Below are 72,089 nucleotides of genomic sequence, written 5' to 3'. Positions count from 1 at the left end.
AATGTCTCCTTAGTGATGGATTTGAAGAAATTAAAGTGTGTTGATGTTGGTGATGCTGTGAACTTGGTTGACCAAACTGATGTTCTCACAGTTCTGAAGGGCATATCCTTAGTAGATCTTTGAAAAAAGTTGGTAGGGAACTGATTGAGTTAAGCAAGAAGTGGTGGATCTGATAATATCTATTTAAATGCTGGCTACTTTCATAATTCTCCTTCATTGGCTATGAATTAGTATGCACGTATCCTAGTTAGATGATGTCCTACATGTCTAATTCAGTCTCATATCTTCTGCAGATATACACCCATGGAAAGAAGGAGAAGATGTAAAAAAGAAGGTAAGACAATACAAAATGATTGAGTCTAAAGAATCATTTAAGGATGAGGTCCCTAATCAGGTTAGTATCATTTATTATTCCTTAAAAGTGATCGTTGTAAAAATTTAATGATATGTGCCACGTCACTTTCCCACCTCCTCCAAAAGTTGTCTCATGTACTTTAAGTCCAAGAGACACATCCATCTAATTAGACACGTCTCATCAATCACATCCCTTCACTAAATCTGAATCATCCCTTCATGACCTATTTAAGATAAAAAAAATTAGAATTTTTCTCTCATTTTGAAATTTTTCTCTCACTCAGCCTCATCAGTTCCCAAATTATTTCAAAAGTCCTATATTGTTTCTTTCTTCACAGTTATTAAATCTTTACAATGTCAAATTCTTTCTCATCCTCACAAAAGGATGAACCCATTCCTTTAAAAGTGATACATACTTTCTCCATTCCTTCTAGATTAGAGGAGCAATTCTTTATCACAAAGTTTACCCCATTTTCTATGCACAAAATTGCTAGGGATTACAATACTCAAGAGAAGATGAAAACTTCAAATGATCCATTCTGTGAAAAGGGTGATGTTGTTGATGCCAATGTTGACCCAAAATCAATCCATCCTCTGAAAAAAAAAAGATGACCCTAAAATTGATTCTTCTAAAACCCAAATTCCTGAAGAAGATCTTTAAAGAAACCCATCCAAAGACCAAATCCCCGACCAAACAGTTCCTTCACATCAGGCTTTGGACTCTTCCTCCAAAACCCCTTTATCTGATACATCTGAGTCTCCCAGCAAATCTGGAAGTGCCTCTATAGAGGAAAATTTATTTGAGGATCTACCAATTTTTAAGGTAACTTTTTTCAATATCCAGGCCATGAGTGAGGATATAGGAGTGTAAGGGATGACTGCCTTGAATGCTGAACCACCTAGATGGGAAATACCCCTCTGCAACACTTTTTATCAGGAGGTAAAAAGACCCTCCTAAAAATACGAATGATAAGAATGTGGTACTTTCTTTTGTTCGTAATCTATCAGGTGATGATAAGAGTGCAAAGAATGTCTCATATATTGATAATGACAAGCCTTTATTTAGGAAGTTGTCTAAGAAGGGCTCTTCTTCTTCAACCAAAGCTTCTTTAAGAACCATCAAACAACTAGGGACCAGGTTCAGTCCCAGGAACATGATGAGAGATGCCTTAGAAAGAAGCAAAAAAATACTAAGAAACGAAGATGGCCAAATAAGGTGGGGATTAATGTGATTGATCCTGCTAATGAAAAAGTAGTGAGTATTGAAGACTCACATGAGGACACTGAAAGTTTGTCTAATAAAAATGGGGATAGTGATTTTGATAGCATGTTGGAAAGCCTAAGTGACTATGATGATGAGTCACTTGATTCTGATGTTGAGAATATGTTATTGCTACCAAGGCAAAGGTGAGAAAAAATGGAGCTACCTCTACAAACAAAGAGAAAGGGTTATTGGTGAAGAAATAATTTCAAAAGCCACTGATAAAAGAAAATGGTTAGAAAAGGATAGTGGTAAGGGACTAGGTCCCAGTTTTAAATCCGCTTCAGGAACCCCTGAGACTTCTGGTAAGGGAATTAGTTCTTCAAGGAAGGCATCTACATCAACTAGTAAGGATAAAAGTTTGACAAGGTAAGCCAGATAAGAAATTCTTAAGACTCCAGAAGTCTTAAGGCGGAGAGTATTTGATCCTGCTATAGCTGAGTTACCAAGGATGAAAGAGTTGATTTAATGATAAAGTTTCAACACTGGGAGCATCTATTTGAGGGACCTATTCATCCTCTGTATAAATAAAAAGTGCAAATATTTTATCATAACCTATTGATTTTTGAAGATGGGAGATACTTGACTTCTCAAGTAAATAGAGTGAATATTGCTATGGATAAGGATGTATTGTCTGGGATCCTAGGATCACCCACAGAAGGAATCAGAACTCTAAAAGGGGAATAAGAATCTGTTAAGTTTTAAAGTGTCTATGGAAGACTTGATGACATAAACGTCAAGAATGTAAAAAAGGCTTGAAAAGTGAATACCAACTACCCTTTGAGTTGGTGAACAAAAACCTTCTTCCCAGATCTGAGAAAAGATCCACTATTACTGATCCTAATTTGTTTCTCATGAAAGTCTTGTCTAAGTATAAGAAGGTGAATTTGGTTGCTACTATAGTTAAACACATCAACACTGTGATGACTGCCAAATATGTCAAACATGTCTTGACCTATAGGTTTTGGTTAAATAGAGTCTTTTCCTACTTTAGTATTGAATGTGGAAAAGGAAAAACTGGTTATATCAAGCAGGTGCTCAATATGATCACCCTTGAGGATAATGAATATGTTCTTAGAAGGGAAGAAAGAAAATATAAGTCTATTATTTTGTAATTGATAGATGTTTAGAACAAGTTGAGAGAAGAACTGGATACCATGATAGCCCTAGTAGCTCAAAAGGATGCTGAGATTACTGCATTAAAGTCAGCATCTATGAAAGAAGGGGGAGAGGGAACCAGTTTAAGTGGGAAGTTAAAAGTTAAAAATATTGCATTACAGAAAAGGGTGAAGAAGTTGGAAGCTAGAGTTGAAGTCTTGACATAGAAGAATAAAGAATTAACACAACATCTTATCAAGGCTTATGCCGATGAGAGTGAGAGGATGACTATTCTCCTCAAGCATCTATATCATGCTTCTGGACCTTTTTCTTAAATCTTTCCCAATTTGGTCCCTAATTCTTTCCCCTCTTAGCCCTCATTTTTAAGCCATGTTAAAATTTATTATCTTAAGTTTGTTGTTTCTTGGATGTACTTGGCATAATTATCATTATGTTTTATGGTCACTATGTTTGAATAGTGTTTGATACTAACTTATTTGATCTATGAATGAATAAATTTTGTGCTATTATTTCTCTTACTTCTGTCTATCTTTCTATCTCATATAAGTGTAGCCTCAATGGCTATGAGTTAATATATGTGCATCTCTATACTTGTTTAACTACTTAACCCGTTTGATGATGCCAAATGGAAAAGTGTTTGAGATGTAGCTATGTAGCTGTTGCAGAATATTGTATGCTGTGTAGCTGGGGCAGAGTATAAGAGTTGTGGGGAATAGAAGACAGGGGTTCTCACACTCAAGAGGAACTTTAGATGCTCATAATACTCATAGATAGGGGGAGCAGGTAAAGAATGCTTAGGGGTATCATAGATAGGGGGAATTGGTAGAGTTGAAGGCTTGAGGGCATATGTTACTATGTACTATGTAGATGATTGAAAATACTGAAGACCTGCATAGGTGTCATTTTAAAAAAAATGGAAAAATGTTAAGTCCTTGTGATGATTGACAAATTGTTTATTGGGGACCTTTTTTCTAGAGAATGTATGATGACAAAGCTGCTACTACTTAGGGAACAGGTTGGGCTTACCTGTCACTATCACAGTCAACTTCACAGCTGGACACAAGTACAAAAGTTGGTGAAAAACTGTTGCCACCTTTTTGTCTCAACAAATGACATTCCTTCTAGGATTTATTGTGTCATACATAGATTGCTCATCTTCTTAAACAAGAAACTAAGCTTCCATATACTTACAACAAATATCTTGCTCGAAGCTCTTGGATCAAAGACTCACCTTGCAATAGGGAACTGATAGCTCATCAAGTTGTATTTTCTTTTCTTGTTGTATTTGAGTCTTTGTATTATGGTATTAAACATTGCCTACTTCTGCTTGTATGATTATTAGCAGATTTTGTGGTGTAAACTTTATTTCTTTGTAACCATATAGAGTTAGGTGATTTTCAATCTAGAGTTAGCTTGTCATTCTAGTTAGGGTTAGCTGGTGTGTGGGTGCAATGGAGTTACTGTGCATTTTCCTTATAATAGATTTATTACTAGGAGAGAAAGGATTAATAATTTAATGCTAAAGTCTGGAGTCCGTATTCAAGAAGTTGCTTGGATATGTTGGAGCTTAGAAATCCTGGAGGCAGGTCGTGATTTTTTCTTTCTTGAGCAAGGATTTTCCACGTAAAATTCTTGTGTCTATTATTTACTTTTTTCTTGCACTTTTTATTAAGTTTCTCCTAGTTCTTTTTGTTTGAGTCTGTCTAGAAATAGGACCCAAGTTGAGGAGCGACTCACTACAGTTCTTTAGACATAAATCAATATTTTAAAATGATACAAATATTAATAAATTATGTATATAACAAATAAACAGAAATTTGAGAGGAAAATAAATCACAATAACTAAATGGTAAGTCTATTCGACCAACTTGATAGTTGAATGTAAAAATGCAACCAAGAGTAACAATGAATGATCCGGGAAAGTCTACTCATTATCTCTTGTCTCACTATATCTTATGTATAATTTCAAACTCAAATTATTTAGTAATGGAAAAAAAAGAGGCATATTAAATTATAAATTATATTGTCATAAGAAATGAACCAAAATTTGAGGTGCAAGTGCCTACGTCTTCTTCACCGATGCCAGACATCTTCTTCACCGACGCTGAAATAATTACGGCCGTCCATTTTCTTTACGGGTGCCGGAGCTTCTCCTCACTACACATGTGCATAGAAGTCGTATCTCACAAACTCACTATTGTGGACAATATTCATAGCCGTCTTGATCTTTCTTTTCATCACCGTCTTTGGCGACCCTCTTGTTTCAATCAAGATTATTTGGTTCCAGTTTCAATCTTTTATTTATGACCGGTAACTGCTTTTTTTCGACATCCTTATTGCACCGCCGCAACTTCGGCGTCCATTTTTGGCAACCCATTTTCGGTGATCTCTTTTTTTTCTTCCTTTATAACCCCATGCAGGTACTACAAGTGCAGATCCAGTATACTTTCTTAGGCAGTGACAACACAATTTCGGCGACCAATTTCTACTACAAATTGTCGAAATTTGGTGACTCAACCAAGGAAATCGACCCGATTTCGACCAGATGCACTTGCTCCATCTCTACTTGTCATGTTTATAGCTTTCTTAATCTAGTGGCTACTACTGGCTATCTTGTGAATACTATTTTGATTCTGTTCCTAGTGTCATGGTTGATGACTTTGTTTGTGGTGACGATTTACATGTTTATTTTTGTATTTCATAATAGTGTTGTACTTGTTAAGTTTATTTGTGTTTTAGTCATTTTGTTGCTCTTAGTAGTTCTGTAGTGTGGGCTTGATAGTACTTGTTGGATTGCTTTGTTGTTTAAGCACTGTGCTCTAAGTGTTAATTATTTGTGTTGTTTCTGGTGGTTGTGGTAAATCGTGTTGGCGTAGGGTTATGTCATCGGGCGGGGTTTGGATTGGGGTCGGGATCAGGGACTAGGGCGGGGGCAGGGGGCAGGAAGGGTAAAGGGGTGAAGAATGACCATAGGTTGAGAGTATGATCGTGGAACATAGGGTCTTTATCGAAGAAGTCATTAGAGTTAGTGAAAATTCTTAAGAAAAGGCGAATTAATATAGTGTGTCTCTAGAAAACTAAATAGGTAGTTACTAAGGTGAGGGTAGTAGATGGCTATAAGTTGTGGTATTCAAGAAGCGTGAGGAACAGAAATGGTGTAGGTATTATAGTCGATGATGAACTTAGGAAGCAAGTGGTAGAGGTAAAGAGGATCATTGAAAGGATGATGTCAATTAAGATAGTTATTAGAGGGTCTTCTTGAAATATTATTAGTACGTATGCACCGCATGTAGGCCTGGATGATGAAGAGAAGAAGAGATTTTAGAAGGATTTGGACGAGATGGTGAGGGGTGTACCCAATAATGAGAAGCTTTTTATAGAAGGCAATTTCAACGAGCACATAGGGTCTTCTTCGAAAGGTTGTGTTGATGTACATGAAGGATATGGGTTCGGGATAAGGAATGTGGAAGGAGTGGCACTTTTGGATTTTGCTCTAGCCTTTGGATTGGTGGTAGTTAATTCATATTTTCCCAAGAAGGAGGTTCATTTGGCTACCTTCTGTAGTTCGGTATCCAAGACTTAGATTAACTTTTTCCTTCTCAGAAAGGGAGATAGAGGTATTTGTAAGGATTGTAAGGTCTTACCGAGTGAGTCTTTCAACCCAGCATAGGCTTTTGGTGATAGGCTTAGAGATCAGGAAGGAGTAGAGGAGGAAAGAAGTTGTGGATCAGCCGAGGATTAGATGGGGCAGTATGACTTTGGCCAGTGCATTGGAAATAAGGGATAAGTTGATGGAGAGAGAGGCTTGGGGGAGTGGAGGGGATGTTGATAGTATGTGGGATGAGACTACCAACTGTATCAGGAAGAAAGCTAGAGAGGTATTGGGTATCTCGAGAGGCCGCTCAATCAAGCACCAAGGGGATTGGTGGTGGAATGAGGAGGCGAAGGAGAAGGTGGAGACTAAGAAGAAAGTGTATACTAAGTTGGCTGATAGTAAGGATGACGAAGAGAAATGAAAGAATAGGGAGGAGTATAAAATTGCTAGGCGAGAGGCGAATTAGCGATCACAAGGGCTAAGGATGCTGCCTTCGAGAATTTATACATATCGTTGGATAGTAAAAGTGGGAATAAAAAATTATGTAGGCTCACCAAGGTTAGGGAGAGGAAGGCTTAGGACCTAGATCAGGTGAAGTGTATTAAGGATGTGGACGGTGAAGTCCTGGTAGAGGAGGGTCGTATTAGAAAGAGATGGCAGTCTTACTTTTATAAGCTCCTGAACGAAGGAGGGGATACTAGCATTATATTGAGGAATTTGGAGCATTTTGAGAGGTTTCGTGATGTAAGACCCCGCAAAATTTCTAAGCTTAATTCATACTTTTAGGCTTGTCGAGAGGTCTCAGACTTAGAAAATTCTAGCTAAGTTTCCAGACTTAGTTTATTTTTGGCCTTCGAAAGTTGGCAATCTCATTTTGTGACCTTAATGTCCCTTAATGGTCCATATTTTTGTTGATTCATGATCAGAGAGGTCGATAGTTGTTTCCGAACAAGTTTTAGATTTTTCAAAACTCGTTTAGACCACATTTGGTGTCCCAAAATAGTGGACCAACACGATCTTGGCGCACCGTATCGCCTATCGCGTTGGTTAACATTATTGCAGGGACTGCTAGTAAAAAAAACAACTGAGGCTTGGCGCGATTATGGCGCAATGCGTTGGGTATCGCGTCGCCAATCACGTCGATGCCTAGTTTTCAGTCATTAAATGTCCGCGTCTTTAAGGGCAAAAGGGTCGAATTTCCACCCCTAATAAGCCTATAACACGAGATTCAGCTAGGTTTTCACTAAAATATAGTTGTTTCTCTCAAATTCCCTCAAGAACAAGTCTAGGATTTTCAATTAAAGGTTTTAATCCAGGGAATTCCACTGTTAATCTTCAAGAAACTTCCATCTAAGGTATGTAAAATGTTGATTCATGGGTTCCTTTCACCCATGAAGCTCAAGAAACTCTTTCAAAAATATAATTTTTGAATTCCATGTTATGAATTAAATCATATCCATGTTTATGTTGTTGTATGATTACCAAGTTGAAATTTTTAATACATATAATGAAATTATGTTAGCATGTGGTTGGAATTCTTGTATTTGAAGTGAAAAATGTTGCCATGATGTATTATTTTAATGTTCATGACTAAGCCTCAAGTTATCCATGCAAGGTGGTTGCTAAAATGCCTAAGAGAAGAAGAATTATGCTTTTTGACTCAATTGTGACCAAATTGATGAATCCATGATTTACCCTTATGTTCACAATGACCTCCATGTTATTGTTATGCATTGTAATGGTTTGGTGGAATGCTCATGAGATAGACTTACGAAATTATGACATGTTTATATGTATTCCTATTCATGTGTAAGCTTATGACATACAAATACTTCATGAAAATCCCTAACGTTTGTACTATGAATTGTTGACTATGGTCATGTGTTCAAGAAGTGTCATATCTTGTCAGTATCATGCTATCGAGTCCTGGGGGTACTTGTACCTGACAATTTAGCTGTGTGCCTAGAGCCGTGTTAGTTTCAAGATAATCTCAGTCACGCCATGATCAGTAGTATTCTCAGTCAATTTTAGAACTCAATAGAATTCAGTTAGTTACATGACTCAGGAAAACTCAGTAATCTCATGAACTCGGTCAGTTAACAGAAATCAGTAACATTCCATCAGTCCACGAAACTTGGTGAACTTAACCCAGTTCCTCTCAGTATAATCAGTTCAGTGTCTATTCAAGTGAGAGTAGGATTCAGCACAGAGCGAACCCAAGGATGAGGGCACACACTGACAGCAGAGGGTGTAATCCTTAGAAGCAATCCTTGCGTTCCAGAACTATGTAGCCAATATAGAATTGAGACATCAACATTAACAGTTGAGGGTTGATGAGGTGGTTTAACCTGATAAATGAGGGTCCCACTGTTCTTCTTTGGGGACACTGCCAGATGAGGGTCACTCACAGCTTTTCCTTACCAGTGGCATGGTATTAATACCTTTCCAATTAGGGTTACAGATTGGACCCCAACTCTATACATAAAAGGGGCATGTTGGTTAGATGATTACTTTCCACAGCATCAGTCTTAGTCTCAGTAAAAGAACTCAGATAGTTCTTCAAATTTAGGACTGGCAGATACAGTCACTCAGTTCAGTATGGAACTTAGCTAGTTCCATCAGAATCAGGGCTATCAGACACAGTCACTCAGTTAACAGTATATTAGTTATATGAAACTCATGTTATCAGTATTCAGACTCAGTAGTCAGTATTATCACGATCTCATTTACAGTTATGTATTCATGCATGTATTCTCACGTTCATGTTATTCAGTCAGTTAGTATTGTTCATGCATATGAACCCCATGCATTCAACCTACCTCACTTTGCATACCAATATATTCAGACGTATTTATGCATACTTTTCTTCTGCACTATGGTGTTTTATACCATAGGTTCGAACGCTTAAGTTCCCGATTGCACTTAGCTTCAGATTCAGCTAGCAGCAGTAGATTTGCAGTGAGTCCTCATTATTTTAGGATCGCATGATTATTTCATTACTTCATTATTTCAGTTTTAGTAGACAAAGTTAGTTGGGGACATGTCCCATAAACTCCACAGTTTAGAGGCTTTCAGACTAGCATTTTCAGACAGTTTATTTCAGCTTTGGTATTGATATACTGTATTTTTAGATGTAATGTTTTATCAGATATTTGAATCGTATGGCCTTTCAGCCCTTTTATTCCGCATTTATACAATATATTATGCAGTTCTCAGTTACAGATATCAGTCATGGGTTAGCTTGTGGTCCTTCGAGATTGATAGCACTGTGTAGCATTCCGAGTATCAGATTCAGGACGTTACACGTGATTATGGGTATTGTAGGCGCATTAAGGTAAAGGAGGTTAAGGGGGCTATTCGTAGGATGTGTAGAGGTAGAGCGATAGGGCCAGATAAGATTTTAGTAGATTTTTTGAAGGACATAGGAGGGGCAGGTATGGAATGGTTGATGTGATTGTTTAACATAATTTTCAAGACGACAAAGATACCAAAAGCTTGGAGGTGGAGTACGATGATTCCGTTGTATAAGAATAAGGGCGATATTCAGGATTGTAACAATTATAAGGGTATCAAGTTGTTGATTCACACTATGAAGGTTTGGGAGAGGGTGGTAGAGTTGAGGTTGTAGAGGATTGTTACTATTTCTAAAAATCAGTTTGGATTTATGCCAGGGCACTCGACTATTGAAGCTATTCATCTCGTCAGGCGACTGGTGGAGCAGTATAGGGATAGGAAGAACGATTTGGACATGGTGTTTATCGACTTAGAGAAGGCCTATGATAGAGTTCTCAAGGAGATTTTTTGGAGGTGTGCCTATTGTGTATGTTAGGGCGATTAAGGATATGTACGACGGAGCCAAGACACGGGTTAGGGCGGAAGGAGGGAACTCAGAGCACTTTCTCGTCTTGATGGGTTACATCAAGGTTCGATGCTTAGTCCGTTTCTTTTTTCCTTGGTGTTGGATGTTTTATCGTGACACATTCAAGGCGAGGCGCATTACTGTTTGGTTTTTGCAAATGATGTAGTCCTGATTGATGAGACGCATAATGGAGTTAATGCTAAATAAGAGGTTTGGAGGCAAACTCTGGAGTCTAAAGAGTTTAGGTTGAATAGGTCCAAGACAGAGTATTTAGAGTGTAAGTTCAGTGAGATGTCTCATGAATTCGATGTGGTAGTTAAGCTTGACACTCATTCTATCAGTAAGAGAGATAGTTTCAAGTATCTAGGGTCTATGGTTTAGGAGAATGGAGAGATTGACGAATATGTCACTGATCGGATTAAGGTAAGGTGGATGAAATGGAGGCTCGCCTCTGGAATCTTCTGTGACAAAAAGGTACCTCTCAGACTTAAAGGCACGTTCTACAGAGTGGTGATAAGATCGGATTTGTTATATGGGGCAGAGTGTTGGCCTGTTAAGAAGACCCACATCCAGAAGATGAAGGTGGCGGAAATGAGAATGCTTAGGTAGATGTGTGGGTGTACTAGGAAAGATAGGATTAGAAACGGGGTTATTCCAGATAAGGTAGGAGTGGCTTCGGTGGAAGCCAAGATGCGGGAAACGAGGTTGAGATAGTTCGGTCATGTGATGAGAAGGAGCACGGATGCCCCAGTGCAGAGGTGTGAGAGGTTGACTAAGGATGGTTTCAAGCGAGGTAGAGGTAGACCGAAGAAATATTGGGGGGAGGTGATTAGACATGATATAGAACAGCTCCAGCTTACCGAGGACATGACCCTAGATAGGAAGTTGTGGAGGAGGCGGATTAGGGTAGAAGCTTAGTCTGAGTTTAGAATATTGTATCTTTTGGTGTGTTTCTTGAGTATCTTGCTTATGGTATTATTGGATATGTTAATTTCTATTGTATCTTGTTCTTTTCTTGTTCCTACAGTACTATACCCTATCTTGTATCTTATTCTTTTACTATTTCTTATATTACTATTCCTTATCGTAGAATGTTTTATTTTGATCCGAGGGTCTATCGGAAACAATCTCTTTATCTCACATTTGAGGTAGTGGTATGAACTGCGTACACTTACCCTCCCTAGACCCCACTTGGTGGGAATACACTGAGTATGTTATCGTTGTTGTAATTAGAGAAAAAATTTACATACAGAAAAGAAAAAAAAGAATTGCTCGTGTAAAAGGGTTAGACACTCATGAAATGAAAACATAAATTAACAAAAAAATAAAGAGAGAAAGTAAAACTCTACGTCAACATCAGTTTCTACGCTATGTTAACTATACAATTATGAGAAGAAAAACATAACTAAACACCCAAGGAAGCCTGCCAGAATGATGCTTCCATGGCACACATTTAATCTCGCCTCGATTATGAAAGTTAGAAAAATTGACTTGTCCGATGAACCGATTTTCTATTTCTCTATTTTAGAAATGACTTGTTAATTTAATCGCTCAAAATCATTTTCACCCTCCAACTTTGATTAAAAAATTAAATTCCGTCCTCAATATTAAACAATAATCATACTCTCTCCTTTATCTCATGTAATGTCTATTTTATCCTTATAAATCTTATATTTATGTAATATCTTTTTATATTATATGTAATAAATATTTTTTAATATGGATATTTGTAGCATTTTATTTAAGTTTATTAACTTTATAAGCAAATTAATGCTTTTTTATAAATTTATCATAAAAATTCAATCTTATTTTTTAAGATCGTTATTTTAGTATTATATATATTAAAGAGTCATTTGGTGTGAGGTATAATTATAATAATTCAAAGATAAAGTTCATGATTATTTATCCTGCGTTTAATTAGATGTATTAGGTAGTCTCAAAATTATTTGTCGCACTATTTATATCACAGTGATGAGATAAGTTATCACACATACATGTTAGTATAACTTATTTTGTGATAGGTAATTCCGGGATAACTTATTTCCAAACAACCCGCCCCTAAGTGTGTGTATATACATATGTATGTACATGCATATGAGCATATTTTCGTGTTTTATCACTCTCTTACTAAATTCGTTTCATATTATTTAACTTTTTGTTGATATAACACAATCCTTAAGAAAATTTTACTTAGAGGTATATTTTGCTAAATTAACCTTATTAATGATAATTTGGAATTTTAAATTTATCTATACTATTACTTTATATAGTTATTTAACATTAAGGGGTAGAAAAAAACATAATACAATTCTCTTGATTTCATAAATTGAGCAGATAAATTAAAACATTTATTTTTAGTATGAGAATCAAGTGATAAGAAACGATATTATCTATTGTTTATATCAGTAAATAAGTTGCGATTGTCATTAATAGAGTATTACATATTTTATAATTTATATAAATAAATATAATCTTTAAAATTTGACCTTATTTATATTCAAGAAAAATATCTAGTACCCCCGAACTATGATCAAATTTGTTACGACACACGTCAACTTCACCGGGGTCCTATTACCCCTTAAACTAAATTTTAGCGTATTTTTGTCAATCTTTTTAGCTAACATAATACCTTTTGTCAATCATTTTAGACGGCGTGACACCTTTGATGTGGGCTCCATTTTATGTAATAAAGGTGTCACATTAGGCCAAAAAATGACAAAAATATGCTAAATTTGAGTTTAGGGATAGTAGGATCCCTGTAAAGTTGGAATATGACGTAACAACTTTGACCATAATTTGGGGTGATACTAGAGACTTATGGCTTTCATTTATTGTTTGAGCCAATGTCTTCTAGGTCATAAATTTAATCTATCAACCAATAGTAGTTTTGAAGGACAAGTGCTACTCTTTCTTTCTTTTTTTTAAGAGGGAATTGCGATTTACAATCTGGGGAATCAAAATCTCGCCAACAAGTTAGCCAACCTGAGCTATTAAGATTCCCTCGTGACAAGTGCGCTGAACTTTAAGATCGAAGGATCAAAATAAGTGATTGAGTGAGTGTGTGCATATTAAAAATAAGGACAAATTTTAATGTCTCAACCATAATAGTGTGAATGGAGTCTGTGGTTCTGATGCTTAAGTTGAAAAAACAGCAGAATTATTCTAGATACGTACATTAGTTACTAAAGTTTACTCAAAAGTCAGAGTCGTTTAATTACTACACACAACAAAGAAGAAGAATACTTCTTATGTAGTAGTGAAATTTTTAAAAGTATTTGGTGTCACTACATAACTCTTTTTCCAGTCCTTTAATTCAACAAATTCATACTTTCGTACAAACAAAGATTTATGAAGGAATTGTGCCGGTAGTTTTAGTTAAGAGTTTGATTCACTAAAATTCTTGGCGTTAGAACCAGAAAATTCTTCCGTGCTAACAATTAAACTGTGCTGCTTTCGTCTAATCTTTGCCTTTTAACTTCTATGTTGTTTGTGACCCACAATATGATGCCTTTGAAATTTTTTAAACATCTATACATTTGATAAGAAACATGAATTTATGCACCAACATGAATACATAGATGAGACAAAGGGTTCTTAATGAAGTTAGTTAAAAGAGTTACCTTATGAGCATCATTCTCTGGCATTCTGAAACATCCGCAACCAGGGGATCGGGCATTTCTTTTTCACATCCCAATTTTTAGGATACCATGGGTACTGCCACATTAAGAAACATCGTTCTGGATGAGGTATCATCGCGAGATGTCTTCCATCTAGGGAACAAATTGCAGCCACACCCAAGGGGGAACCATTAGGATTGAAAGGATATACATCTGTTGGTCTGTCATTATCATCGCAATACTTCAAGCTGGGGCATTTCAGTGAAGCCAGGGGTTCTAGTAAGTTTCCAAAAATGACTCAGGTTGAAAGTGCCGAGAGTTCTGTAGTTACTTCTTTTTTCTTTTGAATTTACAATCTTGATTATGCAAAGAAACTACTTAAAGAGAAAAATAAAAAAAAAAAAAAGAAGGAAAGCATGATTTATACCTCAATATCACTTCATGTTTGTTGTAAATTGTCGTACCACTGATATTATTCTTCACTGTAATGATAAGCTATAAAAAATGACAAATTTAGAAGTGGATTGTGCACCCATGGTATTTGATGTTATGCCTGAGTAATTATACTTGGAGTACTTAGTTGTTGTTTTTCCTTTGTGCTACAACAGGAAAAACACTAAGAGAGACTAACTCTTCCTCAGTTGGTTCACCATATTGGTTGTTGTTTCCACACGCTAAAGATGCAAGATACTCCCTCCGTTCATCTTTATTTGACCACTTCTCTATTTTGGGATATTCAAATTAAGATGGATGACTTAACGGCCTAAATTCAAGTTTGAAGCAAAGGAGGGTTCATAAATCATAGAAACGGAGTTTTGGGGATGAAAATTAACTATGGGGATCTCAACGCAACTTGACAGCATCTAGGAGATTGTTGACAGGTTCGTGTTCATGAGCACAAGGCTTTGATGTCCCTCTGCACAAATATGTCATCATGATGAAATTAGATGTATCCTTGAAAATATGCGTTGGTTCTGATTTTTCATTTGAAAGTTGAATGCAATACCTTGATTCTGAATTTGTCACTGTTAGCTGGGGTGAATTTCGAATTTACTTCCATGCCTTTTCGCTAACTTTTCCCTTTATTATGTGCGGTTGTAATTTGCAGGAACGAAATGAAAGGTTGTTCTACAATCTTCTTATTGATAATGTGGAAGAGTTACTTCCAACTGTCTATACTTCAACTGTTGGTAAGGCGTATCAAAAATATGAAAGCCTTTTTAAGTGTCCATATGGTTTATACATTAGTTTGAAAGAAAAGTATAACAATCACGAATTAGAGGTTTTTTTGCTTTCACGTGAAGGTACATTCGACTAAAGTGTGAATATATATCTTATTTTCAGGGGGAGGATCCTTGAGGTATTGAATAATTGGCCTGAAAGATCAATCCATGTCATCATCGTGACTGATGGAGAAAGAATTCTGGGACTTGGGGACCTTGGTTGCCAGGTGATGATGCCCTCAATTGATATAAAAGTCCATTTCCTCCTTCGCACTATGTATTACTCAACTGGCATTCATTTTAACACTACTTTACTTCCACAGATTTCGCCATTTCAACCACATCTCACTCTTTTTTTCTCAATTTCATCCATGTCATATGAGTATTCATTGTTTAATTGCAAAATTGATGATTTTGCTGTTCAGGTTGTCTTTGTGAGAGTTGGATACGATAAATTTCTTGGTCATTGTCACACTCTTCCGCGCTTCACTGTTGTTAATTTTCAATTTGCATTTTTCCAATCTTGGGTTATCTATTTTAATTTTGGGTTTAAATTTGTATATTCTGCTATGGCTTCTGTGAGGATAGTTTGATTCATTTTCATTTTTCCATGAATGCTTTGGTTGATTTTCGCTTTTCCACCAATTTATTTCTACTTATTTTTATTTGGGGGGTTTACAGATGAATGAGAGGAATGAATTGAAGTTGCAGGTGAAGCGTTTGTTGAACGTACTAAGCAAGCCTTGGTTTGGCTGAACAGAAACCATAAATGGGTTTAACGTATGCACCCCAGACCTCACTTATAGGAGATTGCATGCTAAGTATGTTATTATTGTTTAATCGAAGTCTCATGAGAAATAGAGGCGATATCAACTGCTTTGAAGTTAAACTAAGTTTTGAAACTGAGAGTCAACAAGTTTGTCGATGTTTCACTCCAAGATTACTGATAGTGAAATAGAGGCGATATCAACTGCTTTGAAGTTAAACTAAGTTTTGAAACTGAGAGTCAACAAGTTTGTCGATGTTTCACTCCAAGATTACTGATAGTGATAACTTATAAGGATATCATATTACATTTTTAATCAACTCAAAGTATATCAACTACTGACAACAACTACAAATATTAACTCTACAATATTTGTTGAATTTGTTGAAGTGTACTTCTTGGATTCTGTGTACCAACTTTCATTTTTACTTGCAAAGTGAATTACATAGCTTACAGTTATATGATATAGTTATCTTCTGGTAGTCAAAGCAATTCCAATATTTTGAACTGTTTGAGTGATATATGTGCAAATAATGTAATTTCTATGAAAATTGCACTTAAAATGGCTTAAAAGATTATAGCGCATGAAAAGTTTGCAACAAAGAAGATAATCCAATTGGAGCTGCTATACAGAGAATTCTTTAACGATAGGTAGAGCTACTATAACTATTTGATCTTATCGTGAAGAATCGTGCCATGTAAGTATGATAAAATATGCTTTTTGCTTATCGAATAATCAACTATTTTCAAATTGTTACAGGTAATGTTGGTGGAATCTCATTCTCTATATTGATTTGCAAAATAAGACAATGCAAATGACGCATGAGAGTATTGACAAGGCTTTAGAGAAGGTTGATCTTGAGAATTGATACTACCCACGTGATTATTTCAAATACTACTATCTTGGTGTCGTGATTTTGTCTCAACCTTCTATTGTTTCTTTTTTTGATCTGTTTGATATGTTTTTTCCTGCAGCTGAGGGTCAAGTGGAGATAACAAGATAGGGATAAAATCCACATATACTTTGCCCTTTCCAAACTTTACTTATAAGATTACATTGGATGTGTTGTTGTTTTAGGAGAATTCCACAGGAAAATCTTTGGGCGTGGTTTGGGACTGTTAAAAAGATTGAAAAGAAAGTCCCACATTGGTGGTTAATGAGATGGGTGGTCTCTTTATAATGCTTGGGCAATTCTCCTCCTCATGAGCCCAAGACCAATTTTAACATGATAGTGGTCTCTTTATAAGGCTTGGGCAATCTTCCTCCTCATGAGCTAGCTTTTGGCCTGTGAGTTAGATGGTATCAGAGCAGGGCCCATTCTCAGGGGGGCCATTCTCACCCAATGTTGAGCTTTTGGGGTGTGAGTTAGACCCAAGATCAATTTTAACAGGGTATCAGAGCAGGGCCCATTCTTATCCAATGTTGGCCCCCGAATTGAGATGTCGGGGAGATTGTCCACGCCCAATTGAGGTCTGAGCGTGAGGTGGGGTGTTAAAAAGAGTGAAAAGAAAGTCCCACATTAGTGGTTAATGAGATGGATGGTCTCTTTATAAGGCTTGGACAATCCTCCTCTTCATGGGTTACCTTTTGGAGTGTGAGTTAGGCTCAAAACTAATTTTAACAGGGACATAGGTGTTTAGAGGTTGTTTATATTTGGGAGTGATCATCAAGTTGATTTGAACTTGGTAAAAAAAGGATTTGTGAAGATCATCCTACAACACTAGAAAAGTGGCTAGACAACAAAATTTATTAACATCAACTTTACTTATTGTACAAAGATGCTTGATAACTGAAGTTGAGCTTTTTAATGGTTCCCTATTTTTCTCCTCCATATATTTTGGGTGTGATATTGTAACTACTACTTTCCTCTTAGTTCAAAGAAAACAAACTCTACTTGAATTGTTTATATTGATTTAGCTGGACTTCACATTACTTTGCCCCAAAATTTGTGTTGATTAGTAGCTAAGTGACTTATAAAATTTGTCTAGCGATCTGATTCAATTTTGTTGTTATTTTAGGATATCCTTACGAAGACGATGAATCTAACTTCTCGCCCATATAAACAAAAGTGTCAATACTCTGGCGTTTATTTCAAGTATCGATTTTTTTTTTCTAAAAATGAAGTAGTAGATATGATTTAAACGGTTTAATATGTAATGTAGATTGACAGATTTTACATACGTTATCTTTTTATTTGTAGACATCTGAATATGACCATTTTTTTGGGAGTATACACAATTGCTATGGCATATAACATGAAGTCACCAAGCTCCGGTAGTTCACCTCCAGTTCAGTAAAATTTTGGTACGATTTTTTATTTCATAATCTAAATCTTTTTTAATTTATGTATACTAAACGTACTCTGAAGAGTTGCACATTTTTGTGGAGTATTAATCTGTTGGATCTTATTGACTAATTTTTGGTGAATGTTTTCTGCAGATATCGGTTATTCCTCACATAAATGAAGTAAACAAGGAGAAGAGTTCTCGATGATAACCCTATCTAAAGCAGTTTTTTACCAACACTTGCCCAAATATGAAAGTGGTGCATTTACAGGAATTGTCGTTAAAGATTTGATCGGAACACATCGAATTGAAAGTCTAACTCCAACCTCTTTAGAAGGAGCTCCAATAAAGATACAACATTGCAAGTTTGTAATAATTCCTAAAAGTTCAATTATATAGAAAAAGATTATCTCTTTCCTCAAAGGTCTCCCTTTATATTGAAGATTTAAAAAAAATAATGAGAGTTTCACATTCATCAAATTCACATGAGATGTGAGGTTTCGAGATTTTCCTCAAAGGTCTCCCTTTATATTGAAGATTTAAAAAAAATAATGAGAGTTTCACATTCATCAAATTCACATGAGATGTGAGGTTTCGAGAAAAAAAAAAAGACAGAGGTAGTACTATGTTAAAAAGACAGAGGTAGCACTATATTCTATCATATATATTTTGTTTTTCTGTTATTACTTTTTATACTGGTATCCTTCTTAACCAAATGACCATATAAATATTCCCCATTTGAAATATATAATTTTGGGCACGGACCACGCCCATCTAGTATACACACAAAAAAAAAATAACAAGTGAAAGTACTGGCTAATTTAGCTCTTAAAATATTCATAAATACTGATTTTGAAGTAATTACCTCTTAAAATATTCATAAATACTGATTTCGAAGTAATATAAATGCCAAGACTATACCAACTGAAAATTTTCCAACCATTCACAATATAAAATTTCATGAAGTTATCATGTCCAAACTTCTCACTCTGAAACTTTAACATACATCACCCAAAGGGTAAATTAAAGAGAAAAAAAGAAGACAAAACTCATGAAAAATAAACTTACATACAGCTATGCTATTTTACAACCTAGCTAAGACAGTTCTTGACGTCCTACATAATTAAGCAACCATAAAATCTTACTATATAGAGCACACGAATTCAGAATTTTAAATTTATAAATTTTATATTCTATTAAAAATATATAACTTATTAGATTCTAGATTCTAAAAAACAATCTTATAACTAATTTTAGAAAAAATAGCTTACTGAATTCTAGAAAAGACAACTCGATCCTTAGTTCAGAGTATTTTCAGCCAAAATTACTGAATTGCCGAATTCATAAGTCATAACTAGAACTCTAGCTCCACCCGCAAAAAATAGTCAAGATCAGGAGGGTTAAAGTAGACAGTATTCTTGAGCTGCAGCTGCTGCTGCTGGTACCTCTTTGTTGCTGCTCTATTCTCACTCTTTTTCTTTCTTGGAGCAGGTGGACACTCTAAGGGAGCTTGTATTCTACATTCTTGATTCTTTGGTGTTGTACATAATTCTTCCTCCATGTTCATAATTCTACTAAACAAAAATTGTATTCTAATTTTGCTTAATACAAGAAGTATTTTTGTAGAGAAATTTAGTGTATTTGTGGAGGAAAAATAGAGAACGTGTTTACTGAAAATTGTGGAAGTTTAAACGTGGGAAGAGAGGGAGTGGGAGATTTTGTAGTGTTATTAGACAAAGAATGAGGGAATTTAAAAATACCCACGTTAGTGACCCACGCTAGTGGTTAGAACCTTCCAATTTGAATTTTTGATTTTTCAAATATAAAATAAACTAATCCCACAGCTATATATTTCACCGTTTCAATTTTATTTTATTTTTCATATATTTCAAATAGAAAATCTCCTTCATTTCTAGCACCATTTTAATTCAAACTTTCTCATGACATATATAAGAGTATAGATTAAATAATATTTTGATATATTTAAAATATTGTTAACTTAAAATGACATAATTCAAAAGTCCTTTCTATTTTCTTAAACTCTATATCAAATGAAAATAGATCAAATAAATTGAGTTTTGTCGGATTATGACTTGATGCAAAAGAAAGTTAAAAAAATATTTAAATCTTGTGTCTTAAACAAAAAGCATATATAATTGCATTGAAATGTCCTTTAAAGTTGTAGTTTTTAATATTTTCATGTGAAAAAGTAGAATTAAAGAGTTTCAAAAAAGATAAGACACAATAAATAAGAGATATGCTGAAAAAAAAGTAAAACGAACAAACTAAATGAAAAAAGTACGTAATTTAAAAAAAAAAAAAAGCATTTCAATTTTCTATTTTCTATTTTCTGTGAGTATGAAAATATTTGAGTATATATAGAGTTAAAATATAAGTAGTACAGTACTTAATTTGACTGACATATTGGTATCAGTTGCGAGTAAATTTTAATTTTAAATAATTTAGTCGATTTTATGGTGGGAAATTTAAATAATTTGAAAATGATGAAAGTCCAATAGAAATGGAATTATTCAGCATTATTGACCAACAAAATAGTCTTGTGTCACATCAATCCAGAGAATAGAATATTATATTCATAAAACTTTATTTTTTTAAAATTTTTCATTCCAATATTAAAATTTCGATTAATTTAATGTATATTCAAGACTTAAATCTGATATCTTTAATTAAGCATAGAGTAGTCTCAATATTATATCACAACGGTTATTCATAAAACTTTATACTAACAAATATTTAAATATTGTACTTGTAATTATTAAAATAGTTTTACATGATATTATATTTTTCATCTTTTCTTAAAAAATAATTATTAAAAAAATGAAGAAGAAATAATTGACAGTGAAGTATGGGGTGGCACCGACTAAGCGTTTGAGCTGTATGACGTGGCCCTACGTAAGACCGCGTATATTTGACATTTCAAAATCGGCGGCTCTAACTCTGTTTGGGTCGGCAGATTTTGGCGGGAAAATTATCAAGTTTGATTTGTAATTCACAAATTCACTTGCCTACTACTTCTACCACTACTTTTGCTTGTATTAGGAAAGGAAGAGATAGGTGGAAGAAGAATTGGAAGAGGTAACTAAACATGATATTACTCCTCTTCAACTTATTAAGAACTACAAATTCGCGTCGGATAGGGCTTCACGTCCTATTAGGACTAAATATAAAGAGTCCTAATTATGAAAAAAAAAATTTAGTAGGGAGCGCTATCCTGATTTATCCGACGCAAATTTGAATTAGTCGAGTTTCAATGCGGATACTGAATACCGAAGACAATAACAGATAGCAGAGTGTTTGTAGTATTTTTATGTAAAAAGGTAGTCTCATCTTCTTCTTAATCAGTGGTATTATATACGTGTAATTATATGTATCTTATTTTAATTACTATTTGTTACTTCTTCTATTTTTTTATCTTCTTTTTTCTTTTGGCTCTAATTATATTTATTTTGAATCGATAATCAAAAATAATATCTTTATTTCAAAAAATATATAAATTAAATTTTTTATATCTTGTGTGTGAAGTTTAAAAAACAAGATATAAAAAATTTAATTTATATATTTTTTGAAATATAATGTATTAGTAATGTTTACATTAACAATACAATTATTAATTATGCTTGCATTAGCTATACTAAAATTATTTCTTATACAATATTTGGTTTGATGTGTTAAAAATAAAAAAACTCTTTACAAAAGTACACTACACAAATATAATGAAAATAATATAGAAAAGGTTTGAAGGGCTGTTGTGTCTTTACCCATTCTAATACATGCATTAAAGTTGCTTGCATTGGTAATACCAACGATTTTTCATGTATTAATTATGCATAACATAATACACAATAGAGTGTACATAAGTTGAAAAAGTGCACCAAATAAGATATTAGTACTCCCTTCATTTCATATTAGTTGACCTTATAGACTTGGCACACCTCTTAAGAAAGAGATTTATTTTACCAAATTAACATTATTAATTATACTTTAAAATTATAAACTTGAGTATATACGCACTGTTTAGCCATTTAATAATAAGGATAATATTGAAAGAACATGATAAAATTTTCTTGACTTCATTAAACGGACAACTAAATTGAAAGAAATATTTTTAAAAAGAGGATCAATTAAAATGTAACGGAGAAAATATTATATAGAGCTAATACATGCATTATTTTTTGGGTAAACAACATAAATACCAACACTTTGCTACCTAATTACTCTCTCTCCCAATTTTTATATTAATTACTTAATATCTCGGATATGATACATAAGTTTGGTCCCGATACATAACCGACAGATACATAGTTACCAAACTAATTGATTATAAAAAAGGAAAATAATGGTATGAAATTAAATGATAGAGCAATTAATAGGATTTTGATTGAGATATGCCTCTTGAATCCCTAAAAAATAGTAACAACTTCATAATGAAAGTTTAAATCAACATAATTAACATTCTCCAATCATAATTCTCCCAAATGCTCTAAAATCAAAATGTGCACAAAATACAAAACTATATCAACAAAAAATGTCAGGAAAATTTATACGTATCTAATCCAAAACATATAATTGATGATAATACATTAGATACAACATGTAATTTTAGATGAACTATAAATACAATACATATGTATCAGTTATATTCAATATTTTGAATATATCAGTTGCAAAACAATTCATAACAATTTCAAAATTTAGTATATATCAGATATAATGATAAATCTCTTAAAAATTGATCTATGCATCATAACAAGTATGTTGAATGTATCAGGTGTAAACTAACCCAAATTACATGCAATTTCTTATTATGTATCATAAAATAATGCAATATGTCGTTAAAATCGAATATATGTACTCGGCATATTAATGTATCAGGTATTACAAGAACCAAAACACATATAAATATTTGTATGTATCAGAAAGCCTGCAATGTTTTATGTATCAGAAACCTTAGAATTATGTATCAAACTCAGTAAAGTGAATGTATCAGATGTTAAAAAAGAATCTAACTCACATGTAAATTTCAATATGTATTGGAAACCATGCAATGTCTCAGTGTATTATACTTATGTATTGGATTCACTTCAAAATATATAATTCATACCTTTGATAAATGATTTCTTTTTGTAACTTGTGTTCTTTTCTACTTTGTCGATACAACAATAGACTTTTATGGCTACTATCAGTATCCTCCCGTAATTTCTTCTTCATATTCGAATTATTACGATGCTTAAAATGCCCTAGCACAAATCCAACATCAATTTCAATTGGAGTTTTAAGATCTAATTGAGTAAGACCGACACTAAAGAATGGTCCTTGTCTATTAATAATCTTAAAAGATTGAAAAAATAAAAAATCAACAATAGATTGACTTCAATTTCTCAACTATTAAACTTAAAAAAAAAAAAAAAAAGTTATGAAAACAAATTAACCTTCAAAATAAATTTGAAGAAAAAAATTAATGGAGGTTGTGATTGAAAGTTGAAACTTGAATACGTTGAAGTAGTGGATGATAAGTTGATAACACGATTGTAATTTAAAATTGATGAATTTGTAAGATATTTCACCATGATTTTGGGTGAGTTTTGAGGAGCAGGAAGCGCAAAAATGGAGTGGATTGTAATGTATCAGCAAACATTAGGGTTTTATATCTTAGTAGAAATTTTTGTAATTAATTTAGTGGAATAAAATTTTAAGTAATAATAAAAAGTTAAGATGCAATTTTAAGTAATTTATTCATATTCTTTTAATACATCCAACAAAACAACCCCAGAGTATTATCTTTGTTAGTTCTACTGTATATGGTACTCCATGTCCGTGGGAACGTTCGATAAGATGCATGAACCTAAACAACCTAAAACACAAAAGTACAATTTTCTTTTTGACTGAACTCAATAAATTGTGAATTTCAGTACAGAATTTAGAAGAATTACATGACAGAGGAAATTATGGAGACTCTAATTTGACACAATAATAGGGAATTTTGTGTCGGTCTATCTTGATTTTCTTTGGTCTTTTTCAATATGAATGGTACTTACCATTTATATTAAAAAATAATTTAATTTTTAAAATTTTGTCTTCTTCTTACTAAGATAATTTCACAATTTCTACATTTTTTTTTCTTTTAAGGATTTGTTTGACACTAAATCTATTTTCTTGATTTTTTTTTTTAAAATTCATATTCAATAAATTAGCAAAAATAAATTATTAAGAGTATTTATATATAATTTTAAAAATTATTATGAGGGTGGAGAATGGGTCTGGGTGGAGGTGCTCAAGGGGTACGGATTGGGAAGTTGTGTCTGAGAAAAAGAGATAATAAGCTTGAGATGAAGTGACATTTTTGAAAACTGTTTAATGCAGCGCTCTAATTTTTAAATAACTTGTTCTTTTTAAATAAAAATATTTCTAAAAGTAATTTGACCAATTAAATATGAATTTTAAAAATATTTTTCTCCATATCAAATTTATCCTTATACTCTTTGCCCGATCAAATAATTCACATAATTTGGAATAAAAATAATAATTATTTTTTGCTAATTATCAGTTCATCTCTAATCACTATAGTGCTCGAAAATCTTTAACATCTACTTGTTCAGTCTTACTTTATGTGAACATGTTTATCCTTATACTCTCTGCCCAATCAAATAATTCACATAATTTGGAATAAAAGTAATAATTATACATCTCTAGTCATCATAGTGCTCGAAAATTTTAACATCTACTAATTCAGTGTCATTTTGTGTAAACATGTTTATGATATGGAGTTAAAAAGTTACTTTTAAAATTTAGGGAAAAGACATCGTTTCCACTCTAAACTATATCCGAAAAGTCTACGTCATATCTAAATTATACTAGTGACCTATTACACACCTCAACTATAAAAAAGTGATACTTTTTACACTCTGTCAGACATTACACCACTTGCATTCGGTGTGGTGTTTTATGCGCGCTGTCACGTCAGCGCCACATCAGCACCACGTCAGCATCATCCGAAAAAATAATAAATTTATATTTTCATAAATTCTTCTTTTTTCTTTTTTTTTTTTAAATTTAAATTATTTTTCTTTCTTTTTTAAAAGTGAATTTTAAAAAATATCATTTTCAATCCTTCTTCTTTTAGTTAAAATCTGGGCAAAGCCAATTTACTGATAAACAAACAGATTCAATCAGATCAAAGCAATCCGAATCAGACAAATAAAATCACTTCAATCCTTTCACTATTTCACAATCTTCGCCATTTTTTGTGAAATTCTAGAAACCCACAACCCAATTCGATAAAATTCGAGCAAATCATAACCCAGACCGTAAAATGCAAACACAAAACTCAATTCTTGAAAATTCAAGAAACCCACAACTCAGTTCAATAAAATTCAACTAATTTACAATTCAATTCGTAAATGTAAGAAACTCATAACTCAACTTCATAAAATTTGATAAATTTAAAATTCAATTTGCAAAATTCGAGAAACCCACAATACAATTCAGTAAAATGCAAGAAACACAGAATCCAACTCATGAAATTCAAGATACCCACATTTCAATTTTGTAAAATTCGAACAACCCACTATCCAACTCGTGAAATTCAAGATACCCATAATCGAATTTTGTAAAATTCGAAAAACCCACAATCTAATTTAAATTAAAATTGAGTAAATTTCGTCTAAATAATACCCAGATTCATAGAGAAATATCAATTATAAATTGAAATGTGGGTTATGGGTTCGAATCCAACTCGTATTTTTTTTGGTAACTGATGGGATTATATTAAGTAAAAGTATGTCTTAAAGACTTAATACAAAACAAAAATCATTACTGCTCCAAGCAGAAATAGTTTAAGCGCTTCTAGTTGGGGCCAAAATTCAGTAACCCACATTTGGTTCTAACAAAATCAAAAGGACATAACACTAATAACAAATTTCTTCCTACTTGTAATAATAAAGGAAAAAAAAATAAACGGGTAAGTGAATTTGTGAAGTCATTGATGAATTGATGGAGGTTGAGAGAAGGTAAGGAATAAGAAATGGAGAAGGAAGAAATGAGAAAAGAAGAAATAAGTTAGAGATGAAGAGTAAAAAAGGAAAAGGAAAAACAAATTAAAAGGCAAAGAAAGAAAATAAAAATTATATAAATATAAATAAAAAATTAATTAAATATAATTGATTGATAAAATGCAATTGAATAATGACACGTGTGCGTTTTAATAAACTTTTAATTTCTTTTTTTGCTTTTCACGTGCCTAAAACGAGTGAAAAAAATGCGCCTTAGAATAAGTGTCGCGGGGAGCTAATAGTTTCACTTTTTTATAGTTTAGGTGTGTAATAGGTCACTAATATAATTTAAGTGTGACTTAAATTTTTCGGATATAGTTTGGGTGCCTTTTCCCTAAAACTTATGCTCTTTGACCATTTTATGATTAGGGAGTAATTTTTTTCTCTATTTTCTTTTTACCTTTTGACTAAACCGTGTTAAATTCAATAAATGAAGAATACCAAATTGTGAAAATTCAAGTGACTATTATGTCAATGACGACCTTCTAATCATGCGCTACAGTATCACAAATTTATAATATCAATCACATTAAGGAAGGTTCTATCAAAACATGGACAACTAGGGTTGTTGGAAAACTTTGACGAAAGAAAAAAAGAAGAAGAAATTATAACATAACGTTAATTGTCCATGTTTGAAAATTATAAAATCTTCTATGTCCATGTAAATAATGTAGAAGATTAGAGAGAAAATAGAGAGTAATTCTTATTTCTCTTGAGAGATTTTTGAGTAGTGAATTACAATGAAGGAAAACTCATTTATTTATAGAGAAAAATTAACCTCGAGATTTCTAATTTTTTTATAAATAGACATTTACTATATATGGTGAAATAAACATTCATTATATATGGTAAAAGATATTCACTATATATGCAAATATATTTATAACACCCCACCCCCCTTAAATATTTAATTGACAGATAATGTACCTCGTTAAAATCTTACTAGAAAAAATTCAGTGGAAAAAAAATTTAGTGAAGGAAAAAAAGTACACATCTCTAACAATACGTAATAGGTTGTCTCATTAAAAACCTTACAAGAAAAATTCATTGGGACAAAATCTCATAAGGAAAAAAGAGTACAACGCGTATTAATTCCCCTAATAAGAACATCCTTGAACCTTTGCATCCCGATCTTATGCACCATCTTCTTGAAAGTTACAATTGGAGGGGACTTAGTGAATAAATCAACCACATTATCACTTGAACAAATATATTGCACGTTAATATCACCATTTTTTTGTAGCTCGTGTGAATAGAAAAGCTTTGGCGAAATGTGCTTCGTTCTATTTTCCTTGAGTTCTCCCGTAAGTTGTGTTGTGCATGCTGCATTATCCTCATAAAAAGAATTATAGGTACTTGTCACATTTCAAATCACGTTTTTCTCAAATAAGATGTATCATGGACCTCAACCACACACATTCTCAGGTTGCTTCATGAATAACTATTGTCTCAGCATGGTTCGATGAAGTGGCTAGATAGACTACTTTGTATATCTCCAAGATATGACAGTACCCCCCACATATGAACACATAACTTATTTGAGATCGAACTTTATACGGGTCAGATAAGTACCTAGCATCAACATGACCAACAAGATCGGGACTGCAATCTTTAGAATAAATAAGCTCATATGTTTGATCTCGTTTCGATGTCTCCTATCAAGAGCAAAACTATACTTTGCTAACAAATTAATCAAAAAAGGTTATATCATGCCTTGCAATATTTGCAAGATACATTAGTGCACCAATTACACCAAGATATGATACTTCAGGACCAAAGAGTTCCTCATTTTTTTTAGATCGGAATGGATCCTTGTTCAATTATGCATGTTTCTCATTTAAGCAAATATTCTATTTCTTTTGAAAACTCTCCAAAAGTTTCAATAATATTCAAACTATCAGTTTATCCCTTATAAGGATAGTAAATAAATTTTTCAGAAACTTTATATGCTTCAGGCTTTTTGAAACCTTTAGGTATTTTCATATAGATTTTTGTCAAGTGACAATATCCAACTTTTTCTATGTGACATCTTCTAGTGTTTGAACTGCAAATTAAATAAGTGTTATGCTTATCAAGACGCATCCTTTCATATCACTTGATAAATATTTCTATGTCAGCATGCTTAATAGACGTAGAATTCAGATCCACGTAATCTTTCACAATATTGCACAAATATTGTGTCAAACATATCATTGATGATATATAGTTTTGTATCGGTTCACAGTGTGACATAACATTTTGAGATCTCATCACTTTATTATTTTTAGGTACCTGAACCTCTCATAAGGTTTCATGAACTGATATGTCGTAGGATCTTTAAGAACACATTGCCTTTTTATTATGATTATTTGCTCCGTATCTTTTTCAAGGATTATTTCATTTGGAATCGATTGGTCTATCACGCTTCACGCATGCATAGACCTTGTCCTTCAGGGATACAAAATAGGAGCACTTGCAACTTAAATATGAGATGCTTTCGACATTTGACTTGAATTATCTCTTGAACGAGGATCTGATGATAATTCTTAACATATTTTATAGCTGCTTATAATCTCTCCCTTATGTTAGGAAAACTAATATACATCCTCCATCTTCTTTCAGGAATCCATCTTTATGCATTATAGTATATTCATTAATCGTATACCGCACATCAAAATTATTAGACGGACAACATGTAGTTTCTGACTCAGAACCAACTTTGAGGAGAAATTAATCATAATTTATTGATTTGATGCATGCAAGTAATTTTGTATATAATGTTTCAAACCGACACATGAATTTTGTTCTCATTAGCAGTGGTTCAGCTATTTATTGACGATATTCAATGACAAACCATCATCATTAAGATGAATTGTCTTGATTAAACAATCTGAAAATTAAGTTCTTAACTCAATTTATATTGAGCAAGTAACTTTATGAATGTCAAACTGCAGATTGACAATAACGTACAAGTGATTATCTTATATCGATGCATCGTAATATATAACATGACATGTGAATGAGCCCATATTCACCTTTTATATTTTCTAAATTTTAAGGGAACCAATCCCAAAATTAGTTGGTTCAACTAGCTTATCACGAGAACAAGAAACATTAGAAGTAATGAAGAATTCTTTTAATTTTTCAAATATACTCAATACTCAGTATGCACATCTTTCAGATGTCGCAATTGTTCATGTCAATTTATGAATTTTTATTCTAGCAAGCTTTAAATTTACTATGACATGTACCTTTTACTTTAGTAAACGTCTTGTTTACTATGACATGAATAAATTTCAGATTTACTACTTCAGAAGTAAATTTTAAAATAACTCTTCACAATTATTTTGCCTCTTTCGAAGGTGGATTGTGATTTCCTTACAACCACGAGCATGTTCGAATTTATAGACAGTCACATTTACCCTCAAGGTCTAGATCTGTATTTATAATAATCAAAAGTTCTCATTCCCCAAGAATGAAATATAATCGTGTCTTAAGAATATCAAATTATGATAGCTTAGAACTTCTTTTAAGATATTGCTACTTCAGGAGAAAATTGAGGCATACATATGATGTAGAAAATTTTTCTCTAACATATCTTATGATCATAATATGAGTGTAAAAATATCATCACTTTTGATGATCATTATCATATTTTCCCTCTACGTGTATATTCGTACATTCAATCACTTGTCTTCTTTTAGACATATTATGCATCGCTACCACATTCACTTCTGAGAATGAAACATATTCAGTGGGACGTGTCTTATGACTTTTCACAAACACCCATATTGCCTTAGCCATCATAATATTACCAATATGGTATATTGAGATTCAATTTCAATATCTTATCCATATAAAGACGTCTTAGGCATATATTCGATGAAATTTGAACCCAACATCTTATCATCATGGTGCATTAGAACTTCTAACCCAATGACTTACCCTCTTAATGAGATGAAATTTAAATTCTTTATCATATCTTTTAACAATATTGTTCTTCATAAACAAATTTAAAGCATAAGTGGTTCCAAACCAATTATTTTTCCTCAAATTCAACAATAATTATATCATTAGTAGCAAAAGATAAATAATATACGAAATCACTAACCTTGAAATTACCTTTAGATTTATAATCTCACTTTGTCTTGGCAGAGTCTTGTGCAGATAGCGTGTTATAAAATATAAAGTAAATACAAGAAGAATAGTAGAGAGAGAATAGAGAGTAATTCTTATTTCTCTTGAGGGATTATTAAGGAGTTAACTACAATGAAGGAAAACCCATTTATTTATAGGTGAAAACTAACCTTAGGGTTTCTAACTTTTCCATAAATAGACATTCACTATATATGGTGAAATAGACATTCATTATATATGGTAAAGTAGACATTCACTATATATGGTAATATATTTATAATAGGATGAAAATTATAAAGAGAAAATGAGCTAATTTTTTGAGGTCTGCATACATTGACAGATCCAAAATTTTTATTGAAAATATTTGAAAAATAACTCATAGTGTTTAGAATTTGAACTTGAAACATCAAGGTGATTATGAATTTCCTCGATCAAAGTCAACCTATAATACTACTATTTTGGGGGCTTAAAATCTATAAACATACATAAGAAAATTTTTAAAATATTTTATATATATAATATAATTTTTTGCAGAGGGTTTCATTCTAGGTCAACCCCTGTTTGCATACTTCGTCTTTAGTCATTTAAAATTGAAGGGGGTGTGATTTCGTGTATAATATTTGAGTTCTTCACTTCCCAACAATATCTTTATTATTATTATTATTATTTTGAATGGAATTTGATTCCTAATAAGAAACTAGACCAAGATTAAGTTCAAGAACAACAAACTAAACAAAGTTATATACAACGGTTCACATTATCAAATTAACTCAACAGATTCTTGTAAAAACAATGTTTACAAAAAAGGACAAAACGGTAAGTTTCTTTTTAATGTTCCTAAGTGTTGGGTTAGAAATCGAAAGGGCGTCATGCGAGAACTTAAAATTGCAAATTATGGAGATGATAATTTAGATGACAAAGAAAGCTAAATTAAAAAACATAATATTGGATATGATTTGGCCAATTGGCTTAAATATAAAACCTAATATTAAAAATTATAAAAATTACTGAGAGATAAAATCTTCCCCTAAACGAAACTCTTAAAGAACTACATTGTTGATGATATGGTGTGGTGGTTTGAGAAAAGAGATCTTTTATTTATAGAGTTACAGAATCCTTTTTCTAAAAAAGAAGAAACCTAATAGGAAAAAGATCTTTTCCAACAAGAAAACCTTTTTCCATTAAGAAAAGTAATTTCTAACTATGCTAGAAAATCATGTAAAGTAGGAAAGTCAAGGAAAATCCTAACAAATCTCCCTTGGACTGAATTTTATGGTAAATCTATCTTGATCTTCTCTTCACATAATTTTCATATATCACTGCTGCTTACCATGATTAAAAATTAACATGGGTTAAAAATTGGAGCCCAATGCGTTAAAAATAAAGCATGTGTTGATTTTTTTGGAGCCTTGTGTTATAAGTGAGCAGAGTTAAAAGTAGAGTCTTGCGCATTGAAAGTTGGCATAGGTTAAAAGTGGAGCTCATGCATTAAAAATATATGATCGAGTTGAAAGGAGCCCTAGTATTAAAGTAAGCAGGGGTTGAAAGTTGAAGACCATAAACATGGGTTAAAAATCAATTTTGTTTAAATAATAGAGCAGCAGGATTATTGAAAATATGACTAAAATTTCTTCTCCACAATAGTTGGACAAAAATCTTCATTATTATCAAATTAGTTGCAAATTGATTTGAACTGCCTTTAACTTGTCTTCAACCTCGTTTCACTAAACCATTGGACCTTGAACCGTAGGCTTTAATGTCACTTATTGAATTTAAAATTGAGAGCGTGTCATGCGGGAGCTTAACATTGCAAATCATAAAGATGATAATTAAACGATAAAGAAAAACTAAACTAAAAATATAATATTGAATATGGCTTGGCCAATTGGACTACATATAAAACTTAATATTAAAAAGTATCAAAACTAATAAAGATAAAATCTCACCTTAAATAAAACTCTTAAAGGACTATAGTGTGGATGATATGGTGTTGTAGTTTGAGATGACAGATCTTCTATTTATAGATCTACAAAATTCTTTCTCTAAGAAAGAAGAAACCTACTAGGAAAGAGATCTTTTCCAACAAGGAAACTTGTTTCTATCAAGCAAAATAACTCTAATTATGGTAGAAAGTCATGTAAAGTAGGATATTCATGGTAAATCCTTACAAATCTCCCCTTGTTCTGAATTTTCTGGCAAGCCAATCTTGTTCTTCTTCTTCACATAATCTTCATATATCATTGTTGCTTACCATGATTAAAAGCTGACATAGGTTAAAAATTAGAGCAATATACGTTAAAAATAAAAGTATGAGTTGATCTTATTGGAGCCCTATATTATAAGTGAACAAGGTTGAAAATGGAGCCTTGTGTGTTGAAAGTGAGCATAAATTAAAAGTAGAGCTCATGCCTTACAAATATATGCACGAGTTGAAAAAAGTCCCTACCATAAAATTAAGTAGAGGTTGAACGTTGAAACCCACAAACGTGGGTTAAAAATTAATTTTGTTTTAATGATGGAGAAATAGGATTATTAAAATGGTTGAAATTTCTTCTCTATATGTAGTTGGACAAAAATTTTTATTTTCATCAAATTAGTTGCAATTTGATTTGAACCGCATTGAACTTGTCTTCAACCTCGTTTCACTAAACTATTGGACCTTGAACCGTAGTGTTATGACCCAAGAACAAAGATCATGATGACACTTGTTGCGATGTACCTTGACAAATATGCCTATCACCTAATCTGATACAAAAAGGAAAAGGAAAGGACAAAAATACCCAAGTAAGACTTCTAGAATCAAGTCGAACCACGTAGATATAATAAAACCGAAAGAATAACATCAACACACGCAACCATAACTCCCAAAACCTGGTGTTAATAGTATAAAAACTACTAATATAATTCCGGAGTTAAATACATCAGAAAAATAACCACAGAGTAATAATATATGTCTCCGAGTACTAATAAAGATATAACTAATATAGAAAGATAAAGGTGAACTCCGGATGTATGAATGTCCAACCGCTACCTTGAGTAATCTGAAGGCACCCGAAATCAATCAGTTTGAGGCGCACCCAAACCTGAAGCTGCATTGAAAATGTAAAATAGGAGTGAGTACGGTCTAGTTGTACTCAGTAGGTATCATAAGACGACCGAGCAAAGCAGAAAATAAAGCATACAAAATACACACTAAGGGCACGTCACCTGCAATAAGAAAATATCCTACAACGGTTGCCCACACCGCTTGCACTACCAGTTCTAATATAACACATATATTGCAACATCACACCACGATAGGATACAAGTACATATTGTATTACATATAAGTAGAACATGTATATACAAGAGCATCAAATACAAGTAAAGGAAGATACAACAAATACATAGATGAGAAGTTAATATGGCAATACAACAAAATGAAATACAATAAAGTAAGTACAATGTATATGATGATGATGATAATGATGCACGTGGTCAAAGCATAATCACCGGAATCATCGCATAATCCCCGTATACACCTATGGTGCTAAAGCTTTTCAACATAGGACCCATGGAAATTCGTCAACCCGTATACAATCCACATATCTCATATCCTTTCCGGCATATCCCTAAAAAAGGGTTTTATAAGGTGTTACAATATCTCCTAATTGACACATCTTTCGGGAAGGGTTTTAATAAGGTCTTACTAGTGTTTCTTAGATGTTGCCACAGTGGTGTCAATGTTTCATGAATGAGTATGATATGAGGACATAATGCTCATAACCAATCACAATGAGTATTTTCACAACCAACCACATGATATATTTTTAAAACCAACCACAATAATATATTTCCACAACCACGTGAGCCAATATCCACTCATTATTTCAGTTTCATCTACGAATTTTCACATGTCTCATATGCCAATAAAGTATGAATATAATTATAGTACACCAATGTTACCATATTAAGCATCTTAACAACACAATACAATTATTTACATGTATTCTAGGCAATCAATATCACATAGTACCCCACACGGTCACACATATCACATAATAACTTAATTTCGACAGTTACATCACATATAAACCCTACATGAGTACAACACATAAATAACCATTTTTCATGATTAGTCTACACCCTTAACATGCATTTATACCATCATTTACTACCTAGACAGTCTGAAAGAGTTAAGCCATAACCTACCTCGAATGTCAAAACCGGTCTGCTATACTTCGAACCAATGACCTTACTTTTCACGAATGAGCTCGAACTCCATTAAAAATATTATATAGAAAATCTACGCATCAAAACAATACCAATGACACTCATATTGGCTACTTTTGGTTCGTGATTAAAATGGACCCCGTAACGAGGTTATCAAAAAAGAAGGGCAAATCATAACTTTACTTTAAAAATGCATTTCTCACTTTTTTTTTTAAAAACCTGCAGCTGAAAACCCAAGTCAAATCAAGTAAAAATGAGGTTCAAATAGAAGAAAAAATATTTTAAAGCTTTACCAGGTAAAATATTTAAAATTCAAGTTAAAATCAAGAATCAGAGTTGTTTTGAAGGTTAAATTGATGAAAATCTAGTAATTATAAGATTAAAATGTTATTCAAGCGAAAAAGATTGAAGTTGGGATTTAAAATCAAGCCCTAAGATTACTGGGGTTTGAAGAAATTAATTAAGAAATTATTAAGAAAATGGTGAATTCTTACATTAAATTTGTAACACAATTAAGAAAAAAATGTTAATCTAGCTTTCAAGCTCCCACAAGCTTCACTTTTAGGCTCTCACACTACTTTAGGGTTTAACTTTCAAGAGGTCAGATGATAAATGAGTAAATGGGCCCCAAAAACTAATTTATTGGTTCAGAAAAATCTGCACCAGCAAAGAAAAAAGCTACTGTTTTTTTAAAAGTCCAACCCAGACTTCGACGTGATGCTCGAAATTCATTCGGGGTTTGATATATGCAAATGAACTATGCATCCACACTAAATTTGACGTTTCAAATGCGTTGGCGAAGTCAGATTTTTAAAAAATCATCATTTTCGCAAAGTTGATCCCCGAAACCAAGAATTATAATTTTTCAAATCGAGGGTCGAAATGACATTTAAGCCGCAAAATCACACCAAGCATGTTACCACCCTAAAATTGACGTTTCAGATCTACTGAAGAGCGGGATTTTTCATCCTAGTTTGTATCGACCAAATGTGGACCCCACACCCATATTTCTATTTTTTCAACTTTCCGATCATTAGGTCGAAATGAGGTTGGGCACACCAGGACCCGAACCAAAGGTCTACCTAGCCTAAAATTGATATTCTATAGATTTTGGCATAGTCGTTCAGCTATCCATCCCACAGTTCAAAAGATACCAACATAAGTCCAAAATAAGACTCTTGACGCCATAAAAGATCATAATATCATATAAATGGTACCAAAATGAATCAAAAATCATGCCAATCACCCCCACACCCCAAAGATATGATAATGCAACTATGTGGAGGGGTAAAACAGTCAAATCACACAAGATTATAAATTTCACATATTTTCTCAAAAATTTTTAGTCGTTACATCATCCACCACTAAAAATTCTAGTTCATCCTCGAACTAAGGCAAAGAAATACCTGAATCAATGAAGAGCTGGGGATAAGAACTATACATATCAGACTCAATCTCCTAAGTATCATCTACTGGTCGATGTCACCACTGAACCTTAACCACAGAGATAACTTTAGAGCGCAGTCACCTAACATACCTAACCCTAATGGAGACTGGCTCCTCAACAAAGGACAATCGCTCATCTAAGTGAACTGACTCTCAATAAACAACATGAGACTCATCAGGAATATAGAGACAAGCATAAAAACATAAGAAACTGGATGAACAGCTGATAGATCAGGGGGCAAAGCCAAATCATAAGCTACATCACCAACAGTCCGAAGAATCTCAAATTAACCAATATTGGGGCTAAGTTTGCCTTCCTATTCTAAAACCTCATCACACCCTTCATGGGCGAAACTCGAAGAAAGATATGATCACCAACACTAAATCTCAAGGCACAAAATCTATGATCAGCATAACATTTCTGCCTACTCTGAGCCACTCTAAGTCTATCCTTAATGAACCGGATTCTATAAAATGACTCACGAAGCAAGTCCGTACCTCGAGGTCTCACCTCTAAAACATCAAACCAACCCACTGGAGAGCGACAATGCCTACCATACAACGCCTCAAAAGGAGTTATTTCAATACTGGAATGGTAGCTATTATTATATGCAAACTTTACTAAAACCAAATGTTGTCCAACTGGCCACTAAAATCCATCACGCATGCACGAAACATATTCTCTAAAACCTAGATAGTTCGTTTTGACTAACCATCAATCTCGGGGTAAAATGCTGTACTGAGATCCACCCGAGTACCCAACTCATCCTGAAAAGTCTTCCAAATGTGAGATATGAACATGGGACCTCGATTTGAAATAATGAACACTGACACACTGTGAAGACGCATAATCTCACGAATGTAGATACGGACCAACCTCTTAGTACTGAATGCGACCTGAATCGGAATAAAATGAGCTGACTTAGTCAATCGATCCACAATGACCTAAACACTGTCAGAACCATGAGATGTATGAGGCAAACCAGTCACAAGATCTATGGTGATTTGTTCCTACTTTCACTCGAGAATGGGCAACCTGAAGCAATCCACCAAGCCTTATATGCTCGTCCTTTACCTGCTGACAACATAGGAAATAAGCCATAAAATCCGCTATATCTCGCCTTATACCAACCCACAAGTAGTTCTTTCTCAAATCATGATACATGTTAGTTACACCTGGATGGATGGAATATCTAGAACAATGGGCCTCCTCCAAGATCAACCTAATCCAATCACCCACTTTTAGCAAACAAACTCAACCCTCAATCCTCAAAACTCAATATGAATTAAGTGAGGCTTCCTTAGCCTCCCACTCACCACCTTATCTCGAATCAACCTCAATCCGACATCGTCAAACCTACAAGCCCGAGTCTGCTCTATCAAAGAAGATCTAGCCTCCACACATGCCAAAACACGCTAGGTGTCGAAATATCAAGCCTAACCATCTGGATAGCTAAAGACTGAAAATGCAAGGCCAAGGGCTTTTCCTGGGTCAAAAGATGCGCCAAACTACCCATGCTAGTCGACTTTCGGCTCAAGGCATCAGTAACCACATTAACCTTGCCCGGATGGTAGAGAATAGTCAAGTCATAATCCTTAAGCAACTCAAGACAATTACATTGCATTATATTAAGATCTTGATGGGTGAAGAAGTACTAAAGGCTACGATGATCTGAGAAGATCTCACAATGGACTCCATACAAGTAGTGTCTCTACAACTTCAAGGCAAATACTACTGCACACAACTCCAAATCATGGGTAAGATAATTTTTCTCATGAGGCTTTAACTGATAAGATGCATAAGCAACGATCTTTCCCTCCTGCATCAATACAACACCTAATCCAATACCTGAAGCATCATAAAAGATGGTAAAACCCACGCCCTTCCTGGTAAAAGTCAAGATAAGAGCCGAAGTCAACAAATCTTTAAGCTTTTGAAAGCTCTCCTCACGAGAATTAAAACACTGAAAAGAAATCTTCTTCTGGGTCAACTTGGTCAGCAGAGCTGCAATAGAAGAGAAACTCTCAACAAAACGCCGATAATAGCCTACTAAGCCAACAAAACTTTGAATCTCGATGTGAAGTAGGTCTAGCCCAATCACTAACCGCGATAATCTTGGATGGATCAACCATATTACCTTCCTTAGTCACCACATGAACCAAGAAAAAAATAGACTTCAACCAAACCTCGCACTTAGAAAACTTAGCATCCAACTTCTCATTCCTCAATAACTGAAGCATGATCCGCAAATGCTCCCCATGCTCAACCTCACTCTTGGAATAAACCAAGATATCATCTATAAATACAATAACAAAGGAGTAAAGATACGATCGAAACACCTGGTTCATCAACTCCATGATCGCAGCGAGGGCATTGATCAACCCGAAGGACATGACCAAGAACTCATAATGACCATATCAAGTCTAAAAAACTGTCTCAGAATATCTAAATATCCAATCCTCAATTGGTGATAACTGGACCTCAAATCAATCTTCGAAAATAACGCAACACTCTAAAGCTGATCAAATAAATCATCAATGCGAGAAATAGCACACGTATTCTTAACTATCACCATATTCAACTGTCGGTAATCAATACACATATGCTTAGACCCATCTTTTTTTCTTCACAAACAAAAAAGGTGTACCCCAATGATACTCTAGGTCGGATAAATACCTTATCCAACAACTCCTGTAACTGATCCTTTAGTTCCTTCAACTCTGTTGGGGTCATCCTATAAGGAGGAATAAAAATGGGCTTGGTGCCCTCTTAATATCAATAGCAAATGAATATCTCAATTCGAAGTCATACCAGGCAAATTCGTAGGGAACATATCCATAAACTCACGGATAACACAGACAGAATCTAAGGAAGGAGGCAAAACAACATTAGTGTCACAAATATGATCCAAGTAAGATAATTATCCTATCTTAACCAATTTATGAGCCTGAACATAAGATTGAATCCTCTTAAGACCCGAATAAAGTGCACCCTTTCAAGATATCCTTGGCACATCTGGCGAAACTAAAGTCACGATCTTAGCAAAATAATCTAAGACAACATGATAAAGAGCCAACCAATATATACCTAAAATAACATCAAAATCGACCATATCTTACACAAACAAGTCTACCAAAACCTCACACCCAGCAAAAGTCACAACACAAGATCGGTGCACCTGATCCACCACTAAAGAATGACCTACCGGGTAGATACACAAATAGACATGGCAAGAGGCTCACTAACAAAATCAAAACCCGAAGAAAAATATACAATCACATAGGAGAAAGTCTATCTAGGATCAAATAATACAGATGCAGGTCTGAAACAAACCGAGACGAAACCTATAATCACAACATCAGAAGCCTCTACCTTAGGTTTGGCTGGGATATCATAGCATTTTCCATGACCACTAACTGTCTGAGTGGCCCCATGACTACCAACTGCTTGAGTGGCCCCACGACCACCCCACAAGCTCTACTGCCTCTGCCCCTCGCTCCTATGGTAGCCTCCTACCCATTACAATTGGAATAGGAGTAGCCCAAACCACTCGGTAGGGACAGTCTCTGGCCACATGGCCAATCTCATCACACACAAAACAACCTCTGAAACCAACCTCAACAGAAGAAGGTACAACTAAGCTCGAATGGCCAGCCTGAACTATTGAACTAGAAGATCCACCACTTGAACTTTGTAAAGCCTCCCACATTGGCTTACCATGGTATCCATGAGAACCTCTAAAATCTTTGCCTCGAGAGGTCTGACTCCTAAACTCACCAAAACATCGCGCCTTCTTGGTGCCTCCCTAAGATGCACTAAGAATACCATCTATCATTTTAGCATGATCTATTATACTCTAGAAAGAAGCCCCCAACACAAAACCATCTGAGACGTAGCCAACTGAAGGGAGACATCCAAACCCTTCTCAAACTTCTGAATCTTCTTAGACTCGGTGGAAATGCTATAATAGGAATATATGGACAAGGCATGAAACCATGACTCATACTTAACAATTGTCACAGAGCCCTGGTCCAGACGATCAAACTTATCATGCATCCGATCTCTCAAACTATAAGACATAAATCTCTCTAAAAAGGCATTAGTAAACTGATCCCAGGTTAACTCAGGAGCATCAACAGTCCTACAAACAACAAACGATCTCCACTAATCTCTCACAACATCTCTCAACTAATAAGATGTATAAGCACACCATCCACGTAGAAAGAGTGAAATACAGATGGGAACACAAAGTATTAAAGAACTTCGCGTGATAAGGAATAAAATGAGAAAAGTTTTCTAAGAACATCCTATATCCTCTCAAAGAGAGATATAGACATCTATGTATTGATCTATGAGACTCTATTAGATATCCTGTTTTTACACCATTGAGACCAATGAAACCTGACTACTCTGATACCAATTTGTCATGACCCAGGAACAAAGGTCATGAGGACACTTGTCGCGACGTACCTTGACAAATAAGACTATCACCCAAACTGATACAAAAAGGAATAGGAAAAGACAGAAATACCCAAGTAATACTTCTAGAATAACGTCGAACCACATAGATATAATAAAAACGAAAAGAATAACATCAACACATGCAATCATAACTCCCAAAACCTGGTGTTAACAGTACAAGAACTACTAATACAATCCCGGAGTCAAATACATCTGAAAAATAATCACAAAGTAATAATATATGTCTCCGAATACTAATAAAGACATAACTAATACAGAAAGATACAGGTGAATTCCGGACATATGAATGTCCAACCTTGAGTAATATGAAGGTACCCAAAATCAATCAGTTTGAGGCTCACCTAAACTTGAAGTTGCACTGAAAATGTGAAGTACGAGTAAGTACGGTCCACTTGTACTCAGTAGGTATCATACGCTGACCGAGGAAAGTAGAAAATAAAGCATACAAATACACACTAAGGACACGTCACCTACAATAAAAAAATATCGTACAACGGTAGCCCACACCGCTTGCACTACCAGTTCTAATATAACACATATATTGCATCACACCACGATAGGACACAAGTACATATTATATCACATATAAGTAGAACATATATATACATGATCATCAAATACAAGTAAAGAAAAATACAACAAATACATTGATCACAAGTCAATATGGCAAAACAACACAACGTAACACAATAAAGTAAGTACAATCTATATGATGATGATGATGCATGAGTTTGCCGCACAACGTTCAAAATTGTCGTACAATCCCTTATATACCTATGGAGCTAAAGCTTCCCGACGTAGGACCCATGGGGGGTTCGTCAACCCATATACAATCCACATATCTTATATCTCTTTTCTGGCACATCCCTCGGAAAGAATTTTATAAGGTGTTACAATATCTTCTCCTCGACACATCTTTCGCAGAAGGTTTTAACAAGGTCTTGCCAGTGTTTCTCATATGTTGTCACAGTGGTACCAATGTTTCATAAATGAGTATGATATGAGAATGTAATGCTCATAACCAATCACAATGAGTATTTTCACAACCAATTACCACATGATATATTTCTACAACCAGCCACATGATATATTTCCAAAACCAACCACAATGATATATTTTCATAATCACGTGAGCCAATATCCACTCAATTTTAGTTTCATCCACGAATTTTCACATGTCTCATACGCCAATAAAGTATGAATATAATCACAATACACCAATGTTACCATATTACGCATCTTAACAATACAATACAATACAATACAATAAAATTATTCACATGTATTAAAGACTATCAATATCACATAGGACCCCACACGGTCACACATCACATAATAACTCGATTTCGACAATTATATCATATATAGGCCCCTACACAGGCACAACACATAAATAGCCATTTTTTATTATTAGTTTTCCTCCCTTAACATGCATTTTGTACCATCATTTACTACTCAACCCAGTCTGAAAGAAATAAGTCATAACCTACCTCGAATGTCGAAACTGATCCGCTGTGCTTTGAACCTATGACCTTAATTTTCACGAATGATCCCGAACTCCATTAAAAACATCAAATATGGAATCTACGTGCCAAAATAAAACTAGCGACACTCATATTGACTACTTTTGATTAGGGGTCAAAACGAACTCGGAAATAGATTTTTCGAAAAAGAAGGGCAAAATAATAACTTTACTTTAAAAATGAGTTTTCCACATTTTTTAGAAACCTATAGCTTAAAATCCAAGTCAAATAGAGTCAAAACAAGGTTTAAATTAATGAAAAATATTTTTAAGCTTTACCGAGTAAAATCTTTAAAATCCGAGTTAAAATCAAGAATCAGAGTTGTTTTGAAGGTTAAATTGATGAAACACTAGTAATTATAAGATTAAAATGTTATTCAAGTGAAAAGAGTGAAACTGAGGTTTAAAATTTAAGATTTTTGGGGTTTTGAAAAATCAATAAAAAAATTAATAAGAAAAGAGTGAATTTTTACTTTTAAATCCGTAATAGAATTAATAAATAAATGTTAATCTAGCTTCCCAAACCTCCACAAGCTTCACTTTTAAGCTTCCACACTATTTAGGATTTAACTTTGGAGACAAGACAAAAACTGATTTAATGGTGCAGAAAAATCTGCACTAGCAAAGAAAAAAACTACTCTTTTGTTAAAGTCCAACCCGGACTTCGACGTGGTGCTCAAAATTCATTTGGAGTTTGATATATGCAAACGAACTATGCAACCATAATAAATTTGACGTTTTGGATGTGTTAGCGAAGTCAGATTAAAAAAAAACGTCATTTTCACAAAGTTGACCCCCAAACCCCCAAATCACAATTTTCCAAATCGAGGGTCGAAATGAGATTTAAAAGTCATAAAATCACACTAAATATGTTACCATCCTAAAATCGACGTTTTGGATTTGCTGGCAAAGTTGAGTTTTCCATCCGAGATCGCTTCGACTAAATGTGGGTCCCACACTCATATTTTTAATTTTCTAATTTTTTGATCAATAGATCGAAATGACCTCGGGTGCACCGAAACCCGGACCAAAGGTCTAACTAACCTAAAATCGATATTCCAGAGCTACTAACATAGTTCGTTCAACCATCCATTGCACAGATCAAAAGATATCCATATAAGTTTAAAATAAGACTTTCGAAGCCATAAAAGATCACAATATCGCATAAATGGTACCAAAATACATCAAAAATTATGTCAATCACCTCCTCACCCCAGAAATACCATAATGCAACTATGGAGAGGGATAAAATAGTTAAATCACACAAAATCACAAATTTCACATATTTCATTATAATTTTTTGGTCGTTACACATAAGCTCTGATGTCACTTGTTAGCTTCAAAATCGAGAGGGCGTTATGCGAAAGCTTAAAGTGGCCAATAATGGAGATGATAATTAATTAGATGACAAAGAAAAACTAAGGGAAAAGGCATCGTTTCCACCCTAAACTATACGTGAAAAGTCTAAGCCACATCTAAACTATACTAGTGACCTATTACATACCTTAACTATAAAAAAGTAATATTATTACCTCCTCGCAACCCCCATTCTAAGGCGCGTGTGTTACACTTATTTTAGGCGCGTCCAGTCTATTAAATAACAAAAGTAAACGACTAAAAACATTAAGGAAAAAGTCATCATTTCCACCCCAAACTATAGTCGAAAAGTCGAATCCACACCTAAACTATATAAGTGACCTATTACACACCTTAACTATAAAAAAGTGATACTTTTTACTGACGTGGTGCTGACGTGACAGCGCGTGTAAAACACTACACCACATGCAAGTGGTGGTAGCCTGACAGGGTGTAAATAGTTTCACTTTTTTATAGTTTAGGTGTGTAATAGGTCACTAGTATAGTTTAGGTGTGACTTCGACTTTTCGGGTATAGTTTGGGGTGAAAACGATGCCTTTTTCCAAAAACTAATCTTAAAACATAATATTGAACATGATTTGACCAATTGGCCTACATATAAAATCTAATATTAAAAAAGATAAAAACTAATAAAAAATAAAATTTCACCCTAAACAAAACTCTTAAAGAACTAGATTGTGTATGAAATGGTGTTTTTGTTTGAGAAGAGATAAATTATATTTATAGAGCTACAAAACTCTTTCTCTAATAAAGAAGAAATCTAATAGGAAAGATCTTTTTCAACAAGAAAACTTTTTTCATCAATAAAAGTTATCCTAATTGTGATAGAAAATCAGTTAAAGTAGAAAATTCAGAACAAATCTAATTGTAAGTTTGATATAACATAGTAAAATAGAGTGTCTACGAATTTCACGTTTAGGACGATTCACCGATATGAGTGAAAGTGTTAGTTGCTTCAAGAGGAAGGATTGTAAGATAAATTCTCTATGTACTCACGATATCAGATGAACGGTCAAACACAATAACTAGGACAAGAAAAAGTCAAGAGTTGACTATATGATTTACAATGTTTAGGTATGCACTAAAATTTGATCTACCGTTCAAGGATCTCACATATGCCGATTAATTAATTACTTCCCCCGTTTCAGAATAAGTGAATTGTTGGAATATTTATTAATGTTTTAAAATAAGTAAATAATTAATTTTTTTTTCAAATTTAGCCTTATAATTTTACAAGGTCAACTTTTTCTTTTTTTAGGATAAAAATAAAAAGTTGTATTAAATTTATATCTTTAATGTTTTTCCTTAATCTTTGTGTCAAAATCCAACAATTCATTTATTATGAAACGGAAGGAGTATATTTTATATATGTTCGTTACGAAAAGTTTTAACCCAACTTATTCAAAAGTAATTAATTCTTAATAGCATAAACACAAGTTTTCTTAAACATGTTTTTACCATATGAAAATAGTCCATTCATTTGGGGGTTGTTGATTTTTTTTTTGGGTGTGTGAGAATGAGATTTAATTCCATGACCTTTGGAGTATGTTGTAAATAGAAAGAATGACGTAAGTTTTGTCCCACATAGACGAAAATAATGTATTATTAATATACATAAATAGAAAAACATTTCACTCTGGCTTGCAAAATTAGGAAGATGGAGAGCTCTCGTGACATCTTATCAGTGTTTGCTCGAGTCGGCTTTGATTTTGATTTGACTTTTAACTTTTGAGTCGAAATTTTTCCATTTATTTTTCTCATGCCTCTTTTTGCGAAAGACAACAATTATTTTTCAAAATGAGTTTTGCCTCTTTTGTAAAGACATACCCAAAATTACGAACATACACCTCTCATTGGTTATAAATTTAAAGGTCGTACCTCAGATTTATGCACTGAAAATCAAATTATTCTTCCCCTCTTCTCAGCATTATTTTCTAACTAAGTGTGTGAATTTCTCATATCTTTGAATTTGTTGAAGTAATATAATTTGAAGTGTTGCTGTTACAAAATAGATTACTCCGTGCTGTGTATCATGTAAGTAATAAATATAAAAATCGATTCAATAAAGATAAGACCAAATAATAGTAGTCAGAGGTTTCACAGTAGGGGTGTGCAAAAATCAAACTGACCAAAAACCAAATCGATAAAAATGCAATTGAGTTGTTGTTATTGGTTTATTGAGTTAATATTTTTTTAATGATTTTATAAAAAATTTAATTGAATTAATAATTTAATTTTGATTTAATGAGTTCAAACATTACATTAAATAGGATATTTATTTAAATAATAAAGATGAATATAATAATTAAATTTAATATTTTTTGGATATGTGAAGATGGAGAATTTATTTATCAAACCTAATCTTTAGCAAAAATATTTTTAAAAGTCAATCGACGTTCATCTACCATCTGTAAATTGCAATAAAATAATGCAATGACAGAGACATCAAAATAATACAATTAAATCTAATCTTTACACATAAAATTTTTGCCAAATGTCGTCCGACACTCATCTACCACTTGTAAACAATAACAAAATAATACGATAATAGAGATATCAAAATAATACAACTAAACCTAATAAAAGTTCCTCAAAACCGACCAACATTTATCTATCACCTATAAACTGCAACAAAAGAATACGATAAAAGGGATATCAAAACAATATAATTAAACTTAAATTTTGCACACAAATTTCTTAAAGCCGATCGAGATTCATCTACGAACTGTAAACTACCACAAAATAACAAACTAATAGAGATATTACGATAATACAATTAAACATAACTTTACCTAAAAAAAAATTCAAAGCCGACTCACATTCATCCATCTGTAAATTAAAATAAAACAATAAGACAATAAAATATCAAAACAATACAATTAAACCTAACCTTTACACAAGAAATTCTTCAAAGCCAGCCGACATTCATCTATGACCTGTAAACTATAAAAAAAAATAGGCCAAACCCATCGATAACCCTCTGAACTTGGCACAATCTTTCACTTTGGCACCTTAAGTGGACGTTGTTCACTTTTGGCACCTCAAATAACATACACACGAATATTATTTTGACACTTTTAGCTGAATCAACAAAAATATCACGCGCCGATGACGTGTAAAAGTGATCAATAATATTATGACATTTGTCATTTTTTTCTAAATTAATTATTAAATAACTGTTTTTAATTAAAATAAAAAAATACCAATCAAATATTGACACTTGACAATTTTTTAACTTAATAATTAGTAAAAAGTTATAAAATTTAATTCTCCCCACCCCACCAATCCCCATTCATCTTCTACAACCAACCCACCCCCTCACCACCTGCCTGCACCCCTAACCCTCAATTATCTTCTCCAACCTACCCACCTCTCACCCTTCCATCAATCCCCATCCGTCTTCTCCAACCGACCCACCTCCTCACCACCTGCCCGCTCCCAACCTACCCACCCGCTTCCCCACCCTTCAATATGATATCATCTCCAATAAATAATAAAGTGTAAAGTGAAGAATTCGCTGAAATCTTAACACAGTTAGTAGAAATCTGTTATGTTTTTGTGTATGTTCATTAGCTTTGTGAATTGAAACATCACAATCTCTCAAAAAAAAAAAACAAGAAAGCTTACATTCACAGAAATGGTGAAATTTTTTTTCTTGATTTTCTCCTTTTTTTTTTTCCGTTGATTCGATTAATGAATAAAAAATCATTTTAAGAAGGGAACTCATTTTAAGAAACAAGAATGATTAAAATCAACACAAGGGAAAATCAACCATTCTTATTTCTCAAATAGCGCATTAACCTTGCTTCTTTCTTTTTTTTTTTCTCTGTTAATTAGATCAATGAAGGAGAAATTCGTGTATGGATGTGTCAAGGAAAGGGAAAAAATGGATTGAAAGAGTGAGGAAGAAAGAGAAGGAAGATGAAAATATTATGAAAATACCCTTGAAACTCGCTTAAAAGCGAGTGTAATACAATCTCTTTGCTGAATCAGCAAAAGGTGTCAAAATGACAAACTTATAGCTACATAAAGTGCCAAAAGTGAACAACGTCCACTTGAGGTGCCAAAGTGAAAGATTGTGCCAAGTTCAGGGGCTGCCGATGAGTTTGGCAAAAAAAATAACAGTGATCACAAAGCTTCGATTTTGATCCAACTAATTCTTGTCTGAGCGAAAATCTTGATCCTAAAGAATGATTTTGAATGAAAATAAAGAAATATATATATATAGGCAAACCAGTTGGTTCTCTAGTTTAACGTACATCTCAATATTTATAGAAGTATTTCCTTAATAGAATCCTATTTTAGGAGTAACTTTCTAATTGAACAATAGAAAGAAAAATATTAATTAATTCTCCTACCATATATTTTAGGAGTCCCGTATATTTTAGAAAGTAAAATATTATTTAATTTTCCTACCATATATTTTTGAAATCCCATATATTTTAGAAAGTCTAGTTAATATAATAAAAAATAATTAAATAATAAATTTAAGAAATAGTGAAAAAACAGTTTTATCTAAAAAAGAGTCTTTTAATAAAGAGTAAAAGGTTCAAATCACTTTTCTAAGGGTCTTTACACTTTTAATATATTATAGATACACACACATTATTTCTCTTAATTGCTCTTTAATTTCTGTAAACTAACAAACCTATTAAATTTTTTGAACTGACGTTCAATATTATATAAATTAAAACATATCATATAGGATTTTGCCTGCAACTAAGAAATCGAACCATCAAGGTCTAAGAATTGATAAACTGAAAACTGATAAGAATATCTTATTGGTTTAGTTATTAAATTTAAAATATTTAAAAATTAAAACCGACAAATCGAATTGATAATACAAAAACCAGAACCAAATTGATCAATGCACACCCCCAGCTCACGGTTTGGGTCAAAATCGACCCAAGTCGAAAAATCGATTAAAGAGGTCAAACTTTATTTGATTTGACTTTTACATTTTCAAAAATCAGTAATATTTGGTTTGGCCATCAAAAATAACTGAACCAAACCAATAATTATATAAAGTTTTAACACTTACAAGTAATCGACGACATAATTTTCAGCCTTTATTATTATCATGTTCCTGAGCACCTATCAACAAAGGGTTAACCAAGCTTTCAACAAAGATTTCTGCCTCAAAACACCCCCCATAAGTTCAGGAACTTGTACTCATTTGATTGACTCACCCTTTAGATTGTAAATCATGAAACGGAGCGAAACAATAGTTAAATTTTACCCTTATATGACTGCCAAAAAAATGGAGAGAATGACAGGGACGAATGCGTAGTAAAGATAGAATACCTAGGATAAGGAGGGCAACCAATGGTAAAAATCCTTTTCCAATGCTTCAACCCCAAAATCGTTCATCACCCACATATCAGAATGATGTCTCTCATAGCTACAGAGTACGATAGATCACTTCCTCTTTAAATCGAATAACACCCTCTTCATATTGGGTTGCTCCACCTTATCCCATGTCTCATTACCTAAATCAAAAGAAACAATGTTACGACTAATCTTGTAGCCATTGTTCTCACCTAAAGATTTCCAATAAAGCCTCCCCATTACACATTAGGTGAGCAATTTATAAAAGAGCCTTGAAAATCCCTACATGTTCACCAAGTGTCATCCATTTGTAGGTTTGAACTTAATAAGTTTAAATTTATTGGAGATAATAACTATTTTATACTCATCACGTAACTCGTCATATCCAAAACCATGGCCAAAAAATGAATGGCAACCTAGCATCAGTGTAACTCTTGACACTATCTTACACCTCCTAATTTATGGATTTAAAATACATTATTTAACTAGTGGCTCAGAAGAATTTATAATATGTCAAATCTATTTTGCTTGATAGATGGATCCCTCCAACTGTTTGGCTGAAATGTAACACAGATGGGACCTCCTCCATTTTGTTTGAGAGAAACTAATGACAACTTGATAGTTGCTAAAGGAGTGAAGATCCTAGATTCTACTAATCTAGTGGCTACATCTGTTGTTATAAGAGAAGGTTTGAAGTATTATTGGATAATAAGCGCTCTCATATCATCCTAGAAACTGACTATGACCATGATTCACATTCTTAATGGAAAATTGGAGATCCCACAGAGTAACAATGGAGGGAAACTCCAACAACATAATAAGAAATGCTATTTCAGTAAGAGAATAACTTTCCTTAAGAGAGAAAAATACTCTTGGTGATTTTTTTTCTAACTTAAGTTTTGTTTTTGCAGGTAATTATTAGTTTAATTCTTTTTAGGTAATTCCAAGGATAGGCAAATCAATCATTAACCTAGACAAGAATAACACTTCCTTATATGAGGATCAAACATACATATACTCAAGGATATCCAATGTTGGTTCAAGGTCTTAGATGGAACAGTTCATTTCAACAATAAATAGGAGACAAATAGATCTAACATACTTGCTAATTTACTGATGTATGCTTTCAGATTCTGAAGTAATTTCATTTGGTCTGAAGTATTACTCACCTAGTGGGAGCTTAGGGGCATTCATGTGATACAAAATCTGGACCTAAGAGATACAAATCTAGTTTAACTGCTGCATTAGTCCATTTCTTCTCCTTCTAGTCATAGTGAACACTTCGTACCTTCAAAGTATTGTGTAAGTTATCTCTTTGAAGATTTAGTTTTTAGATGGTGGTATCAATCTCCATCAGAGATCAACCCGTCAATGGTTGGGAGTAGATTTTTGACTTGATCATACTTAAGTTAACTCTTTAAGTCAAAGATATTTCAACTCCCTGCACGCCCAGATTTACATTTTGATCAAAAATTCATCTCGGCGGTCAAATCGACGACGATTAGATAGGAAACCCACCATTTCGGTTGGAAAGTCATATCAAAAAATGATTTAAATATAATTTATGCACAAATAGATATTAAAAAGAGGTTCTTTGCAATCTTACGTTTGGGAAGAGCTCCCCCACACCGGTGACAAATTGGAGGAGTTTCTAAAAAGGGAGAGAGTAAATCAACATCAGTTTGAGATGCACAACAGGAACAAGTTGTAACCCTCCAAGGTAGAGAATCTACCTTCCTCAACATTTGATTTGACGGCTTTGGAGGTCCCATCGATCACAGTTGAGAGTATATGTGTCGGATCCTTCTGGACAAAACATTTGTAGATCTCCTTTTGCTCGTCAAATGTGATGTGGAGCTCCAGCATATGGCGGTGGAAACGAAGAGTCAAGCTTCGAGAATATTCTTCTCCGCTTAGATACTCTTTTATCTTTTTCTTTTGTTTTGTTTTTAGGAGGTCACTTTCCTTCATTTTTCTTTTTGTTTTTTGCTTTTGTGTTTTTCCACTTTGGGCTAGATCACTTTTGGACTGGGATTCGGTACAATTTCACTTATGAATAAAACATACCCTTAAACCTCACCTTCTAATTAAAAAAAATTAGCATTAAATATAGTTGATATCCTTCTTATTTTTCATGATGTTTTTCCCCTTTTGTATCTTTAAAATTATTTTGCATATATATATATATATTGAAATGTGATAATCAATGAGAGAGGTATTATGAACTAATTGGAATTAATAGAGGAGAGGTAGAAAAGAAAAAAAGAAAAAAGTTTTAATGAGGAACAGAGTGAAAAATTGTTCATGACATTTACACTTCAGTATTTGTGAATTATCCAACATGATAGATATAGTATAACATAAGATCTTATCTTTTTCGTCATGACATACATGCCACCATTTCGAAATATAGTCAAGCAGGAACACCATCATAATGCAAATGGAATAAGAAACAACAATAAGTACTGAAGTGCAGGAAGTGAAAGAGAGAAACAAGGTTGAATGTATCATTTACCTGATTTGTTGGGATAAAAGCTTGCTTCAGATTTTTAGGACAGTGGTATTAGCTCCTTGTTTGAGCTCAACCTGTTAAAAAAGATGAAGTGGTGAAAATCTCAAATAGAATCAGGTAAATAAGGAAGAAGAGAAAAGGAAAGAATTATCTGAGGTCAGGAGGTATGGATGTGTGTTGGTTAAGATGGATTAGTCTCCGATTGGGTAATTTCATGACATTAAACGCGCAAGATAAAATGCACTCAAAGCTCAATCTAAACTTTGGATTGAAACTTTCAAACCTCAGAAGAGAATAATCTTTTCAATTCTAAGTCAAATACATAAGATTGAAGCTGAGAAGCAGTGAAGAACAACAACAAACTCAGAAAGGTTTCATCATCTCTGTGTGGAACCGAATTTTAACGAGGAAGAGGATAGAAGAAGCTGGACATTTTCTGATCGTCGAATTCATCGATGAGATGAAGAAGAAAGTGAAGAGGCGGCCACTTTACTTATTTGGTCTTGACATAGCTGACAGGTTTTTGTGGTTGTAGTGTGTTGGATTTTTGGATTTGGGCCGATTCTCATGTGTAAATAGTTTGTTTTAATAAAAGGCCATTTTGGCCTATTTAAATTAAAAGAAAACGTATTTTTTTTTATGTTTTCAAAAAATTATCTTTAGCCAAAAAGAGATTAATTGACACATGAACGAAAAGAATGTCATTTTAATGTGAAAGGACTTGTTTTCAAGAAGATTAGCATAATGTCCATTTTTACTTCATTTTTTAAACAAGACAAATTAAATAAGAAAATCCAAATAAGTAAAGAAAGGAAAAAAATAAAAATAAAATAAAAACTGCAACACCTTGGGAAATTTATTTAGATTAATTAAAATTAGTTAAAGTTAGAATCATAAATATCACAAATAAATTACAAGGAAATAAAGCTTGACAAAGATATTGGCGTAAGTATAATATCCAATCACACATTTAAATACAAAGCTTGACAAAGATATTAGCGTAAGTATAATATCCAGTCACACATTTAAATACAAAGCTTGACAAAGATATTGGCTCCTATGCTTATTAAAACTAACTTAAACCAAGGGAGGAAAAGAATTATATCCTATTTAATTTATCAGAATAAACTTCAATTAACTAACTCAATACTTGAAACATATATTATTCTAAGCATAATGGGAAGCACATTTTGTTTCAAATTTATTCATATTCTAGTTAGACCTTTGAAAAATTTCAAGGCAGACAATCCTACATCTCAAGTCACACAATGCGATAGGAGAGAAAACATTCAAGTACTAAGACTTGAAGTCCCATAAAATCGAACCTTCACATTTTTATCAAGATTTTAACCAAAGCTAAGCAAATAATGTAGCCAACACATTTTAAACTAAAGTACTATAATTGAGACTAACTCCATGAGTCATGAAAGTGAGAAAATAATCGAAAGACAAAACAGAAGGAGGTATAACACCCATTCATGCTACCCTTAAATTCTGGACAAGTGAAGAGAACATTAATGATTCTAGAACAGAAAACAGAGGAAGAGCGTAATAGAATTTAACTAACAACTTCTAGTTTCCTATAAGACATAGATTAACATTTATGATTCTTGAAAAAAGCACATTTTGATGATAAAACAATACCTTTTTTATATTAAACTACTAGAAATTGTAGTCAATTTCCGCAACACGGTGGTTTTGGTAATAAACTCGAAACATGAAAGTTCTAAGGAAAAATAAGCCAAATTTTGCTTCACCTTATAATTTATACAATGGGGAAAATAGGAACAATTAAGTACCGTAGTGAGCAAAAAGTAAACTAGATATTAAGCACAGAAACTGATAAACCAAATACCTAAAGAACACACAAATACAAAGATGTGTAGAGACGGAGAATACCTTTTTTTGGGCAGCAAATTATGACGGCGAGTTGTCGGAAAGAATTTTCACTCACTTGACTCCTTTTCAAACAAATTTTCCATAGGACGTTGGATATAATTTGAACAAAAGAAACTAAGAATATTAGAAGTTCTAAGCTCAAGGCTATAGAGATGAATTTTTCGATTCAAAAGCTATGAGAATACTGTAGTTAACAATAGAAAATTTCAACTTCAAAAACCTCTCAAGTTCTCTACCATTTCCCCCTAAATGGAACAGAAACACCATGTATTTCTAGCTCAAAATATCGGGTTAAATTTGAAAATAGTCATTTGATAGGGAGATGAGAAATTGATTGAGAAAGTTGAAGGAAAATACCACCAAGAGGGAAACATATCCCACAAAATCAGGATTTAAATTTATGACTGACTTATATTAGATTTTGGCAATAGACAACGAATTCATCTAAGCAAAAGCCAATAAAAGAGTCTCGAGGTCCATGAGATTTCAAAGAAGAAGGAGAGAGAGAGGCTGACTTCATGATTTTGGGGGTTCACAGAGTTAAGGAGATAGGTAGGGCTCGTGTAAGGTTTGCTGGTGTTAGGTTTGTTGTTTGATATTTCTACATATCCTAATAATCCACGTGAGTTATGCCTGATTTTTGCCTACGGATTGACCAGGTTATCTAACATATTCCAAAAAAAATAGTAAAAACAGTAAGTAATAAATATGATAGTTTTATGTGGTGATTTAAAAATCCACGACCTGCACCTCTACATGATTTAATCCCAACTTCACTAAATACAATGAGTCTTACAATAAAAGATTACAAACTCTGTAATTTAAGGAACTATAAACTCTAATTCCTAATGTTCAATAATCTCCGAGACTGTTTAACCCCACTTCAAGTTTGCCCACTTGAAAATTATATTATAAAACTCTAGAAACCCTAGGAATTAGCTCTAATTTCTAAGAACACACAAACCTCTCAAGATTTATATTCCCAAGTCTTCGAGTTATTCCAACTCGAAGACTAAACTCTTAAACCAGTTTATAACACACTGTCACTAAGACAGCATGAAAATTACAATTCAATTAACTTTCTATTATATATTAACTAGAATAGAAGACTATTAGACAAATGAATGAAACAAGTTCTTCAATATGGTTCATTGTATTAGGCTGCACTTTCATAACTAGGCAAAAAAATTTCAAATATTTGTTTTGCTTATTTGCTCGTGTTGTACCTTTTCTGCTCTCAGAGTATGCACATTTTTTTAATTTTGGAAGAACTTGAGTATTTATAACTCCAACCAAGTAGAAATCTAATTCTACAAGGACTTTCATGCTTTTTGGACTCTTTTGTTGAGTGTTGTAGTCAAACACCAACTCTCTTTTTCAGTACATGATGATCACCTTATTTTTATCTGAAATAACAAACTTCTGTTCCTTTATTTTTGCACATGTGACTTTATCTATCGAAAGTCCTCTAGCAAGTTGAATTCTTTTTAAGTAGTTTTCCATAAACCAGCTATGCTTACTTAATCCATTACCTCTTGCCAATCATTAAAATTTCACAACTCCTAACACATTCTCCCTTTTTGACGATGACAAACTCATGTTTGTGTGCATTTCATTTTGATGTCAACATCTTGTCCTATGAATGCTAAAGATGGAACATTTGAATTATAACTCATGCTCTTATGCATTCTATTTTAATACGAACATCTTGAATTGTGAAAACTAAAGCATGATACACTTAAATGAGCCAAATTAGTTAAACTGGGTTATAAAATCTACACAACCCTTAACTTCCTCTTTTTGGCATCATCAAAAATTATTTCAACCATATAAATAATAAAGAATTATGAACTCCGCATGATGGAACAAGTAATAGAAACATGTTTCATGTACTTAGTTCATCACTTTGTCAATTATTGAAATCTATCAATACATTAACAACTCTTACTTGACCAGGACTCTCACCTTCTTGGATTCTTGAGCGTCCATATTTGTGGATTCCTTATGTGGATATGATTAGTTCAAGTATGTAAGAACTCTTGCTTGACAAGGACTCCCATCTTGCTTGGATGCTTGAGTCTATATGTTTCTAAATTTTTGTCTTGAATATGCTTCGTACAAACTTTGTAGTCTTTTTTTCTTGAGCCCTTTTTGTATTTTAAAAACTCTCTATACAAGTTAGACTCTAGATACAGGAACATGTTGATCAATCTATTTCATATACGTGTTCCACTGCTTTGTCAATCATCAAAATATACACAAGCTCAGTAATTTTTTTTTTTTTGATGAAAAACTAATGCACCTTGCGTACTATGCTTAACCTATTTTAATCAATTCAGAGTACAAACAGAGTATCAAAAGACACACGTTATTTAAACCAGGTCAGAATGTTGGACTATAAATATTACACAATATACACTTTTCCATTTTGGTGTCATAAAGAATTCATGCCAATTATACAAACCAAGTCTCATGGAATAGAAATTTTAAGCTCATGGACACTTGGGCTTTCATCTATACAAATAGTTAAAAGTCAAAACTCAGTTAGATATAACAAAGTATTTGCAAAAACAAGGAAATAGCTAGAAGCTAGATACTAAAACCAAACATTTTCATTGATCATTCATAAGATGCACCATAAATTTTTAACAAAATAAAAAATAATATTAAAACACTTGTCATAAGAGTAGGAAAGGTTTGAAAGAGTCTAAAGATATGAGGACCGGACTTTTGGTGAAGTTGGAGCATGAGATGATTGTTGACACCTAATTTTTACCCTCTACGACTGAGTTTAATTCTGATTTTCTTCGATTTTAAATAAAATTGAATTATTTATTTTATCGGATATATTCTATCTAAAATATTAATTTGGGTAAAGTTTGTCATTAAGTAATGGATACGAGAATGAATTATTTTATTACTTAAATAACTATTTTATTAAAAATGAGATTTGAATCAAGGGTTATCTTGAAAATAAATTCAAATGAGTAAAGTTTTGATTTAAATATAATTTGTTCTAAAAAATAATTTATTTGAAAAAAATATATGTTTGATTTTATCAAATCAAGAAACTTGAAATTAAGTTGGATATTAATTCATGTCAAATTATAATTTAATTTAGCCAACTTATTAAATTTGAACATAATTGAAATCAAATTGACCATAATTGCAATGCAATTAGTCAATTTATTGTCAATTTGATCAAAATTTAAATAAAATGTCTAATCATAATTTGATTGGAGTTATTTATTAAATAACTCCAAAACCCTCAACCCAACCAACCGGCCCACTCTCCAAATACCCAGACCTGACCCAACTCCTCATCTCTTTTCCCCTTACCTGTTTACAACAAACAACAGACAACCATCGACAATGGCTTTAACAACAACCACAATTTCAACGCAACAAAAGTAAAGCAAGTCAACAACGACAACTGTTAATCCGAATTATACTCAAAATCATTTGATTTCATATGAATGCAGTCGGTCACGATTAATTCGTGTTTGAATTTTAATTTTTTTGTCCCCAATTTCTTATTTGTTTTTCCCAAAATCAGTCCAAAATTTTCTATAAATATCCATTGAAGAATAAAAGGGAGAGGGGGGATCTTTAGAAAAAAAATTTGAGAATTCGTGAGGCGCATGCTTCTAGTCCTACGCAATCAAAAATCGTTGAAGAAACAGATTAAAAAAAACTCAATCTCGCTGAAAAAAAAATTAAACTCCGAAGGGTCGAAATTCAAACTCTGGTGGTAAAAGTCCGTCGCCAAGGTTCGTTTGTCCCAATTTGCTGTCCTAAAAAAGGTGAATACTCCATCCTCTTTTATATTTTCTTATGTTTGTGTGTAAGAAAGAAAAAAAGCCAAACTTAACTTTATCGCAAATTTCGTGTTGACATGCAATATTTTTTATTTTTTATTTTTTTTTGGAATTGGCCTTGTTTGAATTCAATACGACCATCAATGTTAGTCTAAAATTCTCCAGTTTTTGGTAATGTTTGTTGAGAAAACTGTTTTGGTTGTACTGTTTATTAGAGTTAATAATCTTGTTTTGTGTTTTAAGGACCTAATAATGACTTAGGCAAATCAACATTTGAATATTGCTCTTATCTTTCTTAGATTATATTCTTAATGTGAGAAGGATTGAGCCTCTGTTAATCTGTTTGATGAGACTGTGCTCCTTTCCTGGGTATATCATGTTGTAAGGTTCAAACCTTTTTGTGGTTTTTATATAATTGTCGTTGGTGTCTCAAACTTGTCCCTTCTCCCAGTAGCAGCATAACACTTTCAAATTGTAAAACAAAAAAATTGATGTTTTTATGCGATATTAAGAATTTTGTTTTGACAAAGCTTAGCTTCAAAATTTCTTTCATGCGAAGTTGTAGATTAGGTGCCTAATTGGTTAAATGAAGTTGTTTTTTATTCCTCAAATGCTTGTAATTGTAATCAAATCCTTCGAATTGTATGAGTTTAGGCTCTTTTGTTTGAAAATTATCATGTAAATTTGTTTCAAATTAATTACTTTCCTTTCCCCTTGATTCATAATTTGAGCAAGCCTATCATGAGATTTTCTCATAATAGTTTTTTCTTTAAAATTACCTAATTTAGAAACGAGAAGGTCTTAATCATCTTGAACTCGTCAGTTTAGTTTAAAACTAGAGAGTTAGCATTTTGTCCATTTGAGACATTACTGAAAATTATTTATTTTCTTTAATTATTTAATGAATGAACAAAAATATTATAACTTGTCTATAAAGACTTGGTATGCACTACTGCTGATTCAAAATTACACTTGGGTTTACAATATTACATTTGTCTCTCTTGTAACACTGAAATCCTTGGGTTTTCAATATGATAGTTCTAATTATGTGACTCTCTTTTGACAATTTAAATTTGAAAAAAGTAAATAAAAAGGTGCATGTTATGTACATGTTACCAATTATTTGGTGTAAACACCGAATAGCTAATCAATATATATAGAATATGAGCTATGGATATAAAAATAGAAGTTTCTTTTTCATGTTACTTTATCAGTATCATTGGTAATCGGTTTAGTTTAGAAAGTTAAAGCTTCAAGTTATTTCTATTCGGGCTATCCTCAGTTTGTGTTTCACATCTTTGGTATAAAACGCGACTTATTTGCTTCATAACTTCCCCTTTCATCTAAAATGTGACCTTGGCTAGAGAGATAAATATTTATTTTTTTCTTTCTTTTTCATCAAATTGACTGAAGTTGCGATGTGAGATAGTTGTCTTTGTGATGTATGTTTTCCCATATGTTTAATAAACGTCTTTCTTCGTATATTAATAAATTTACTAATTCGCACTATCTTTTCCTTTGCATGAACTCCTCCGTCGAGTCCATCGGACTCTCATCCCTCACATTTCGTTGTGTTAAATCCAACTTGCATCGAGTCTAGACCCATACCGAATCCACAAAATAGATTAATATACCATGAAAAACTTCTGATATATATTTGTATACGCCATATATACAGGCTTTACCGGTTAAAGGTGGTTAATAAATACCAACATATGATGCATAGTGAAACTGAAAGCAAATATACATCTATTTACGTGTTGATATACAGTAAATATATGGAAAAATGTGAAGAAAAAGAGTTCTGATATACAGATGGTATACACTTTAGAAAAATAGGCTGAAGTCCATAATTCAAAGCCCAAAACTGGGCAGCTTTATTAATGGGCCAATTAAGGGCTCAATTTCAATTCTTGTATTATTTTTGGTAGCTCATAATTCATCTTTGTTGATGTGTACTAACATTCTAATCAATTATTCTAGATAAATTTTCTAAAGTATTGTCATTTTATTTTATCTTAGTTTTCTTTATATAAGTCATAATTTTTTTTCCACCTAATTTGTCTCATCTAAAAACGTATTAAAATGATTCCTTAAATCAAGTCTTTTAAATATTAGGGATTTTATTTCAAAATGACATCCGGCGACCAGACACCATAACCCGTCAACCCAATGTACAACCCGTGATTTTAGCCAGCATAATCCAAAATATTCCCAATGTTCAAAATTCAAATTTGTACCAAAATGGTACAATTCCAGCTCATTCCCTCAACTGAATTTCCTAAAACACTCTTGAAATATTCTATCCCACATCGCTAAGATAGCCTAAAATCGCCCCCAACGTTCTCTTATATAAATCCCCTCTTTTCTACTGTTAGAAGGAAGAGTTGGATAACAGAGATCCCCTTTTGTAAGAGATTTTAGCTATCAGAGGATCTTTGGGGGAAAATTTAGAGGTTTTGGAGGCGCGTGCTTCTAATCCTACGTAACCAAAAATCTAAAAAGGCAACTCAGAGAATCAATTTTCAACAAATTTGGTTGAACTCTATCGATTGGAATCTAGTTTTGGCAGTAGTGAAGGTTTCATCCTTGAAAACTCATAGTCCTATTCGCTGCCCAGAAAAAGGTAAACATATCTTTTTTTTTAGTTTATTATTTTTTATCATTTTCTTTTATAGATTTCTCTCGTAATTGTAATTGCTGGGACTGTTTGCTGTAGAAACTTAAAATTTTCTTATATTTTTGATGATTTGGTAGCTGTGTTGCTGTAATTCCTGGACTGTATCTCAATATGTTTTGTTATTTGTGATGTTTGGTGGTATGTCGGATTTCAAAATTGTTTATTCTTTTCTTTATTTATTGAGGAAATGAAAAATTCACTTTGCAATTGTGGCTTCTGTGTGGATTTTCTGATTTTGCTAATAAGTATATTTTGTCAAGGAGGAAATTTGCTTTCTTTATTTCTCTGTATTGCTTGGAAAACAGTGGCTTGAAAGTCAATTTCTTATTTCCTTTTTCCATTGCTTTCCATATTTATTATTAGTGTTTATAGGTGTACTAAATAAATTTCGCTTCCTTAGTTTTGCTTTGTCCTTGGTTTTGTTATTTGAAATAGAGTAATGTCTCTCAAAAGTTGGCACTATCATAATCCATTTTGCTGCATTTGATCCATCTTCTACGTACGCTCTTGTTAATGTCCCATGTTTATATTCAAAGGCTTCTTATGTTCAATGTATATGAGTCACTAATTATGTTGCTTTAGTAAACAGAACAAGGAACTAGTTTGGTTGGCTAAGCACAATGTTATACTCCATAATTTTTTGTTGCTTGTATATAACAAAAAATGAAGCTGAAGTTCGATTAACTTTGTGAAATTGCGCGTCATCGAATATGTTTGGATTTACAATAAGCCTATTGACGCCATAGACACGTTCTTGTTGAGCAATTTGAATTAAAAAAGCAATATTAGTGTTGTCATAGGACAGTTTAAAAAAGCAACAGTAGATTCTCACTAGTTACACAAGTAAAATGAAAAATTAACTAAAAGGTTTCAAAAGTGTTTCACATTGTTCAAATTACCTCCTATATTGTTTAGGGTATTTGTTATTTCATTGGTTGACTTTCAACGTAAATTTGGATCAAGGCTTATTAATTATTTTTTTTACATGGTTCTATAGCCAAATTTGTCTACATTCTTCGTTTCATTATTATTCTTGCCCACCGTCTCCACTTGTTATTAGTATTTATGGTGTTTAAAATTCGATATTGTCTTGAAATTGCTACACTCTTTACTCCCTACAAATTGACTCTAGAGTTAACAGTGGATATATATGAATAACAAATTTTTACGTGTTCCTTTCTTGACTAGTCATATTAGTACTATTTGAATAAATTCTAATCTTTATATTTTTTTGATGCATGTAACACCGACTTGAGTCTCAATGGACTCCATTTCCTGCATTTTTCAATGGGCCAAAGAGACCTACATCTTCTACAAGTCCCAAATGCCCTTATTTTTTAAGAAACGAGGTTGATATATACCGTTATATTTCTGATATACGAGGTTTACTGGTTAAAGGTGGCTGGTATAATCCAAGATACGACGTATGTTAAAGCTGGGAGCAAGTATACATGGGTTTGTATGCTGATATATACAGTAAAAAGCAGCAAGGCAAAGCTATGATATACAACTAGTATACAATGCAGAAAAATGGACTGAACCATAACTCAAAGCCCAAATCTGGGCAGCTTTATTGATGGGCTAATTAAGGGCCCAATTTCAATTCTTGTATTATTTTTGTAGCTTGCATTACTTATTTGTATTAACTAACTTTTTAATCAATTAACTTAGACAAATTTCCTAAAGTGTTGTCATTTTTATTTTATCTTAGTTTTCTTTTACTTAATTTATAAATTGTTCACCTATTTACTTGTCTAAAATGAAATAAATTGGCTCCTTCGATTCTTCTCCCTAAGTCTAGGCTTTTAAAAATGGTTGAGTATTTTATTCCAAGATGGCATTTGCTATGTTCATATAACTAATAGTCTATTTGAATTAAGGTAACTTTCTTCAAATTCAAGAAACTAATTTTTCTTATAAATTTTAACTTTTCATGATTAATAAGATATTTTTAATTTAATACTCTCTTAACAGTTTTTTCAAAGGTATTATCTATAATAAAATCGACTTTTCTATAATAATTAGTAATAAGAAAATAATTTCACATTCTTCTTCTTCTTTACAAAAAGCAAAATTCACTTTCCTCTTAAGTCTGATAAGTGGCAACTTAATTTAATTCAAGTAGAATATCTTCCCATCTAAGTAATAAATATTATTTTAAAAATTTAAATAAATAATTTTAATATCTTTCTATAAAATCAAATCTTCATAAAAATTAGTCACTTTTAGTTAGTTAAGTTAGTTCCTTTTAGTAAACCGTTTTAAACGGACGCTCCTAAGTGCCTTAAAAACCTTCTTAGAACATTAATTGGACCCTTACCCAGTTTCCCTAGTTTTAAAGGTTTATTTCTGTTTTTGAACCTTTGAAACTCTTTTTAAGTTTTTTTTTTAATATAAAATCCAAGTGGCGACTCTGTGAATTTCTTAAAATTATTTCAAAATTTTCTTGAATCTTTTGAAATAGTTTTAAGAAGGTCAAAACCATTTTGTTGCCAAATAAAATCTGAAAGAGATAAAATAGAAATGGCGACTCCACTGGGGATTTACGTAGGTTCTAACTAAATATTTAAACTAACTTCATTTACTAATTATTCGTGTTTGTAATACTTGAACTGTTTATTTGCTTACGTGTTTAAATTTTTGTAAAATTTAAACTGTTGCATTTCTTGACATACTTTCACATCAAATATATAAACTGTTTTGGGATTTTGCGGATGTCCCAACCCCTATTTATCAATTTCAAGTGAAGTGTTGGAAATACGATAGTTTATTGGTATGTCAGGCGTCTAATGGTTGTTCGTATTTTCAAAATCGAGTTGTCCACTTGGGAACGCGAAACGAAAACCATTTTTAGGCATGAGCCTAGGATAACTTAATACCTAAGGGGGTATTGGACCCACTACAAAAACTCACCTTACGTCTATTGACCTTGAGTCAGCAATGAACGATCATTCTTTATGTGTTTTAACTGATAGGTGTAATGCCGGATTGTACGGACCATTTCCCTTGGGATATATTTGGGGGGCAATCAAACATCTTACAAACGACACATATGTCCTTCAAATGCTAGGCGTACCTTTGACTTGAAAGGTCCCATGTATGCGAGGATGTGTAATAATTGTTTGTATGCTAAAGTGTTTTATTATTTTGCTTTGTCTATATTTGCTTGATCCGTGTGTTTAAATAACATATATTTGGCTTTAACATTATTCTATTTCAAAATCTTAGAGCATTAATAGGCATATAAGACTCAAAATTTAAACCCTTCCAAAATACCCTTAAAAGTCCGTCAATTATATTCCTTTTAATCCCCACATGTTATTCAAAATTTCATTAGGTCATTGTTCAATTCATATTGACCACACTACTCTTACAATTCAATTCTCTCGCACTTAACTATAATTAGAGCTATCCAGATGTTTTATTAATGGAAAGGCTATGTTGTCTTTGAAAGAGCTTTCCGAATAAATCTTTTAGAATGTTTATGCGTGAACACTGATTTCTCCAAATCACTTTGTTCATTCTAATTCAAAATCCATCAAATGGTCAAAGTTTTGATCATTTAGTCGTTTTTTCTCAAAATATCCTATTCTTCGAATTCTGGACTTGTTTGTTTCAAACCAAATATATGTCATTTGTTTCGTATATTATTTTGGTTAATTATTATGATCACAAACTAACACTTTTGCCTTTTGAATATTTTTCTTTTTTATTTTAGAGAGAGGCTGATTTTTGTTGGTAGTCAAACTTGGCCTCTTCACAAAGACAACAAGTAATCGCTGGTAGAACATTAGTATTTCACACGGTCTAAGGTCCAAAAAGCAACTACAAATTTATCAGTTCTTTCTTGGACTAATAGAGGGAATCGTTCAACTATGGATCCTTATTTAATTAACACAAATACTTCATCCAACTCAGTTCCCACGTTCTCTGTGGCAATGGACCCGAGTGCCTCGATAGGAAGAGAAATAACCCCAGAGCTCATTGCCGGTTTGGAGCAATAAATTACTGAGCTAAGGATAATGGTGATACAAAGTAGAGTACCTTTTCAAACTCTTCCAAACATGACTTTGCCTCCTGATGCTCGACAAAAGGGGCCTATGTTTTCGACGTCAGACAGAGTTGATTAGGAAGGTCATTTTGCTTATGCTTCACAAAATACCCCTTTTGTGTATGCATTCTCTCCTCCAAAGGTTTAGAATATATCCTTGTCACATTATGCTCTGCCAGTATATACCTATGCTACACCCCTACCAGTAATAGTAACTCAAGGTTTATGCCACTTTGATGCTAATCATTTTGTTGAAACTAAAAATGATTCAAGAATATACACTGATCAGACAATAAAAAGAAAGCTCAAGGCCTTGAAAGATGCAATGAGGAGTCTTTGGGGGCTTGGGAATAACCAAAGTGTGAAGTACGAAGAGTTGTGTGCATTTCTCGAGATTGAGTTGCCTCCTAATTATAAGATCCCAAAGTTTAAAAAGTTTGATAGGTCTGGAAATCCTTTTTCACTTGAAAAATTATTGTGAAAAGTTGATTGGTGTTGGCAAGGATGAAGGAATACGGGTCAAGTTATTTAGTCAAAGTTTGAGTGGAAAGGCTCTAGAATGGTACGCTAAGCAAGATGTGACTAACTGGAACACTTGGGATGACCTGACAAATGCTTTTATAGATCATTACAAGTTTCATATTGATATCATTCTTGACAGGATCTCTATCACAAATCTAAGGCAGAAATCAAATGAGAGTTTTCATGAATATGCCATACGGTGGTGAGAAGAAGCGACCAGGGTACATCTTCCTATGGAATAAACTGAAATGATTAGTTATTTCATTCATGCACTAAATCCAGAATAGTTTGATCGCATGGTAACGATGGCTGGGAAAACATTTACTGAGATTGTCAAGACTAGAGAAATGATTGAGGATGGCCTCAAGACAGGAAGGATAGTAAATATGACAGAACTGGAATCCACTCATAAGGGATTCCGGACTGGCTCTTTCGTAAATAGAAAGAAAAAGAAAAAGAAGTAATGGGAGTGATGACTCAAGAAAGTTCTTCCAACTACAACCTCTTCGATACCAATCCAATGCTCGACATGCTCACTATTTGGTCTTCAATACACAAACGATATATCATGCTCAACCTCCACCACAAAACTATCAAAATAATGCTCCTCGTGCTAATCATGAAAAGAAGCCTCCCAGAATTTTCACGCCGTTGGCAGAATCTCTTACTCAGCTTTTTGAAAGGTTGAAAGATGCAAAACTACTTTATCCAGTGGAAGCGAAGCCTGCAAACACTTCTGCTAATTGGTATGATCCAAATAAGAGATGTGCTAGCCATTTTGGAGTTGTTGGACATGATACAGAGAAATGTATCACTCTCAAGCACAAAATTCAGGATGATTGACAACAAGGTGATAACACTTGAAGAAGCTTCAGCTAATGTTAACAACAATTCATTGCCCTATCACAAGAAGTAGTCATGGGAATCATCAATCAGAAGCATGAATTTTCCTTAAAAGGCGCACTATTGGCATCCTTCTATCCTGCATTTGAAAGTTGTTGTTTTCTTTCCTTGTAATTATACTTTCTCATTTTATTTCCTCGTAATTGCATTCAATCGCTTTGTTTCCTTGTTATTGCTCTTTATGATTTGATTTTCTTGTAACCACACCCTTTTAGTTGTAATGAACTACGTTTGATCTAATTTCCCTTATGGAATACGTAGGCGGCATGTATTGACTTTGGTCACGTTTTGAGTTCTTCTCAAATATTCTACCCCAGTCTAAAATGTAAAGTACTTGAGTCATTTCTGACGTGGAGTACTTCAAGCATAAAGAACTTCAAATATTATGCACTAATTGCAACTTCAGCAATATCTGATTTTCAACTTTGTAGAAGATGTCAAGTTTTGTGAAATTTTTGAGATCTTTTAAAAAATTTCTGCCCCAATTATATGCTTCAATACCATCTTTATTTAACTTGGGAAAGGACCCTTTGAGGAATTTTTGAGGTCTTTTAAAATTTTTTGTTGTAGTTCCTACGAAAATGTTATGGGAAATATGACCGAGCTAGTGTGGTATCTGCGCATTCTATTGAGGTAGGAAAGATAGTTCCAAAATAAAATGAAGAGATAACTCTTCCAAGGGATTGACCGAACCCGACGTAGGTCGCCTATGTATCTCATTCTTGGGAATTTAGGTCAAAGTCATGTATTGACTATTATTTCACACCATGCAGACGAACAATCTCACGAATATAGATATGAGCCAACCTCTCAGTACTGAATGAGACCTGCACCTGAATAAAATAAGTTGACTTGGTCAATCTATCCAGGATAACCCAAACACTGTCAGAACTATGAGATGTACGAGGCAAACCAGTCACAAAGTTCATGGTGATCATTACTATTTTCATTCAAGAATGGGTAACCTCTGAAGCAACCTACCAGGACTTATATGTTTGGCTTTCACCTACCGATAACTTAGGAAACGAGGCACAAAATCCACCACATCTTACCTCATACTACCCCACCAGTAATGCTGCCTCAAATCACGATACATCTATTCACACCTAGACAGATAGAATATCTGGAACAATGGGCCTCCTCTAAGATCAACCTAATCCAATCACCTACTTTCGGCACACAAACTCAGCCCTCAATCCTCAAAACTCTATCTTAATCAAGTTGGGCTTCCTTAGTCTCCCCACTTAACATCTTATCTTGAATCAACCTCAATCCAACATCGTCAAACTGATGAGCTTGAATCTGCTCCATCTAGGAAGATCTAGCCTCCATAAATTCTAAAACATGCCGAGGTGTCAAAATATTAAGTTTGATTATCTGGTTAGATAAAGATCGAACCTATAAAGCCAAAGGCCTTTCCAGGGTCAAAAGATGCGCCAAGCTACCCATGCTAGTCGACTTTAGGCTTAAGGCAGTCACAACCCTATTAGCCTTGCTTGGATGATAAAGAATAGTCAAGTCATAATCCTTCAGCAACTCAAGCCAAAAATGTTGCCTCATATTAGGATCTTACTGGGTAAAGAAGTACTGACGGCTACGATGACCTGAGAAGATCTCACAACGGACTCCATACAAGTAGTGTCTCCATAACAACAAGGCAAACACAACTGCGCGCAACTCCAAATCATGCATACGATAATTCCTCTCATGAGCCTTCAACTAATGAGATGCATACGCAAATACCTTGCCTTCCTACATCAACACAATACCCAATCCAACACCTAAAGAATTACAAAACACGATAAAGCCCACACCCTCCTTGGGAAAAACCAATATAGGAGCTGAAGTCAATAAATCCTTAAGATTTTAGAAGCTCGCCTCACAAACATCAGACCATTAGAAGGAAATCTTCTGCTGAGTTAACTTGGTCAATAGAGCTGCAATGGAAGAGAAACCCTTAACAAAACACCGATAATAACTTGCTAAGCCAACAAAAGTCTAAATTTTGGTGGGTGAAATAGGTTTATCTCAATCACTAACCACAATAATCTTGGCTAGATCAACCATAACACCCTCCTTAGTTACCACATAACCCAAGAAAGAAACAGACTCCAATAAAAACTCGAACTTAGAAAACTGGCATACAATTTCTTATCCTTCAATCTCTAAAGCACAATTCATAAATTCTCTTTATGATCAACCTCACTCTTGGAATACACCAAGAAATCATCTGTAAACACAATAACAAAAGAGTCGAGATACAGTCAAAACATCCAGTTCATCAACTCCATGAACACGGTAGGGGAATTGGTCAACCCAAAAGACATGACCAAGAACTCATAATGATTATATCGAGTTCAAAAAACTGTCTGCTATATTTGGATTATCCAAAGCTCTAATCCTCAACTGGTCATAATCAAACCTCAAATCAATCTTCGAAAACACCGCAATACCCTGAAGCTGATTAAATAAATCATCAATGTAAGGAAGAGGATACTTATTCTTAACCATCACCTTATTCAACTATCGATAATCAATTCACATCCGCATAGATCCATTCTTTTTTCTTCACAAACATGACAGGCGCACCCCAAGGTGAAGCACTAGGTCGGATAAATCCCTTATCCAATAACTCCTATAACTGATCCTTCAGTTCCTTCAATTCTACTGGGGCCATCCTATAAGGAGAAATAGAAATAGGCTTGGTGCCCACTCAATATCAATAGGAAATCAATATCTCAATCTGGAGGCATACCAGGCAAGTCCGTAGAGACCACATCCATAAACTCATGAATAACACGGACAAAATCCAATGAAGGAGGCAAAATAACACTGGTGTCACGAATATGATCCAAGAACAATAAACATCCCCTCTTAACCAATTTACGAGCTTGAATATAAGATATAATCCTCTTAGGACACGAATGAAGTGTACCCTTCCAAGCTATCCTTAGCACACCCGGTGAAGCTAAAGTCACAGTCTTAGCAAAACCATCTAAGATAGCATGATAAAAAACCAACCAATCTATATACAAAATAACATCAAAATCAACCATATCTAACACAAGCAAGTATACCAAAGTCTCATGCCAGGCAAAAGTTACAACATAAGATCGGTGAGCCCAATCCACCACTAAAGAATCACCTACTGGGGTAGATGCTCGAATAGACATGGTAAGAGGCTCACTAATAGAATCAAAACCCAAAGCAAAATATGCAGACACATATGAGAAAGTCGACCCGAGATCAAATAGTATAGATGAAAATTTGAAATAAACAAAAATGATACCTATGATAAAACATAAAAAGTCTCAGTCTCTAGTTCGGCTGGTATAGAATAACACTATCCTTGACCACTAACTGTCTGAGTGGCCTCACGATCACCACTGTAGGCTCCATTACCTCTATCTCTCACTCCTCTAGTAGTACCTTTACCCCTCACAGCTGAAATAAAAGTAGCCCGAATTACCCGGCAGGGACAGTCCCTGGCCACATGGCCAATATCATCACATACATAGTAACCTCTATGACCAGTCTCAATAGGAGAAGGTTCAACTAAAATCGAATAGCTACCCTGAATTGCTTAAATGGAAGATCTACCACCTGAACACTGTAAATCCGCCTGCACTGGCCTACCGTGGTATCCACGAGAACCTCTAAAATCTCTACCTCAAAAGGTCTGACTCCAGAACTCTCCAAAACATCGCGCCTTCTTGGTGCCTACTTGAGATGCACTAAAAATATCCTCCATCAACTTAGCATGATCCATAATACTCTAAAAAAAGCCCCAAACACAACCATCACAGATGTATCCAACCGAAGAGAAAATATCCAAACCCTTTACAAACTTCTAAACCTTCTCAGACTCAGTAGAAATGCTATCTTAGGAATATCTAGATAAGGCATGGAAGCGTACCTCATACTCAACATCTGTCATAGAGCCCTGCTTCAAATGATCAAACTTATTCCACAAACGATCTCTTAAACTAAAAGGCATAATTCTCTCTAGAAAGGCATCAACAAACTGATCCCATGACAACTTAGGAGCATCAACAGGCCTATACCCAACAAATGATATCCACTAATCTCTCACAACATCTCTCAACTAATAAGATATAGTATAAGGCACACTATTCTTACAGAAGAGTGAAAACCACCTCAGAATACAAGGTATGAAAGAACTTCACACGATAAAGAATAAAGTAAATAAAGTTTCATAAAGACGTTCTATAGCCTCTCAAAGATAGATACGAACGTCTAGGTACCGACCCATAAGACTCTATTAGACATTTCGTTCTTACACCGTTGAGTCCAATGAAACTTAGCTACTCTGATACCAATTTGTCACGACCCAAAAATGAGGGTCATGATAACACTTGTCGCGACGCACCTCGACTAGCATGCCTATCACCCAAACTGATACAAAAAGAGGAAAAGCTAGTAATATCCTAAGATAAGACTTATAGAACGAAGCAGGATTGTATAAGTAATCATAATAATGCAAAAAAAACTTATCCAAAATACCAATCATGCCCAAAATCAGGTGTCAATAGTGTAAGAACTATTAATACAATTCAAAAGTCAAATACATCAAAAAATAATCAAAAAAAAATAATAATTATCTTCGAATACTAATAAAGATATAACTACTATAGAAAGATAGAGGTGAACTTTAGATGCATGAATGTCCAACCGCTACCTTGAAAGCTCCAACAATCACTCGAGTCAAGCAAGTTAAGGCACCCTCAAACTAGGACTTGCATTGAAAGGGCGCAGTAGGCATGAGTACGATCCACTTGTACTCAGTAGCTATCATAGGCCGACCAAGAAAAGTAGTAAATAAAGCATAAAAAAATATATACTAAGGGCATGTCACCTGCAATAAAAAAATATCCACAATGGTAGCCCATACCGCTTGCACTAACAATTTTAATATATCTCAGATATATTGCAACATCACACCAAGATAGAACAAAAGTACGTATTATATCACATATAAGAACAAGGGGAAACATGCATATACAAGATCATCAAATACAAGTAAAAGAAGATACGATAAATACATAGATGATGACAAGTCAATATGCCAATACAACACAACATAACACAATAAAGTAAGTGCAATGTATATGATGATGATGATGCACGAGGTCGTTGCACAACCGTCGAGATTATCGTACAATCCCTGTATACATGTATGGAGCTAAAGCTTCCCAATGTAGGACCCATGGAGGGTTCGTCAACTCCTCCCCCGGCATATTTCTCAAGAAGGATTTTAAAAAGGCGTTGCCACTGTTGCTCAGATGTTACCTATTTCATGAATGAGTATGATGTGAGGACGTAATTATCACAACCAATCACAATGAGTATTTTCACAACCAACTATGTAAGCCAATATCCGCTCATTATTTCAGTTTTATCCACGAATTTTCATATATCTCATTTGCCAAATAAATTATGAATATAATCATAATACACCAATGGTATCATATTAATCATTGTAGAAATACAATACAATTATTCACGTGTATTCAAGGCTATTAATATCACATAGGACTCCACACGATCACACATATCACATAATAACTCAATTTCGACAATTACATCACATATAGGCCCCCACACGGGCGCAACACATAAATAGCCATTTTTTATGATTAGTTTTCACCCTTAACATGCATTTTGCATCATCATTTACTATCCAACTCTGTCTTAAAGAGTTAAGCCAAAACCTACCTCGAAAGCCAAAACCAGTCCGCTACACTTAGAACCCCGACCTTACTTTCCACGAATGATACCGAACTCTACTAAAAATATCACATATGAAATATATGCATCAAAATAAAACCAATGACATCCATATTGACTACTTCTAGTTTGGGGTCAAAATGAACTCCCGAGATAAATTTTTGAGAAAGAAGGGCAAAATCAGAACTTTATTTTAAAATGTTTTCCATATTTTTAGGAACCTACAACTGAAAATCCAAGTAAAATTGAGTAAAAATGAGGTTCAAATCAAAGAAAAACCATTTTTGAGCTTTACCAGATAAAATCTTTAAAATTCGGGTTAAAATCAAGAATCGAAGTTGTTATGATGGTTAAATTGATGAAAAACTAATAATTATAAGATATAAATATTATTCAAGCGAAAAGGAGTAAAATTGGGGTTTAAAATCAAATACCAAGATTTTTGGAATTTTGAAAAATTAATTAAGAAATTACTAAGAAAAGGGTAAATTCTTACCTTAAATCTGTAGTAAAACCAAGAAATAGGTGTTAATCTAGCTTCTCAAGCTTCTACAAACCTTACTTTTAAGCTCCCACACTATTTTAGGATTTAACTTCCAAGAGGCAAGATGAAAAATGAGCAAAATAGGCCCAAAAACTGGTATATATATTGCAGAAAACTGCACAAAAAACTATTTTTTTAAAGTCCAATCCGAACTTCAATGGGGTGCCCAGAATTCGTTCGGAGTTTGATATATGTAAATGAACTACGAAAACACACTAAATTCGATGTTACGGACGCGTTGGCGAAGTTAAATTTTCTAAAAGACATCATTTTCACAAAGTTGACCCCCGAAACCCAAAATCATAATTTTTCAAATCGAGGATCGAAATAAGATTTAAAAGCCATAAAATCATACCAAACATGCTAAAACCCTAAAATCGACATTCTAGATCTGTTGGTGAAGTAGGTTTTTTCATCCGAGGTCGATTCAACCAAGTGTGGGTGCCATACCAATATTTCTAATTTTTTAACTTTCCGACCAATAGGTCGAAATGAGCTCGGGTGCACCGAGTTCCGAACCAAAGATCTATCTAGACTAAAATCGATATTCTAGATCTTGTGGCATAGTCCGTTTGGCCATCCATTGCACAGATCAATAGATATCTCTATAAATCTAAAATTAGACTCTTGAAGCCATAAAAAAATATAATATCACATAAATGGTATCAAAACGCATCGAAAATCATGTCAATCACTACCATACCCTAGAAATACCATAATTCAACTACGAGGAGAGGTAAAATAGTCAAATCACATAAAATCACAAATTTTATGTATTT

The 72,089-nt window shown here is 33.4% G+C and overlaps 1 protein-coding gene and 1 long non-coding RNA gene across 14 annotated transcripts; one reads left to right on the top strand and one right to left on the bottom strand.

Annotated features, from left to right (window-relative positions):
- Positions 1-13,153: 13,153 nt before the first annotated feature.
- Positions 13,154-18,498, top strand: LOC107842823. 6 transcript variants are annotated; one of them, XR_007044766.1, is made up of 7 exons: positions 13,154-14,084; positions 14,414-14,686; positions 14,914-14,995; positions 15,150-16,445; positions 16,555-16,645; positions 17,996-18,099; positions 18,235-18,498. It is a non-coding gene; the product is annotated as an uncharacterized LOC107842823 (long non-coding RNA). The 6 variants fall into 6 exon arrangements; XR_007044767.1 differs by having other exon boundaries at positions 13,156-14,084; positions 15,150-15,255; positions 15,710-16,645; XR_007044764.1 differs by having other exon boundaries at positions 13,158-14,084; positions 15,150-15,808.
- Positions 18,499-33,222: 14,724 nt separating this feature from the next.
- LOC107842822 lies at positions 33,223-51,707 on the bottom strand. 8 transcript variants are annotated; one of them, XR_007044758.1, is made up of 4 exons: positions 50,367-51,707; positions 50,240-50,284; positions 48,610-48,794; positions 33,223-33,354 (listed from the first exon to the last, which is right to left on the bottom strand). XR_007044758.1 is itself a non-coding variant. In XM_016686850.2 (3 exons), the coding sequence occupies exons 1-3, from the start codon at positions 50,602-50,604 to the stop codon at positions 48,724-48,726; spliced, it is 354 nt and encodes a 117-aa protein (XP_016542336.1). In that variant the 5' UTR covers positions 50,605-51,707; the 3' UTR covers positions 47,105-48,723. The 8 variants fall into 8 exon arrangements, 1 of the variants encoding a protein (XP_016542336.1); XR_007044757.1 differs by lacking the exon at positions 33,223-33,354 and adding an exon at positions 46,076-46,134; XR_007044761.1 differs by lacking the exon at positions 33,223-33,354 and having other exon boundaries at positions 47,105-50,074.
- Positions 51,708-72,089: the final 20,382 nt, after the last annotated feature.

Source organism: Capsicum annuum, chromosome 9 (assembly GCF_002878395.1).
Source record: "Capsicum annuum cultivar UCD-10X-F1 chromosome 9, UCD10Xv1.1, whole genome shotgun sequence".
Classification (NCBI taxonomy): Eukaryota; Viridiplantae; Streptophyta; class Magnoliopsida; order Solanales; family Solanaceae; genus Capsicum; species Capsicum annuum.
This window is presented reverse-complemented; position numbering and strand designations above follow the sequence as displayed.

Coding starts and splice junctions, on each gene's coding strand:
- LOC107842822 (XM_016686850.2), bottom strand. CDS start 50,604: ATGAAGGAAAGTGACCTCCTAAAAACAAAACAAAAGAAAAAGATAAAA. Junction 50,285..50,366: donor CAAATCAAATGTTGAGGAAG/GTAGATTCTCTA, acceptor CTCCCTTTTTAG/AAACTCCTCCAATTTGTCAC. Junction 48,795..50,239: donor TGGGGGAGCTCTTCCCAAAC/GTAAGATTGCAA, acceptor CTTTTGATTTAG/GTAATGAGACATGGGATAAG.